General features: G+C 36.2%; 1 protein-coding gene and 1 pseudogene across 1 annotated transcript; both read left to right on the forward strand.

Annotated features, from left to right (window-relative positions):
• Nucleotides 1–1,946: 1,946 nt before the first annotated feature.
• On the forward strand, nt 1,947–25,288 carry CLCA4 (chloride channel accessory 4; the record flags this gene model as incomplete). Its single annotated transcript, XM_042948620.1, has 14 exons — nt 1,947–2,102; nt 6,089–6,229; nt 6,370–6,517; nt 9,295–9,403; nt 10,934–11,111; nt 11,440–11,658; nt 13,705–13,932; nt 16,014–16,191; nt 17,499–17,605; nt 20,053–20,268; nt 20,862–21,129; nt 22,959–23,129; nt 24,076–24,309; nt 24,897–25,288. Coding segments are annotated over exons 1-14 (2,745 nt in total), but the record flags the coding sequence as incomplete, so codon positions are not given.
• Nucleotides 25,289–69,477: 44,189 nt separating this feature from the next.
• LOC122227782 lies at nt 69,478–70,235 on the forward strand (annotated as a pseudogene).
• Nucleotides 70,236–72,089: the final 1,854 nt, after the last annotated feature.

The following is a 72,089-nucleotide window of genomic DNA, read 5'->3' on the forward strand; positions in this document are numbered from 1 at the left end:
TTTCCTAATTCCTGTGGCAAAGATGAAGCAGCTCTCTTCCAACCTAATAAACAGGAGTTTCCTGATTTTAGTGAGAGAGTAATAGCACCTCCTCAAATATCACACAAATGTTAAAGGGGACCTGAGTGCTTCTGGTTTCTCCAACATTTCAAAGGTTTTGAACAAGCTTCTATTTAAGTATTGTGATATGTCATTATTTGGGGTTAAAATGATAACCATTTACTAATTCAGTCAGTCCATCAGTCAAAAACAATTTTCTGAGCACCAACTCCATGGGATGGGTGCATGCTTGGTTTGTTTGAAGACCCCAAGCTGGAATTCAGGGAGAGGTAGGGGGCAATAGAAGAGAGGTCAGCAAGGGAACCAGGGAAAGACTGCCTCAGATATATCTCTTGATGCTCAACCCCTACCGCCTCCAAGTAATCACATTTCCCTAGAGTTGCCAGTGTAACAGCTCCATCCTGTATCTTGTACAACATATTAATTTCATAAATGTAAAATTACCCCATAATATTCATGAGGGAATGGAAGGATGGTATAGAATGCTGCCTAAGAGGTCAAAGTCTGGGCACGTGATAAAATGCCTCTCTTAAAGATGCTGTCTTTTGAGAATGCAACATGATTTCCTCCTACAGAAACTCTTCTTTTAAAGATATTTTCAGGGAGCCTGGGTGGCTCAGTCGGTTAAGTGTCTGACTTCAGCTCAGGTCATGATCTTGCAGTTTGTGAGTTTGAGCCCTGCATAGGGGCTGTGCTGACAGCTTGGAGCCTGGAGCCTGCTTCAGATTCGGTGTCTCCCTCTCTCTCTGCCCCTCCACCACTCATGCTCTGTCTCTCTCCCTCTCAAAATAAACATAAAAAAAATGTATTTTCTGGTCTTCTATTTCTTGTTCTTTTTTGGTTTCTGATGAGTTCTGTTTCCTTTTGCTTTAGAATTAGACATTTTTTATTCATCTTTACAGTTCCAAAACTAACCCCTTTCTCCTTTTTAAAAGAAAAAATCTTATTATATTGTTTGCCTTATAAAATCATATTGCCTTATTGTGAAGTAATTAAATCCATGGGCTTTGGGGTAAGAATACAGTGTTCAGATCCTGACTCTGTCATTTGCTATGTATGTAATCTTGGCAAGTTACTGAAATTGTGTGCCTCAGTTTCCCCATGCATAAAATGAAGATTATATTCATACTTACCTTAGAGAGTTACAGTGAAAATTAAGAGAGAGAATCTCTGCCCTAGTAAGCACTAAATAAATGTTAACTATCAAAATTATTCATTCTGCTTCAATAATAATTAGCACATACCAGACTTTTTTGATATACGTATATAAAAACATTCTATTCATTGTTTACTAAACAGGATTTTTAAATATAATAACTATCAAATCTTCTTTAATTTGTCAAAGTCTTTAAATTTTTAAATTAAGTTTCAAGGCCATCTTACCTAATTTGGTGTTATTTATATTTAATAATCTTACATTCTCTTCAATTATTTATACTTTGGAAATAATCTAAATAATTATTAAGTCTCTCTGTAAAACTGAATAACAATCTTACCATTATTTTTTCTACTCATTTCATTATAAATTTTTTTTAACTTTTACATTGTACTGTACAGAAAATACAAGTTATATGTCTATATGTAGGAAATAAACCAGAATTAGAAAATATAAAAAAAAGTTCCAAGAGGAATATGTGTAATTTTTTTATAAAAAGATCAATCTCTTCTATGTTTTAGATCACTTTTATAATAACATACAATAAAATGATTACATAAACTGACATCAAACATTTTACATATGTAACATTGACCTTTATACAAGCAACGTCCTATTATCAGCTGACATTGATAAGGTTTAGGGCTATATATATGGAGAGAGAAACAAAGTAAAAGAAAAACCCTTTGAACAAACCAACTTTGGGGCCAGGAATGCTTTGACAAGAACAATGGGGTTATTAGATTTTGTCTTCCTCTTAGTCCTATACCTGCTGCAGGGGTCCAATACTTCCCTTGTTCAGCTGAATAACAATGGCTATGAAGGCATTATCATCGCTATAGACCCTCATGTGCCAGAAGATGGAAAAATAATTGAAGAGATAAAGGTAAGAAAAAAATTGGATTTCTTCTGTTTGAATTGTGGAGAAGAAAAAAGTTAGTAGTTAATTATTATGGAAACTTCTGAATGCTACAGGAAGTTTAAAAGCAGCATGGTACAGTGAAGACAATACCGGAGTGGCAGAGGGAATGGAAAGTTTTAATAGAGTTCTACCCTGTCTCACCATAAGACCAAAGACAGGGCACAGGGCCTTCCTGATCCTCAGTTTCTTCATCTGTAAATGAACAGTTGGACTCATCTGTTCTTTAAACAATTATTTAATGAATACTTATGACATGTCAGGGAGTGACAACAGTGAACAATTCCTTACCCTCGTGCAGTACACATTCTTTTTAGATGATATAGATAATAAAAACACGTAAAAGTATAGCAGGTCAGATGGTAATAGGTTTCCATGAAGTAAAAAAAATCAACATATTGGGATAGGCAGTGTTGGAGCTGGGTGGGAGGAGAATGTTCATTACTATTTCATGTAGGGCAGTCAGGAAAGACCTCACTGTTGATGCAGACATCTGAGCGGAGACCTGAGATGAGTGAGGGAAGAACCCATTGAAAACCTCGGGGAGGGAACAGTAGGTAAAGCAAACATGCTTGAAGTGACCATCAGGAGGTGATGAACAGGAAGAAGGGTGGGAGAGCCCAACATGGAGACATAGAGGACCCAGACCACTGGAAAGACTTGAGCTTTTACTTCTGAGTGCCATGGGAATCCACGAAAGGATTCTGAGCAGAGGAGGAGTGTGCTCTCTCATGCATGTTCTGGGATCACTCTGACTGCAGTATTGAAGAAATTCTGTAGAGGGCTTACACTTGTCACTCATCCTACATAAGTTTCATTGCAGCACAGAGATGTGGTGCAGGTAGGAAGCAGTTGCAGGTGAGAAGTAATGATGATGAAGGACAGGGATATTGTGGTAGAGATCATTAAAGTGGTATGATGAACATATTCTGAGGGTATTATAGACAAATTTGCTGATGGTTTAGATGGGGGGTGGGGAGGTGGAGAGGAGGAGGGAAAATAGAAGTCAAAGAAGACTCCAAGGCTTTTGGCCTGAACACTTGGAAGGATGGAATTATCATCAGTTGAAAAGGTAGACTATAAGTGAAAATAATGTGGCAGATGGGAGATCAGGAGTTAGTTTGAGGCGTTTTGAATTTGAGATGCTTATTAGATACACACATAGATATAGATAAGAATCTGAATTCAAGGGGAAAAACTGGCTGGAGATAAAAACTGGGGACTCATCAGCATGTAGACAAGATTTAAAGCCATGGTAATAAATGAGTTCACTATAAAGTGCAGATGGAGAAGAGAAAGGCTCCAAGCCTAAAAGGAGAAATGTGATTTCTAAAGTTTCTACCAACTGTAACATTTCATGCAATAGAAATTGGTGTTAACAGCCGTGCAAATCAGCTCTCCTGACATCAACATTTACTAATTCCTTACATTCAGTTCCTCTAGTACTGTGTCCTTAGGCTCACTGATTTGGCCTTTTACATGTGTGTTGCTATCCATTAGAGACTGATGGGCTGGACCTGGGTGGTGAGATGGTGATTCTGTGGCTGCCATTTATCATTCACTCTGAATAAACTCTTGCAGAATAGCAGTGTTCATTTGTTGATACCTTTTGAATTCCAGGGGGATATAAAAATTCTTTTACTGAAGAACACAGGCTTCAATAGCAGTTCATTCTAGATAGGGTTGACCGTGTCTCAGCTAATTCTGCATGATGGCTTCTTAGTGTTCAGGAAGAATCAGTTTCAAACTTTTCTGACCATCAGAAGTCAGTATTTGGAAAAATTACTTTGCAGTGGCAAAAAAAAATATTAAAATGTCCTCTATCAAACACCACAAGTAAAAGTTCAACTATTAGTAGATATGCCTAGATTACACAATGTTTCCTGACATTCTCCCAGCCCTCTGAACAGTCCTTGCATTTATATTACCAGGCAACCTTGTAAAATTCTCTCATCCACATTATACAGAAGAAAAAACTGGTATTTGTAGAGTAAATATTTTTTTCTGAGATCACATTAAATAGCACAATTAGAGCTGAGATCCAACCCATGGGATTTGAAGGCTGACAGATGTGGGTTTGAGTTCTGGCTTGTACAAGATGACAAAAATTACTCTTTTTTTTGTAACTAGTGAATCAACTTGTAGATATAACCTTACTCTGGGGATACCATCTGACCATAATAACATTCATGCTGAATTAACTCACAATTCATAACCTGAGATGTTAACTGTCACCTTTCCTTATTCCTTTTATTCATGTGTCTTTTTGGTTTGAAAGTACTTATTTTTTGAAATATTGATAATATTAATCATCTTTGATCCAACTAGGATATTATAGGAATTCTGAGATGGAATTTAGAAGGAATGTTACAGAAATTTTCCTTGGAAAGCCTATGAGAATCATTATTAGCTACCCTAGTATGCCCTAGGGGATCATAGTCATCTGACATAGGATCTACGAAACCCCTCAATGACCTCAGAACATACCACTACCCAAGGCAGATGCATAGAGCTATGGAAACTACAAAGTAAATGGAATCCCTTGGAGTTGTAGAATGCACAACCTACACAAACGTAGCAACCCTACTTTTCAAATACTCACCACAATTCAAATCACCCTATATATTTTTATCTCATAGAAACATAGATAGTCGTCACTTGAAGCAAAATGTGACAACTGGTGAGATCTGAATATTAAAAAAAAAAAAAAAGGAGGAAAGCCATCCTTAGAGAAAAGTTGCTTTAGGCCAGTAATTTCCAATCTACTTTAAGAGATCTCTGAAGCCCTTTTACTAACTCCTAGCCAGTTCTTTGGGTCTTCAGTTCTGTGCACTCTGGCTTCTGACTGATCCATGGCTCTAAACCCAATTAGTTTGCTGATCTATTTAATGTATTGAGTAAGCACACTGGACTCTTCAAGAGAACAAGATACAGAGTCCTGGGATTCCTGAAGAAGAAAAATTCTATTGTGGGCTTATGTCAAGTCAGGAAGCATCATGGAGGAAAAGAGCCCACCATGAAGGAAACAACACTGCAGACTGGAATGCTGCCGACAAGATGAAGAGTTTGACATTTTCATCTAGCACCCAATATCCTTCAATTATTCAGTAGTTTTGATTATGCAGAATAGATCTCCATTAAGAAGCATTCATCCATTTCCCCCATTAGACAGTGAGTTCTAGAAAGGGACTATCTCCCTTATTAATCATTATACCTTTGGGTTCAGGATACTGAACAGTATAAAGTGATACTATTTTTATCTTGTTGGCAGAGCATCAAGCTCTGTCTATGATTTACAAAGCTCTGCATCTCCTATGAATTTTGCTATCACTCCACTCCCCAGTTCCCAATCCAACTGTCTCTCCTGGGGGTTGGGAGTATAATAAAAAACCTCTCCCTAAGATCCATTGCTACAGACTGTTCTCCTCAGCTTGCATCAGCTAAGGCTGCTCTGTAATGAGACTTATTAACAGTGATGATATCAGACAGTTTTATGACCGTCTACGTGTACAGCACTTTATAACTCATTTCATGTTTATGTTAATTCTAAAGAAAGGTTGTAATAGTCCATTTAAGAGATGAAGAAACTGAGCTTCGGAGTGTTAAACTGTCCAACCTCTATTACCCAGAAGGTACTAATACCAATATTGGAACCCAGTAGATGACTCTGAAGTCTGTGTCTTTGTCATTTTATGTAATTTCTTTTAACACTCAAGAGAAGCAATTGCCCTTTGATGAAGGGTTACAGAAAATTCAAAGCCTGTGATGTGTAAGATTAACATATAATTTTGGACTGACAGGTGGCAGAACTGGAACTCTGAGGCAGAGACCTGCTCCCTAGTCAGTTGCTTTGTGTGTCCACTCTTAAATTGGGAAATGCCGGTGATGAAACTCTGCCCATTTGGTCCATTGCTACTTGGCCATACTCACATTTTTTTTTCCTTTAACAATAGGGTATGGTGACTACAGCTTCTACTTACCTGTTTGAAGCCACAGAAAAAAGATTTTTTTTCAAAAATGTATCAATACTAATTCCTAACAGCTGGAAGGAAAACTCACAATACAAGAGGCCAAAACATGAAAGCTACAAACACGTAAGAGTCAAAAAGCTTCTTTTAAAAAGTTGTATTTTCTGGTGATCCCCAGTTTTTCAGCACATTGATTGTCTTAGAGTGTTTAAGACTGTTATCATTTCTATTTCTGATGTTTTAAAAATATTTTTAAACATTCTCAGGCCGATGTTTTAGTTGCACCACCTGCCCTCCCAGGTAGAGATGAACCATATACCAGACAGTTCACAGCCTGTGAAGAAAAAGGAGAATACATTCATTTCACCCCTGACTTTGTACTTGGAAAAAAACAAAATGAATATGGACCATCAGGTAGGAATTTTTGTTAGAATACATGTGTTGCAAATGACTCTAACAAGCATCTTTGTATCCAGGTTATGGATGTGTCCAAGCCTTGGAGCCAGAGTCTCTAAATTCAAATAGTGACTTACCAATTGTGTGTGACCTTGGACAAATGACCTAGTTTCTCTGTTCTTATTTCCTATAATACAGTAAATAAAAGTTTCCTGTCTTGTAGAATTGTTGTGAACACTGAGTTAGATACTCAGTACAACATCAACAGAAATTTGAACACAGGGCAATAATAAAATTTTTAGGGTGTACTTTTTAGATTTAATTTTTTTCAGTTCTCCACAGCTGGATATTAATCAATCATAAGCCGCCTCCATGGAAGACTGATGTATGGCAAGCTGAAAAGAGCCAGGATGTCAGTTTCTGGCCAAGAGAAAACATTCATAGGCTGTTAGTTGCTGATATTATTAAGCAACCTATTTGGCTAAACCAGGTGAACATGTCTATAAGTGATTATTTTTAACTAGATCAAGGACAATTTCATCTAGTTCTATCTAAAAGTTAAAAATCATTGTTTCAAATGAACTAAAGTATACTGTTTTGCATTTAAAAAATGCAAATCATTGTTAAAGGAAGATCAAACTCACATGCCACTACTAAGTGAAAACCTACCTAAATCCACATACCCCACAATCTCTCTCTCCCACTGCCCTTCCAATGAGCACACATTAAGTCTCTTGTTTCTGTCAAACATTCACCTAGCCCTGGTCCTCAGTCACCTAGACCTATTCTCCACCCCAACTTGAAAGTTCCATCATCCCATACCATCCCATCCCAACCTAATCTTATCTCTCCCTCAAACTTTAGCCTGACCATGACTGTTCTCTTTGACACCTCTAATCCTTTGCACCTTTCTAAGATATACTCTCTTTTCTAGCTGGCATATCCAGCAAAATTAGTTATTTCAACTATAAGTATAAATACCTCAAATCCCTCACCATTCATATACTATGTTTCATTCAACTTGCCAAATCCTGTGTACTGAGTTTCCAGCCAGTTTTCTTTGGCTTCTGTTAATGTACTTCCAAGACTATTAAAGAAAATTATAAAACTAATGATATCATTATATAAGCAGATTTCCCAAGCTCAGGGAAGCCCTCAAAGTTATGCAACAATATTTGTACTTGTCTCTTCTTGGCTTCCTTTCTCCTTCCCCATAGCAGCTGTTCTAAAACTTCTACCATTTTTCCCAAGATCTCTAACTACCCTTTTCAGTCACATCAACAGATGTCTTGATTGAGAAAATAGAGCCCTATAGTCAAGCTAATTAACATATCATCTCCTCACATAGTTCCCTACCCTCCCTTTCCCTTTTATTTCATGTTTGTGGTGATAGCACCTGAAATCTACTCTCTTAGCAAATTATAGTGGGCATGAGAGAGAGGCTTTTTCCTTCTAATGTTTCCATTTGCCTAGAAAACCTTAAGCCAGTGTTTTTATAGTTCAATGCATAGAGTAGTAACTTAAGGATCTTGTTAATATGCAGATTCTGATTCAGTAGATCTAAAGTTGGTCTACGATTCTACATTTCTTGTTAGCTGCCAGGTGATGCTGATGCTTCTGGTCCAATGAACATATTTTGAGTAGTAAGGACTTAAAGAAGAAATGTGACTTTTGCATAATTCTGACACTTCCCCTCTATGTTTAGATCTCCTGAGTTAATTTGAGTTAGAGAAATACACATGGTAGCAGAACAAACATATTTCTGAATTCCTCTTCTCCATTGCTATTTCCTCTGAAGTTTTTCCTAATATTGCTAAAACTGAAATCTACTTGTTTCTCCTTCCAGCATTTCAAGCTATGGATTTACCTTTATTCTTCCATTTACCCTAAAATCCTTAGCAGAAAAAAAATTTTTTTTTAATTCCAAATCCCTCTCTTTGAGCTTTTCCTAGTCAAAGACTACATCTTATTCATCTTTGTATGTCCTAGTACCTAGTACTTCGCATATCTAGTGCCTAGAGCCTAGTACTTTGTATTTTCTAGTAATAACATATGCTAAATATGTATAATTAATAATAATTATTTTCACATAATCAATGCTTTATGTGTTAAGTACTATAAATTAATCACTTTATTTGGACATCCCCCCAAATTATCTATGGTCTATAGCAGTGTTTTTCAACGCTTTTTTTTTCATTATCCACTCCCTCAAGAGAATTTATAGACTTTTTTTTTAACTTTATTTATTTATTTTGAAAGGGAGGGAGGGGCAGAGAGAAAGGGAAAGAGAAAATCCTAAGCAGGTTCCACGCAGTCAGCACAGACTCGGACCCAGGGCTTGAACTCACAAACTGTGAGATTAGACCAGAGCTGAAATCAAGAGTTGGACACTCAACTGACTGAGCCATTCACATCTTTTAACTAATCACATCCTAGTGAAATATTAATACCAAAGATATGTTATATATCCATTTATGGTTTGGTAAAAGCAAGCTTTGTAGCGCTAAAAACCATTGTAACAACTAAGACTTTTTGCCCCCCAAAAGCCAAAGCTCAGACTATTTTGCTCATAGCATACATATCATAAATGTTTTCTTGATGTAACATGTTGTGTAATAAAAACATAATATACTATATAATGTAATGCAACATGTTTTTTATAAATAAAAATACAAATGTTAGCAGTTATTTAAAACCTAAATATAACTTTTTGACTGAAACAGTTTGTTAAAATATTTGAGGGACAAATTTTGTCACTTGAATTATGATCATATATTTGAAATATTTTCCTACAGATAGACTGCTTGTCCATGAGTGGGCCCATCTCCGCTGGGGAGTATTTGATGAGTACAATGAAGATGAGCCTTTCTACAGTGCTAAGTCAAAGAAAATTGAAGCAACAAGGTATGAACATTGAACTTTTCTTAATTACTCCAGGCTATATCTTCTTATTTACCTTAGTTTTATTTCTTTTAAATGCCAATAATTTTTTTTTATCCCGATGCAGATAATAGATGCTATATCACAAAACAGTGTGTCTGTTTCTTTGTTTTTGTTTTTGTTTTGTTTTTAGAAGATGTACCTTAAAGTAGCTGATTTTCCATTCAAAATACACATAACTTCAAGAGCATTTGGTAGCGATTTGGCATATTTTTATACCTCTCTACCATAGCTGCCAGAACTCATTTGTGCTGGAGTTGTACTCTGTGTAAAGGGTTGTATAGTATATGGCAAATCAAAATAATTTATACTACACAAGAATGAAAAAAGTGATTAAAATAGTGGTAAATGTAAGCTCAATAAGAAATCAACTTTCAAAGGGCCAATCAAGGATTTCTTGGGTTTTGTAAAATTCATTTAAAAATACCAATCTAACAACACAGTTAATAATAGACAATCCTGTTAGTTCTAAGATCAATAGAGCAAAATGGTTGTTGGTAATTGGTTTAAAATTAGATGCCATCAGCTTACTCAATCTTAGATGCCCTGCAAGGTCTGTGGACTTATCAAAAATGCACAAATTGAAAGATACTTGATTTCATTGAAGTCCCTTCCTTTGCCCATTTGTTTCACCAGTTGCAGCACACATATTTAAGGAGTATTACATTGATTACATTTGTTTACACCATATTCCCCCTAAATGTCTAGTCTCTGCTAAAGAATATTCATCATGGTTGTTAATGTAGATAACATTATGTTCATGGAGTTCTGGGGAGTAAGAGGCATACACATATTTAGGAGACTCTAAATAACTGAATGAAATCTAGTAATTGCTTCTTAAATTTGAAATGGAAACACATTGAAAAGATGGGATAATATTCACATTCCAGCATATTTATTGTAATCACTGCTACCTGTGGCCAATTCCATGCAATAAAACATACGTCTAAAATAACCCCACCAGTAGTGACTACTGTCCTAGGCAGTACCTTAGTCTTTCCTTCAAGCCACATTTTGCTTTAGATAAAAATGCTCCTTGAAAAAACAAAATATTTGTAGCTATGCCACATCCCATTCTTTTGGAGATATTTTCTTTGAGAAGAATCTTACAAAGAACTTCAAGCTAAGGTGGCACCAAGAGTAAGTGTTTTCACAAGTTGCCGTGTCCAGATGCCTGCAGTGATCACAAGGCCACCAGAAGAGATATTTGGAAAAGGGGACTCCCCAGCCATTGGGATTAACAGGCAGCAACTTTAATCCCAACAGGGAACTCAGCCATTACATATACTAGACATCCCACTTAAAATTTCTTTCTGCAATTTCTTGAAAAACAGGTAACTGCTCTGATAGGAACACTTAAATGTTGCTGCCAAAAACAAGATGTGTGCGGTACATAAATAAGAACAAACAAAACCTTGATGGAAAGATTACTTAATATTTTCAAAAATTTTTATTGTTAAGTTGCCTCAAAGACTAACTATTATATATTTTCAGATGTTCGACAGGTATTACTGGTATAAATAGAGTTTATAAGTGTCAAGGGAACAGTTGTACAACTAGAGGATGCAGAATTGATTCTAAGACAAAACTGTATGAAAAAGATTGTCAATTCTTCCCTGATAAAGATCAAACTGAAAAGGCATCCATAATGTTTATGCAAGGTATTAATTCTGTAAGTATGCCAATTGTGAGTTCAGAGCATATATATTCAAAGGATATGTTATCAAGTTTACAAAATACCTGTGCAGGTTTCCTGAGAGATTAGATATATTAATATAGAGTTCTTTAAACATTAACTGGCACATAGTAAGCACTCAACTAGTGTTACCTGTTATTACAATTATTCAAAATGCATATTACTATTATATGATTCCTCAGTGAATCTTCTTTCATTAAGTAAACAACATGTTTGCCAAGAACATTTTTTATTTTTCAGATTTGTAGTTGAATTTTTAAATACATTGTATGTAAAGGTTTTTTTCATTTTATTAATCTTTTAGGTTGTTGAATTCTGTAATAAAAAAACCCATAACCAAGAAGCTCCAAGCCTACAAAACAAAATGTGCAATTCCAGAAGTACATGGGAGGTGATCAGCAATTCTGAGGACTTTAAGAACACAACATCTATGGTGGCACCACCCCCTCCACCTGTCTTCTCATTGCTGAAGATCAGAGAAAGAATTGTGTGCTTAGTTCTTGATAAGTCTGGAAGCATGAATGTAAGTCTGTGGGCCCATTTGTTCCTGGATATAGGGACATGAAAGTGATTGAATAGCTGAGAATACTCTAAACACTATCTGCTTGTTCTAAATTGCATGGTGGCATAAATACTGTTACCTCCTATGATCATGATCTCAAGAGTGGCAGTGAATATTGTAATGAAAAAGTGTGGCAATGGAGTTAAAAAGATCTAGCCCAATATCCAACCCCAGAAAATGGAGAGTTTATTGAGGAGTACTTTTAGATCCTTTAGTAAAGCCTTAGTTAGAAGATCAGTACTAAAGATTTTTAATATGGACATTCTTTCTAACCTTGTCTCTGTTATCTACTGGAAATCCTTAACAGACATAAGGAGAGAGTAGATTGGGGCCTCTGAACTCCATTCCAAGTCAAGGAACAAAATCAACCAGGAGAACTGTTAACATGCTTTTACCTTATTTGCATCATCTATATAAATGACCCCTTTATGCTCGAAGCCACAGACCAAAAGTACCACCATAATAAAGATACAGTCAGATTCAGCCATTTATTCCCTCTACTATCATTCAAGGAATGGAAGGCATTGTGCCAGGGTCTAGGAGTACAAACTCACATCCTTGAAGAATTCGCTGCTGAATAGAGAAAATGTTCTCTCCCTTTCCATTACCTGGCTAACTCATACATATTGTTCAAGTTTGGTAGAGGCACCCATTTCCTCCAGGAGAAGATGGGCTGGGCTTCTAGACTGGACTAATGGGTCTTCTGCTGGTTTCCCGTAATGACCTGTGCAAACCTCTATTACTATATATCATATTGTAATTACACGTTTCTCTCCCACTAGACTGGGAGCTCCTCTAGGACTTAAAACAGTGTCTTACTCATCTTTGCATCCCTGTTACCTAAAATAGTGTTTATCTCATATAAGCACTCAATAAATAATTGTTGAAATGGATTACAAATGAGCAAACATAATGTGATAAGGCACCCAGAAGGATGTCACATTAGAAGCAGAACAGAGCACGCTGAAGATCAAGGTGAATGTCTCCAACAAACCACTCAGTTGAATGGTTACTGAAAAGCACAGAAGATGGTGCAGCTGAATGAAATAATCCTCAATAGCAAGTTTCAGAAAGAACATCAGAATGCTAGACACCTATACATAGAAGTGTTCTAGGAAGTGTTGCTGAGGAGAGATAGAGTTCCTTATTAGGAAAAGATGAGCAGCCTCCTTTGGACAAGATGCGGGTAAAGCTAAGTTTAAAGGTAAAACAAAGTGGTAGAGAGAGAGCCCTCAAAGATGGAAATGTAAGAGAAGTTTTTCACTGTGGGTTGGTTCTAGAGAGTTCAGAGGGAAATTTGGATGTGTGTTGGGGGGAGGTTTCACAGATCAGTTGGTGTTGAGGAACTGGAAAAGACAAACGTACGAAGAGGCTTACATTGAGCATTCACCTAGGAAAGAGGGATGTGAGTTTTAATGAGTTGTCAAAGAACCAATTCCAATTAATCCATTGGTGGGGAAGTGGTGGGGAGAGGTTAGAAGCAGAAGAGGTAAGGCGGGGAGGGCGGTAGGGACTGGGCCTCTCAAAATATAGCTGCAGCTTGAGTAAGTTTCATCTTTTGGGATGTCCCCAAGTGGATAGGGAGACTTCCATTTCTAGATGGAGTCCATGATAAGTCTGGTTTGATACTGTGGGACCTGGGGAGTGGTTTCATCTTGATACAACTGGAACAGAGGATCTCAGGAGTTATTAGGCAGTCTCTAAGTGGTAAGTCATCACCTCACAATTGCAACCCAACCCCCACCCTACCCTCCACCTCTAATTTGGGTGCTTAGCAGCCAAGAATCAGCTCTAGCTAAAGCCTATGTTCCTTACTATACCATATGTGTTCCATAATACAACAATATTTTTCAATTTTATCAATTAAAAGAAAATTGTCTTCTTTAATAATACCAATTACCATTGATAAAAAATCAATGACAAATTTTATTCACTCATTTTGTGTGATCTGCAATTATTTTCCAATTGAAAACCCCTTGGTTGTTTTCTTGATTTTTTTTTATTCAGAGTTTTAATCGCCTAAATCGAATGAACCAAGCAGCAAAACACTTCCTGCTGCAGACCATTGAAAATGGATCCTGGGTGGGGATGGTGCACTTTGATAGTAGTGCCAATGTGAAAAGTAATCTAATCCAAATAATAAGCAGCAAAGAAAGAAACAAGCTCTTGGAGAGCTTACCTACAGCAGCTAATGGAGGAACTTCCATCTGTGCCGGAATTAAATCAGCATTTCAGGTGAAAATCATATTGCAAATATAGTTTGTTCTTTTTTAAAAAATTAAAGTATAACTGACATCCAATATCGTATTAGTTTCAGAGTGATTTGATATTTTTATACATTATGAAATGATCGCCATGACAAGTCTAGTTACTACCTAACATCATACAAAGTTATTACAATATTGGTAGCTATATTCCCTATGCTGTACATTATATCTCCATCACTTATTTACTTTATAACTGCAATTGGGTACCTTTTAATCCCCCTTACCTAGTTTCTTTCTTTTTTTATGATTAGGACATTTTTATGTCAAATGCTGCCACACATACTTGCTGCCTAATATTAACATGACTAATCCTAAGAAGTGCAGGATGAACTAAGCCCATAGAAAAAAATTCATTTAATGATTTTTAATGGATCAGTAAATCAATAAATAAATGGATGAATAACTGACTATTAAAATGCCACTAGAGTATAATCCCAATGAGGTCAGGGACTTTTTCTGTCTTGGTACACCATGCAGTAGTCAGTGCTCAATAAGTATTAAATAAATACGTGTGCTTGGTCAACAAAACTCAATTTTTTTAGACAATGAAGCAAGTTATATGGTATGATTCCATTTTGGGCCAATCTTCATTTCAGTTTCTGTGACATTAAGTTGGGGAAAACTGATGTTTATTAAAGTAGATGTAGCAGGGGCCGTTAGTCATAGGGTCAGGAAGTAACATCAGAGTACTGGCTCTACTACTTACTAAGTGATCTTGGGTAAAGTTTTCAGTCTCTTTGGATTCCCAGTGCCTTATCTATGGAATATAGGAAAACAAGAATGCCTACCTCATAGGACTATTATGAAGGTTAAATGAAATACTACATTTATGTATGTAGAACAATATCTTTTATAGAGAGTAAATATATATATTTCACAAATGCCATAATAATGAACAAGGTCATATACATTTGGATAAAAATAAGATTCACAAATATATTATATATTTCACCCAAACATGCAGGGGGAATGTGATGGGGATGCTGTATAAATGCAATGAATGTATTAAAGAATTTCCTATTTTTAGTGTGATTTTAATGTATGTCAAAGCATATTTCACATATATTACAACATATATTAGCCATCATTTGTCTAAAAACATGCAAAAAATTGAAATGAAGCTGGTCCCTTTGTTCCCTGACGCCAGCTTTATTACAAGTATCTAAATTCCAAACCCTCTTCTACAAATCTACACACACCTCCACTCCGAATTCACGAAAGCCACTGATAATCTGTCTTTTGTTTCCCTTTGGTATGGACTCAGTTTCTCAAAATGGTGTACCAAGAATCCACTACGAATTAAAGCTGTCAGAGATGAAATATAGTTGCTATCCTGGGATAAATTCTTTTTATCCTCTCTTATAGGCACCTAGATTCAGAACTGTGAGTTTCAAACTGTTTGGCTTCATAATAAATGGGTTCAAACCACAAATAGAACTCAATTTAAATAAATATAATCCATGTATTCTCTAAGCACCACCAATACTCTTAGTCTTGTGCTCTTTACTATTAGAAGTAAAACAAAAGTTATATAACAAGATCCCTAACCTTAACCTGCTTAGAACTTTCTATATCTTTTCTTTATATTAAAGGTTCCCTAATTTGGAATCATTAACTTTTTTAAAATGTTGAGGTGGAGTTTTAATGCATCTAGCTGTATATGCAACAGACTTTATACACTAATGGTTTGTTAGAGAGCAGTCCAGTCAGAGAAAACAGAGACATATTTAATGCCACATTCTGCAATTATATTTTTGATGTCTGGTTGACCTGAGTCCTCAGACTGAGATGGCATTATTATTTAATCCAAATAGAATTTTCCACAGCCCTGCACCCACATAACTTCATTTGAGCAAGCATTCCCGAGGCAGATAGACAGAAAATAAAATCATGTTTATGTTCGCCTAAAAATTGTTGATTACAGAATCTGATTTTAAAAGAGAAGCTATCTCTTCTGCACACTTTTAATTTCTTTGCACATTTTTTCTAATATCCCATAAGTCTTTTGATCTTGGAACACTTATAATTATGCTGTCATTATATTTGCAGGTAGTTAGAGAAATTCACCCCCAAATAGATGGATCTGAAATTGTCCTGCTGACTGATGGGGAGGATAACTCTGCAAAGAATTGTATTGATGAAGTGAAACAAAGTGGAGCTATCATTCATCTGATTGCTTTGGGACCATCTGCTGATAAAGCAGTCATAGAGATGAGCGCTTTAACAGGTGAAATATGATCTATATATTATTGTCCTTTGACAGCAATGTGTAAGCGTAAAGGCTAACAACTGAACAATTTCTCTCAAGCTCTTGCCCTGTGGGTGCTATGCCAAGACCTTGGAACCAGAGTCAAACTAGACCTGCTCTCTGTTCTCAAGGTGCTCACAGTCCAGCTGGCTGAAGAGACAAATAAAACTTCTAATCAGATAGCATAATCAGATAGCATCCCTCCATGACAGGAGAAATATATAGAAATAAAGCACAATGTGAGCAGGGGAAGCCATTAATTCTCCCAGGGTTGTACAGAGTCAGAGAAAGAAGGCATGAGAGATGAGGTGACTTCTGAGCTGGGCCATGAACAAGGTGTTTACTTCTTCTGAAGAAAGGAGTGAGAAAAGATGATCAGGTCATGAGCAAAAAAAATCACGTTGGAATGACAGTGTAAGGCACATGGAGAGATACTGGGAAATCCATGAAACCAGAGCAGAGGCTTTAGGGTAGGGTTGGGGAGCAGATGGGATTAACAGAAGCTCAGGCTGAATAAATCTAAATAACAACAAAATTTCTAGATGAACTACAGGGAAGATGCTATCTTAGATATAGAGACATATAATGAAAATAGACCAGATGTTTCAGTGCCTTCTTAAATGTAGTAGAATAAACAAAACCTGTAATATTATGAATATCAATTATTATATTGGGTTGAATTCTAATGCTACCAAATACATACTTGCTTTTTAATGCTTAGTTGTACAAATTCCCATTATTTCAAAGTACTTTCGTGACCATTGTAAAATTTATTTCTGTCCCAAGTGTCCCTCTAAAGTAATGCTTTTTTTGAACTTTTCTCTATTGCTTACCATTTTTCTATCTCTCCATTGCCAGTTATTGTTAGGATACCTCAATATGACAGCTCTTTAAGCTTTCTAAACCGATTCTGACACACTTTGGTTGAAAAATCTGAAAGCCAGAATTGTTATAACTATCTTAAATAAAAGTGAATAATTACGCTAAAGGGCTGTGAGATCTATGAACTTTAATACATGGAACTGTAACATCTTCTTTCATATTCTATGAATATTTCATGCATTCCAGCCAGGAATATTTCTATCAGTGACGTATAAAGGCAGCTTACATTTTCTAGTTATGACAGCTTTAAATTAATATTTCATTGTTAATCTTTACGCATGACTGATTTTGTTCTATTTTAATAATACATACTGAAAGTATGATTTTGTTTATCCTATTACGTTATTAATGTGGTAAGTATGTAATTTCTAGAAAGAAACCTATTTAATGTATTTACATTTTAGGAGGAAACCATTTTTTTGCTTCAGATGAAGCCCAGAACAATGGCCTCATTGATGCTTTTGGGGCCCTTGCATCAGGAAACACTGATCTTTCCCAACAGCCTCTTCAGGTCAGAGAATCCACCCCTCAGATTTTGGTGTTTACACTTAGCCATAACAAAGAGAAATAATTCAGTTGTTAAAAGTTTTGAGTCCTATATTTTTCTCAAAGTAAATTTTTAATTAAAATTAAAATCTCAGTATGAAATAGAAGTTATTCTTTAGATATGGCCAAATTAAGTAATGAAGTAGCAGATATACTTTTTCTTTTTCTTTTCCTATAGAGCTTGGTTAAGGGATAACATCAAAACTGAATACTGTTAACTTTTCTGCCAAAAATAGATTTTGTCCAATAATGTAGCATCCATTTTGCTATAAATGCATTAAAAAATTCCATTCTTCCAAGATTTCCCCCACCCTTCACTGCTGTAAAATAGATTTGAATTAGATGAATTCACTCAAGAATCTGGTTTGGAGATGGAAGCAATGTATCTTGGAAATAATTTATCAGAAAAAAGAAAGTGAATAACTATTGCATATCTACAAATTTAGGGCTTATCTTACTTCTTCAACCACTTTTTTCACTGGCTTTTTATTTTATTCATCTGTCTTCTGAATGCCACTTCTTTTCTCATTTGCGTATCAATAACACTACCATTTTCTGTATTTAGATTGAAAAGTTTTTACACCTTTCTTCATTCTTAATTCATGTACCATGTAAAATGTCAGCATAGCCTGTTTCTTTCAAAATATTTTTTACAAAATTCTGTTTCTATCAATATCCATTCCCACCAAGTGCGTATCACTTGTATTCCATCTTACAGCTCATCAAGTCACTGCCCACCATCAACTTGCCATGATCACCTAGACAAACCTAGTTTCCTCTACTCTTCAACAATGAAGAGCAAGAAGGTATAGGATTCAGAGTTAAGATAATATGTGCTGATTGGTTTGGAGGTTAGGTTTGCAGCTTTGCCCTGAAAACAGTTTAAAAATTCATCTGAGATCTAGCTTGGTGGTGTATGGAGAATAAAATGATGGAGAATAATGTACATTTCTGAAAGTTTCCATCTGTATGACTGAGAAAATGATGACAAAATTGACACGTAAAAAGGGAGAACTGATTTTGAGGATATTATTTTCTGCTCTGTTTTAACCTTAGACTTTGAGGGGCTGGTGGGACATTAAATGGAATGTTCCAAAGGAATTTTAAAATATAAAAGTAGAATGTGGGAAATCATCCAGAAAAGAGACATTTGCATGCAGGATATGCTTAAAGTTTCGAGAATGGTTTTATAAATGATGTGGAAGGGGCAGAAAGATCTGCATCCCTCACTCAAAAAGTGTATAGTTTAAGTAGAGAAATAACAAAAAGAAAACACATTTTTGAAAGATTAACCTCAATTTGTCTTGGGAGAGAAGCGTGAGAACAGTTAGAGGTATGTTGTGATAATCTGAGTAGATGAGAACTTGGATTTGGATGGTGGCAGTTAGAATACAGAGAAAAGGCTGCATCTCACTCTTTACTCAGTTATTTTCCCCTAGTACTACTCTGTAGCCAAAGCTTTCTAATTTTCTTAGACTTTCCTGAAAGTCTCTCTCATTCAGATTTAACTTAATAATAATACATGGTCTACTCAAAGCCATGTCCACTTAACACAGAACTGAGATTTTTGTGATTGCAATGATGTTGCAGTGGTAGAATTCATTCCCCTCTATAAGCACTGGTGTGAGAGGATTTTTGGTTTAAAAGACTGGTTTAGAATAGAAATGAGATTTCCCATCATTCCTGAAATGACACATTTTAGAAAGTACTTTCTTGATCAGTGGATAAACTTGGCTTTCCTTGACTGAGAACTATCCACAAAGACTTGAAAAACTTTCTTTGAAGCTCTTCTCAGAGAAAGGTCCTATCTTTCACATCTCTTCTCAGGATTCCAATCTTTGTAAACAGTTTGCCCTCTTTCTACTCCTCTTGGAATGTTTACTGTCCAGTGCTACTCACTCTATCATGTGTGAAAATTATTTCAAGATTTCACATCAGGAAAATAGCCCTGTTTGCTTCTCTCATAGTTTGCTAATCTTGATTTTCTCCGTTGAGTCCCCCTTTTACTGTATCTCTATTCAAATACTCTAGCCACAACCAATAAGTATTTTTTAGGTCATCATGAAGATGGATAAACTTAGGGTGATACACGCACACCCTATAGCTAATTCTTCTCTTCTGTGTCCTCAAAGACAATTGGGAAAAAAATAACAGGGCCATATCTCCAACTATAAAACCCATTCTCCTGCTTTAATGACTTTATTATACCCTGTCCTTCCCTCAGACTCTATATTTCTACACTTTCTGATGACAACTGTCACATCCCAATCAGCTTTCAGAGATCACAAGCCTAAGGTAGTATGCCCTACATAAGCTTGTTCTCAGGCCAGAAATTAAAAACTACATTAAAAATGAAAACAGAAAAAATTACTCTCTTCTCCAGTAATTAATTCTTAAAATATATTTAAACAGCTTGAAAGTAAAGGATTAACACTCAACAATAATCCCTGGATGAACGGCACTGTAATAATTGATAGCACTGTGGGAAAGGACACATTCGTTCTCATCACATGGGCCAGACAGTCTCCCATTATTTCTCTCTGGGACCCCAGTGGAACACCAATGAGAAATTTCACAGTGGACACAGTTTCCAAAATGGCCTATCTCAGTATTCCAGGAACTGCAAAGGTAAGCAATCAGCTTTTAGACTTCCTTGCAAATTTGTTTTGGTAGCTGAAAATACATTGTTTACTATCACAACAATAGGTGTCAATACTTGTATCATCTTCAAATTTACAATAAAATAAAATGTACTTTCTATGCCTGTGTGGTCCTGAAAATTATGGAGTCAGGAAAAAGAAAGAACATATGCATTAAGAGAAAGAGAAGAGAAAAAATGAGGTAGGCTAAGAATAACTTTGAAGAAGCAATGTAGAGAGAATGTGTGCAATTTGGTGTGTAGATAGCTATTCAGTCATTCCTGATTAGCACGACCAGATCTTAGAATCTGTGGACTCTGAGGTCAAAGAATAAGGCCAAGACCAAAGCAAACTTTCCCAAACTTATTTTTCCTAGCTGACATTTCCCAAAGTTTAGACACCATGCATGACAACGGCCAGGATACCCTATCTAAACTGCCTCAATTCTCATCCTTTTACCTTCAAAATTGTCAAAACTTGTTTATTCTGTAACATATTTATAAAATGTATTTAAGAGTTGGACAATGAAAACACAGAAAAGCTTGATCTTGGATATTTAATATATTTCCATTGAATTTTTAGGTGGGTGTTTGGACATACAGTCTTCAAGCCAAAGCAAACCCAGAAACATTGACTATGACAGTAAATTCTCAGGCAGCAAATTCTTCTGTGCCTCCAATCACAGTGAATGCTAAAATGAATAAAGACACAAACAGTTTTCCCAGCCCAATGATTGTTTATGCAGAAGTTCTACAAGGGCATGTACCAATTCTTGGAGCCAATGTGACTGCTTTCATTGAATCAAGTAACGGAAAAATAGAAGTTTTGGAACTTTTGGATAACGGTGCAGGTAACTCACAGGTTTTTGTGAATAAGCCTGTAATTTTATAACTCAGGATATGTTATGGGTCCCTATAATATTGTGGGGCAGTGGGACAGACTCCAGAAGAACTGATGCAGATTATGGATGAACAGCAGAACCAGCAGGAAATTCTATCCACATAAAACCTACAAAGTACTTAGCAAGTGTCCTGCACATAGTATGCACTCAATAAATGTTATTTACTGTCATTATTATTTTTCATCTGGACAACCAATATCTGTTACTCATCAAGAACATCTCATTCAGGAGACTGAGGACAGCATCAAGAATTCTGAGCAAGTTTCTTAGTTGCACATCATCAGAAAGTCTAGCCAGAGTGAGTGAAGCACAAGCAGCCAGATGGGATTAAATGGTAGAACTTGAGCCCCTGGCAGAGACGGAAGAACAGGCAAGAATAATTCCCAACAGCTGGAAAAAATGCAACATACAGTCTTGGGAACTAAGGTCCAAGGGCAAGTAGAACAGCCAAACAGACAAGAGATATCACCAGAGATCAGATGCCAGGTCTGAATGGCAGGAAACAAGATACAGAGTTGGCCATGCCGTGGTCTATATGGGTGAATAGTACCTTTTTCCTAGACTCTGGATTGTCCTGGAAACTGATCCTTCTTTTGAAAGGACCATAAGCAAGGAAATTACCATATCGATAACTTCCTGAGTTGTCAGAATTTTCTAACAGTGTCTTGCAATGTCAGTCAATATATAATCAACCAGGGTTTGCCCTGTAAAAATTTATAAGGTAAAATTGTTCTTCGGTGCACCTCAGTGCCTTCATCTGATATAATAATATTTTCCTCAACTATTTCCTGACTTTTCCTTTTCCTAAACCCTCCCAAGCTACATTAAAAGTTAAAGCATCTTGTTTCATTTCTAAAGGTTTTACCAGATGGCTACTTAGCTAATTTGGAATGCCTTTACCTAAGAAGGTATTGGTGATAAATAATGACTTGGAGCAGGGGTTCTCAAACTTTAGCTTGCAAAGGAATCACCTGAGGGGCTTGTTATAACACAGAATGCTAGGCCCTTCCATAGAAGGTCTAAGTAATTGGCATTCCTAATATGATCAAGAGACATGCACATGGTGCTCATCCAAGGACCTCAATTGAAGAACCTTTATCTTAGAGTGTTAAACCCCCTGAGAAATTTGTCTGTAATTTAATGAATAACTCTAGTACTGGTGATATCAGACATAAACTTATGATACAATATTCCTGAGCTCCCCAAATGTTTATTATAATAATAGATGGGGTTTTCCACTATCAGACCAGAGAGTTAATGGATCATAGAACAAGAGGAGAGGATACAACACACACACACACACACATACACACACACAAAGAGTGGTTGAAGAGAAGTCAAAATAAGTAATTTTTAGGTAAACATACTGAGAATTAAATTGTTATGCCAAGATACATTTTTTTAGTGTGAATCCTTTTGCTTTTAACAGGAGATGACATAATTATGTGTTTAGGTAAAGTAAGAACTGCAAGAAAACCATTTGGCTAAAACATGGTAAGAAGAGTACTAAAATAATCGGCATAGAAGTTGATAAAGTAAAGGTACTTATTTTATATATATATATATATTTATAAATATATATATATATAAAAGATATATCAATTAAAGAAGATACTGGTTTGTAAAGCATAATAGAACTATTCCCCAGTGGGTCAATCACAAAATAGAGAGCCTAATCAAGAGGATATGCTTATAAAGTCTATATGCTTGGCTTAGAAAATGCATACATTTTTCTTTTTCTTCACAGTAATATTTTATTCCTTCATTTTTATAATAAGGTGCTGATTCTTTCAAGAATGATGGGGTGTACTCCAGATATTTTATAGCTTATTCAGAAAATGGCAGATATAGCTTAAAAGTACGGGCTTATAGAGGAGCAAATGTGACCACACAAAACTTAAGGCGTCCACTGAATAGAGCCGCATATATACCAGGATGGGTAGTGGATGGTGAGTAATGATATCTTATATCTGGCTTGAATAATTGTAGTTAACATGATTAAGGCTTCAAACACTTTACAACTCAAGTACAGCTTTTCCCATTTCTGAAATGAAGTTCTCAGTCATACTGTGTTTGCCTCCAAATTATGCTAAGCTTTTTACAGTGTCTGGCATCTAGTAAGCACTCAACAAATGTCAGCCATTATTATATTAGTTTGGAGCACCTTACCTATATTAACAACAATATGTCAAATTTCTAACTCAGATAAAGAAAACATGCTAATGTGTTATGTACCTAAGCACAAGCTAGTGGCAGAATTTATTCTTCAGTTCACATAGATACTGGATTCAGTTCACAAAAACACCTAAATGAGTAAACACTTATTTTGATGTTTTGTTAAGTCAAAAGGGAAACTGTGTAGAGTAAGGTGATGATAAGGATTAAGTATGCATTCTTTGTCAGCTTTCCTTCAGTCCATTCCTTACCTTGTGACTTTTAGGGGTTCTCTGTTGGCAACTGGAATATAACTTGAACTATTATTCCTTAGCACTTGTAGCAGAGAGCAAGGGAAAAACCTGCCTCAAGCATTTGAAAGGGAAACAGTAAAAATTTACCCAGGTTCATTCCTAGCTTGGAGATAATTTGAGAAATAAAGCAGTTCTTTTTTTTAAGGGCACATATTGAATTATATAACATTATTCCCATTCAGTGCAGCCTTAATTCCAAGCGATATGTTATATAATTCTATCCTACAATATCGTAGTCAGGAATGCTAAAGAAAAAAAAAATCTGCCACCAATTGGATGCCTATGACTTTGTCACCAAACTTAGTAAAATGTGATTGTGTATATGTATGAAAAGGGAGCAGGGGGATGTAGGATGAGGAATTCAATTCATTGAGTTCTAAAAATACTAGTAGAGATTTGCCATTAAATATAGCAAATTTTAATGCAGGGAAAATTGAAGGGAATCCACCAAGAGTTGAAATTGATGAAGATACTCACACAACCTTGGAGAGTTTCACCAGAACAGCATCTGGAGGTGCATTTGTAGTTTCAAATATTTCAAAACTTCCCTTGCCTGATCTGTACCCACCAAGTCAAATCACAGATCTTGAGGCCACACTTAATGGAGATGAGATCAATTTAACATGGACAGCACCAGGAGATAATTTTGATGTTGGAAAAGGTAAGGATGAAGTGACATGTAGTGTTAAGTGAAAGGTGCTCTTTGCAAAAGCAAGGGTATAAAGGTGGGTGGGAGGAGAACAATTTTTAATTGACTACCCAGTGAAGTATTAATTTTATAATCTGATATTTTCAAATCAATCAAACATGACACATTTTTTTTAATTTTTTTTTCAACTTTTTTTATTTATTTTTGGGACAGAGAGAGACAGAGCATGAACGGGGGAGGGGCAGAGAGAGAGGGAGACACAGAATCGGAAACAGGCTCCAGGCTCCGAGCCATCAGCCCAGAGCCTGACGCGGGGCTCGAAATCACGGACCGCGAGATCGTGACCTGGCTGAAGTCGGACGCTCAACCGACTGCGCCATCCAGGCGCCCCAAACATGACACATTTTAACCCGGTCCCACTTTTCAAACAATGAAGATAGTATTTAGCATATCAGAATTAAGCTCTCATAGAAAAATTAGTAAGGTTTTGGCTATACGTATAAGCTTTGCATAACTAAACATTTTGAGGAGAATAGATAAAAAGGAATTTAACATTATATGCTCTAGTTTCTGAACTACATGTAATTTTTTTTTCTTAGTTCAACGGTATATTATAAGAATAAGTGGAAGTATTCTGGATCTAAGAGACAATTTTGACAATGCTCTCCAAGTAAACACTACTGATCTGTTACCAAATGAAGCCAACTCCAAAGAAACCTTTGCATTTAAACAGGGAAATATCTCAGAAGAAAATGCAACTCACATCTTTATTGCCATTCAAAGTGTGGATAAAAGCAATTTGACATCAAAACTATCCAACATTGCACAAGTAGCTTTGTTTATTCCTCAAGCAGAACCAGGTCCTGATGAAAGTCCTCCAAATCCTAGTCCTGATGAAAATCAGTCTAATTCCAGGGTTAACATTGTTATTTTGGTGGTGTTAGTGGTTGGATCTGTGGCAATTGTTAGTACTATTATAGGTGCCACCATTTATATATTAAAAAAGAAAAAAAATTCAAGAAGACCTAGAATAGGATTTTAAAAAACATCAACAGCAAAACTTAAGGATATTTCTGAATTTTTAAATTCATTTTGTGTGACTATGAATTCATAAAAATAATTTTAAGAGTTCTAGAAGGGATACCTGGATTAACTATAAACATGCAGGGGTACTTGGAAAATTATAGGTCAATATTAAAGGTTAAACTTTTTATTTACAAATTATTTTTCATAAAAAATGAATAAAGATCCTTTTTCATATTGATACCTGATATTCATATTGATTATTTGATACAAAAGTTTTCTAGAATGATAATTCAAATTCCATCAAGAAGTTAAGATTATCTATTTCAGTAGTCAAAATACAAATATAAGAGCAAATAAACAATATTTGAGAAAAAATGAATTTGGTCTTGGTACTTTTAAGTATAAATTGATGTTATTACTTTCATCTAAAGTCTCCACTTATATATTACTATATACAACATGAACAAGATCGTTGACATGGAAGATAATAGCAAAAAACTCAGTTACCATCTGTCAATCATAGTTTTTCCTAATTTCAGCTCAATATAATAACATGTATATATACTATATGTCATCTCCCTTTTCACTTAAAAAGTCATGCCTACCTACTGTGTAATTTTCTTTTATTATAGGAAAGAATTACTGAATTGCCCTTGTTTTCAGATACAGAAAGAAAATTAAAAATTTTAAACCATAATGTTTTAATTATTACTCAAAGTTACAGCCTAAAATTCACAACCATAGTAATAAATGGGATCAATTAAATTAAATCAATTAAAGAGAGTATGTAGATTGAGAAGAGCAGGTTCACATGGTAGGCCATGGCCAGGCCAGCCTGAGACCCTAATGATGCAAACAAAATGGGACATAAAGTACCTATTCTCTTGAATAGAAATTCTTTCAGCACAGTGGTAAGCCATAGTTAACATGCTTTATGGAGAAAATGTAGGAAAGGAGTAAGTATAAGACACCTGGTCTTTTGCCAAGAGGGGAATAAAAGCCTGAAATTCTATGTTGGCAACAGAAATAATACATAACAGCCAGACATTCCCTATGTCCTTTCTACCTACCTCACCACTCCTTACAAGGCAAAGCCTACCAACCTGGCTATTACCCTCCCTGATGCACCAGTACAATAGCTATGCTCAGATAGGTCTTGTGGGCTCTCACCTTCAAGGTCAGACCCTAGTTTAGTTTTATTTCCAGATCTACCTCAGTAGCTAATTGTGAATTAGTAAGAATCAGAAAAATAACTGGATACAATTGTTATGGTCAGTACAGGCTATATAGTTTACAGGGCCTAGTGCAAAAGAGAAAATGAGGGACCCCTGTTCAAAAATTAACAAGAATATCAAGATAGCAATGCCAAAGCATTGAACCAGACCTGTTCTTTGTGCAAATGCACAGATCTCATGCCAGTGAAGCCAACTCTAGCTGTAGTCTAGAATAAACTAGTGATAGCATATACAATATGGGATCTCTGACATGGGCTTTCTATTATGGTCACATGGCATCATTCATAATCTAACAGTTGATCTAGTTAATCACAAAAAAAGTATCAGGGTTAGAAAAGGAACCTCAGGACCAACACCTCTGACAGGGAATCCAGGTACAAAAAATAAACCTAAATTGTCCCAGTAAAGGAAAAGTGGCAACCCTAGGTGGAGGAGGACAACTCCTGTACCAGCCTTAGAGAATCGAATGACTTCAGGATTTGTCAATAGAAAAAAGCTCACACCAGCAGCCATCCAACTGGCTGCTGCCCCTAGAGGCAGGCAGTGGTCAGTGTCACAAGCTAAATGCCTGCAGGCTAGGGTCTATCCAAGTTGTTATACTGAGTGATGGTATACATTCACAATCATAGCTGCTCAACCAGGATGAAGGGAAGTACCCTCTGATGCTCCTATTCATGCTACTTGTAGTGGCTGGTGTTTCAGGCTAGAGTATTCTAACAGAGCATGTATAAATGTGGGACCCAAACATAGTGCCTGATGAACACGCACTATGACACCAGCATAGCATAAAATGGGTCTAGGAAGAGCACAGCTCAAAGTAACATGGAAATGAACCAAGCCTACTGTAGGCCAAATGGAAAATTATGTAGCTCGTCTCCAAAATGATTTCTAAAGATCCACAACTATTATCATTATCATTATCATTATTATTACACCACAACATGGCCTTGTGTAGTCACTTCCTACATTAGATCTTGGCTATCTCAATGACTTGCTTTAACTAATAGAATATAGCAGAAATGATTAAAGCTTCTATTTGTTGTTCTTGGGAACCCTGAGCTTCCATATACAAAATTCAGCTATGGTGATGGGGAGACTACTGAAGAGGTTCTGAGAGTGTATGGAGAAAGAAAGAGGCCAAAATCTCTACTTCCCAGTCAAACCATAAGGTGATTCCATTGCAGTTACCAGACTCTAAGCATGACCAGGAAATGAAACTCCCATTTAAACCCTGTCAACCAAAAGATATGGAGAAAATAAAATGGCTATTGTTTCAAGCCACTAAGTTTTCAAACGGTTCAGTCCATAGCACTAGATGAGCAAACCTCTAGATGATTCCATCCATAGTCAGTCACCAAACTTCAAGTAAGGCCAGCAGAAGAGCCACCTAGCTTAGCCCAGTCAGCCCAGAGAATCATGAAAATAATAAAATGGTTGTTTCAAGCCACTAAGCTTTGGGATAGTTTGGTCCACAGTAATAGATAACTGAAACAACAATGGTATTAGAGTTCCATCAGGGAAACAGGATCACTATGAATATTCCAGAGCAGGGAATTTATTGAAGGATTTAAGCTGTGTAAGTAAAGAGCTGAAGGAGTTGGAGGATCAGAAAAAAATATACTACCAAGCCTCCCTGAAGCACTGAAGTTGGTTTTTGGTGTTAGATGTTGGAAGCTTAGCAAGACCAAGAAACAGAATAATACTGTGAAGGGGGCTGACACAGAAGACTTTCAGATTTCAAGCAAATGTCTCTTTTGACCAACTCTAACCCAAAATCCTTCAGTTTCTGGGAAATGTAGCCTAGTTTCTCCAACTTGCCTCAGAAAGGCCACATTAGACATGGAAGAATGCAACAATGACAGCTGTGGAATAGCAAGGAATTCCTTACATGGAGGTGTGTGAACCTCCCCCAGACTAATAATAAAATAAATAATAAAGTAATAAATAAATCATTTATAAATAATATATAAATAACTACAAAGTAATTATAAATATATGAATAAATAAAATGACTTACATTTTAAAATAAATAGTTTTAAAAGACAACAGGCAGGAGGTTATGAGCTTCTGTGTCCTGGTTGATTACTCACTCCACATTGGTGGCATTGAATACAGAACATGGAAGCTCAGGGGTAGCCATTAAGCATAACACAAAGTTACAAATGACCTTAATGAGACCAATTATGGTAAAGGAAAAATGGGCTGTAAATAAACAGAGAAAGTATGTAAACACAATCCTTTCAAGAATCTTGACTGTGAAATAGAGCATATAGAAGGAGCAGAAATTGGGAGAAGTAATGTGTGGTTAAGAGAGGTTTGATCTGTAGAACAAGGAACTGCTATGTTTTATGATAAGTACTATAGAAATATTTGATATTTTAAGCTCCATATATACAAACTGATTTAATTTTTTTTTAATTTTTAAGTATTTGGAGACAGACTTTGGTATAGAACTGAACTATGGTTCAGCCTTAGTTTTGTCTTTTTTAAAAATCAGATACTAGTACCCACCTCCAAGTGTTGTGTGAATCCCATTAGAAAATGAGAGGTAATTAGCCCCATTCCTGAACATAGCTAGTGCTCAATTTATGGCACCTTTTTTTTTTTAGTTTTTTAACATGTATTTATTTTTTAGAGACAGAGCACAAGCAGGGGAGGGGCAGAGAGAGGGAAACACACAGAATCCAAAGTAGGCTCCAGGCTCTGAGCTGTCAACACAGTCCAACGTGGGGCTCAAACTCACAAACCATGAGATCATGACCTGAACCAAAGTTGGTCACTTAACTGGCTGAGCAACCCAGGTGTATGGCAGCTTTTATGTTAAGAAGCTTTGTACTACTGTGTCCCAAACTCAGAGGTCTTAACACTGAGAACCACCTGTCCAACAGTCAGTCAGTTTATGAAGCTCCTACTAATTGCCATCATTCTGCAGCAAGGTGCTGTGGAAAAGTGGTGAATGAAACATACTCTCTCAGTCCTCATGGAGATTACAGCCTAGCAGGAAAGCCAAACATTAAGCAAATCACAAGATATAAATAACTACATGTTTTCAAAGTGGTCTGAAGCATCATTAAGTTACAGAGATTTATCAAGCCCATCACAAATAAAATCCTCACCATTCACACATCTGACCCTCCATTCATAGTCAGATTTCCCAGGAACACACTGGTTTTGTACTCATTATGGGACCTTTGCTATTGAAACAGGATAAAATTTCATACTTACCCAGATTCCACTTTTCTGAAATCAATTATGAAGCCCCAAATCTGAGAACGAGAAGTGTTCCAGATTCCAAGAATGGAGTGATCTATGTATCCCAGATTTCTTTTTTTTCTTTTAATTTTTTTAATGTTTATTTATTTCTGAGAGAGAGACAGAGCATGAACAGGGGAGGGTCATAGAGGGAGACACAGAATCTGAAGCAGGCTCCAGGCTCTGAGCTGTCAGCACAGAGCCCAACGTGAACTCACAGACTGTGAGATCATGACCTGAGCCGGAGTCGGAAGCTCAACCAACTGAGCCACCCAGGCACCCCATGTATCCCAGATTTCAAGCTCAGGATATTGCCAGCCATATCTCCTTACAGTAAGGGAGAGGTACTGGGTCAGCCAAGCTATGCTATCACCAACCCCAGTACCCTAAACATTCCCCAGTATAAGAAGAGAACTAGGAGAAAGAAAAGGGGGTTGGTCTGTTGGTAGTAAATCTCAGGAAGCCACATAAATTAAGAGATGGTAATTTATACCAACATTGTTGTTGAGCCACTAGATGGGCAGAGTTCTAGATGTTGCAAGACTGAAGAAACAGGCAAGAGAGAGAAGGTGAAAAAGAGAGGTCTGCCAGTGGAATCACCTGCATGCACTAAGGATTTCATGCATGTCTGATGCATTAAAAAATACGGTTTCTTACTAACTGAGGGGAATTCCAGAAGACAACAGTATAACTTAGTTGGATCTCCTATGCCAAGAAATTGTGTAGAGAGAAGAGCCTTACAGGACCCACCTAAGAACCTGCTAGAGACCAGCTTTGAACACACGCCACTCTGAGTGACATCTGAAACCACACAACAGCAGGAGAGGCTCAAGACACTGGCATCTCCTATTCCTCCTACCCAAGATTTAAATAGAATATCCCTAGGAAAAGGGAGAGGCAGCTAATTGGGACTGAGCCCATATACCCTCTGCTACCACTATTTCAAGTCACCAAAGATAAATCTGCGTTAGAGGAAGAGAAAGAGGAAAACTTCAACTCAAATAAGATACAAGTTTAAAAATGAACAGGATTTGAGTTTTAACTGTAAAACCAAAGCTGTTTGAATAGCCAAAATTGACAATACTCATGGAGTTGGGCTATGAAGACAGTAAGAGATTTTGCTACCCAAAGAGATAGGGGACCTCAATAGAACACAGCTCATTATAGCTACTGGAAAACATCATTTTTTTTATGCTTATATCCCAGTGAGTTAATACTGCTCAATAAATAGATTTTATAATGATTGATCACATTCAACAATATCACTGTACAAATTTATGGTGACAATCCAACTAATAATATACAGACCCATTCCCTAGCCACTAAACTCCTAGTGTCTTTCCACTTTTTTCCCTTTCATAGAAAACACTTGTGTTTACCTCCTCACCATCAATTCTCCATTCTGCAGGCAAAGGCCCAGTCATTTTCCATGCAGGCCTTCTTGGCAAGTCCTTGTCTTCATCTCCAGTCAGCCCTCCCTCCTACTATCAGCCTTTACTTCTGGTGCCCAGCATGGTTTATGTTTAGTATTGGTCCCATTTCCACTAATTTCTATCCTTTCTCCCCATAGAATCCTAAAAATTATCTAGGACCGCCACATACACAACTCTAAAGAGATCCATTCAAATCATACCTTACATGAATGGCATGTTCACAAAGTACAGTCTCTATATCCTCATGTAGATCTACCTTTCAAGTCAACATATGAAAAAATAAGTATTCTTTGCAAATAACTTTATATTGCTCCATGAACCAGGAAGTTGTCTTAAAACCTTAGCACCTATAATAACATTTTAATAAAATACCTATTCAAATAATATTTGTTACAAATAAGTTACATGATATACGATCCCACTACCATGCTTTAATAATTTATGTGATGATCAGTACATTAGTTCCTGAAGGGTTGGCCCCACAGGGAATGTAAGCAGAGTACCTCACATTCTGTGCCCTGCCATTTGTTGTCACAAGGTTGCCAAGAAATAAGGGAGTGGCTCTTACATAAAACTGTTTTAGAGGCATGTGAGAAACTGGAAACTAGGAATTCGGTGGTATAAACATAGAGCCATCACTTATTTCATAACTTGAAGGTCTGGCCAAGCTGGGAACTAACAACTGTGAAAATCTTCTGCTTTTCTCCAAGTAGATACAATGTCTCAAATGTATTTAGTACCTTGATCAGCTAGTTTCCTTTACAGAGTAAATCATTGCTTTCCAGATTTGAGAGAGTCTAATATCAGAGGATAGTACTATTAAGAAAAGTCCCATTGAGTTTCCTGTTCCACCTCCACCCTCTGTGCCATCAACATGAATATCACACACACACACACACACACACACACACACAATTTTGAGCCAACCTGGAAGATGGGTAGTTTAGAAGTTTAGAGAACAATTTGGATATAAATTTATCAATTTTTGTCAGGAAACAAAATAATTCTATAAAACTGAATTCATTTTCTTCACCCACACCTCCTTCTAAATGCCTTATCTCAATGAGAGAAAAATATCTTGCCACTCAGTCATTTAAATCAGAGACCAAGAGGCCAACCCTGACCCTTCAACTTCCACACACTTTTTATCCAATTAGTCAACCAGTCCTATCAGTGACATCTCCTTAACCTTTCTCTCTCCCTGCTTCACCTTCAGTGAGGCTGCCTCAGTTCAGTGCCCATCACCATCTCCTGGATAAAGATGATTCCTACCTGATCTGTCTGTCTTCAGTCTACCTTCCCCAATACATCTACCACACGACCCCCAAAGGAACTAGAGAAAGACTATAATACTAGCCCCATACTGCTTTCACAAGAAAGTCTAAATGCCATGAAAGCAAAGACTATGCCTGTTTATATATCACTTTTACTAGGTGCCTAGCACAAAAGCACCAAAATATTTGTCAAATGAATATTAGGCCCCAGTCATTTGGCCCTTAACTCTACTTCCCTATCTCTTATTACACCGTATCCATTGGTCTCACAGCTTCAATCAGTCAGACTTTCAGTTTTCCCAAAAGTCCACACTGTTTTACATCTCTGGGTCTTTGTCAAGAGCACAACACTCCCCTCATCCTTCTCCACTTCTAACTTCAGCATCTTCAGTTTCCCTTGTGTGCCTTCTGACCATATGCCCCTCTTTTAAAATTCTACTCCTACTGACTCTCCTGGCTGCCTTCCCAACTCTCAGGAAGAATGGACCATCCCTTCTTTTGTGTCCTACTCTCTACTCTTCATATAGTATTCTAAATCCCAAATGCATTTACCTGTTTACATATCTGACATAAATCTTCCTTTAGCTCCCTGAGCTCTCTCTGGAGAACAGGACTGTGTCCTGGGGAGAGAGAATAAAAGAAGAGAGAGGGAAGAATACAGTGATGAATATTCAAATGCTCATAAAAATACACAAACTTTCCCATTCCCTTTTCTTACCCTTCACATCCAATCAGTCATCAAATCCTGTCAATTATGAACACCTCAAAAAGCCTGCCTCTATCCTTAGTTCATGCCCCCAGCATCTCTCACCTGGATTCCTACATAATCCTTTTCCATCATGCCCTGCCCAAAGACATCTAGTCATGTTGATGGTAAGGAGAACAAGGACAAAATACAGTCAAAACTCAGCTCTCAAGATCAAGGTTGAAGGAGCACATTCTTCTAATTCACACAAGTTGTTTTCTACGTCATACAAGATATACACGATAGCAATGTGGCCCTGTTTCCAACCTGTTTCAGCCTGTGGCCAGAGTCTTTCTAAAGTACAGATCTGATCTTGTCACTCTCCTTTGCACTTGGTGTGAAGTTCAAGCCCCATGATATGACTGAATGTATTTCATGTTCCACCTCCCGCTTACCACTCCCATCTCAAGTCTCATACCTTCTCACATTGTATATACTTGGTTCCATGAACCCTATCTCAATATATGCAGGATCTCTCATTCTTGGCCTGTGAAGTGCTTTTCATTCTCCTGGAAAGTCTCTCTCCACTTCCATATCCTGCAGTCACATGGATAACTCACGCTCATACTTTTAGTCTTGACTTGGTGTCACTCCCCTGGAGGCAGTCCCTAACTTCTCCAGTCCCCCTTCTGATTGGGTTTGGTTCCCTCACATTACCTCATTCTCATCCTCAAGGTAACACTTAACCACCTGTGGCTTTTTTTAAATGTTTGTTTGTTTATTTATTGTGTGTGTGTGTGTGTGTGTGTGAGAGAGAGAGAGAGACAGAGACAGAGACAGAGACAGAGACAGAGAGAGACAGAGAGAGCAAGACCAGGGAAGAGACAGAGAAAGAGGGAGAGACAAAATCCCAAGCAGGCTCCATGCTCAGGGAGGAGCCCAACACAGGGCTGATCCCACAACTGTGAGATCATGACCTAAGCCAAAATCAAGACTTGGAGACTTAACCAACTGAGCCACCCAGGTGCCCCAACCCTTTGTGTTTTCATTGACAATTTACTTGTCCCTATTTCACTCCAGAAGGTGGGATTCTTGAGGGAAGGAGACAATCTTATCACCATTATATCCCCAGTGATTATTGCCATGTTCAATACATGAAGGCATAGAATTTGTCTTCTCTAGAGTACCAGTTGCAATAAATCAATCCCAGAGCTAACAAAAGGACCACAAAAGGAGACCAGTAACAACCTTACAGAATAGCCTTAAGCCACAGAAAGACAATATTATACCTTTAGACAGGAATGTCGAATCACCCAACTAATGAGGAAAAAGTATCTTGAACTATATCTTCATTGCTACTGAAATAACAAATTTTGGTTTAACATTTCCTCTTAAGTAATCTCCCAACTAGCTTTCAGTCTCTATTTATTTAGGTTGATTCAAATTTTATATGAATTTGCTTCTGCCTAATTCTCTAATCCTAATCCCTTCTGTAACTGTGTTTAGCTTTTTCAGGACTTCAATCCTTCAAATCCATTTTAAAGATATCAAGGCCAGACTCATTCAAAAGCAGCTAAAGACTTATTTCACACTTGAGAAAAGCAGTCCTTCCTTACCCTGCTGTGTCAGCCTGTTGCTCTTCCTGTTACTTCTATATACACAGTAACACTGATCCACCCAGCTGCCTGAATTCAAACCCAAGTCATTTTTTTCTTTGAAAATCTCAGTTTTTCATTGCTGATTCCTTCTTTTCACTTCTCTGTTTAAATATCTCTTACAATTAGGCCTTCTCTTTCAACTTAGTCTTAAGCAGCAATATAATCACCATTATCTTTCATTATAAAATTCTCTGTATAGCTTTTAACACTGGCTGATATATTTTAATGTTCAATGGAATGTTAGAATGTTTATCATTAATATTCCCCACTGGGATAAAAGTTCCATTAGAGCAGTGACCTGTTGGTTTTGTTCACATCATGAACTACAACTGGACCCGGTGCATAATAAATTCTCAAAATTTAACTTCATTGAATGAATGAAGAGATAAGGGGAGAATAACCTGGTTATTGTAGGTATCTTCTCTTGTATGAGGACACAAAATCAGGCCAAGGAGGTTTATTGTAAATATTTATGTTATATAATAACTTGTCTATATCATTTCCCACTCCTTTCTAGAGCATAGTACAAGCAAACCTTGGCTTTTGTTATTTGAAGGATGAATTTTCATAAACATATCCATTAATCACAATCAGTATCAAGACCTTACCAGATGCCCCCTGTTCCCTACATTATCTCCCCAAGAGGTAAACATTATCTTAACTTCTAACCACATAAATTGTTTTTATCTGTTTACAGTTTTTTTAAAGTGTAGTTGACATATGCACTTTAAGTAAATAGAATATTTTTTTTATTTTTTATTTTTTTTCAATATATGAAATTTATTGTCAAATTGGTTTCCAAACAACACCCAGCGCTCATCCCAAAAGGTGCCCTCCTCAATACCCATCACCCACCCTCCCCTCCCTCCCATCCCCCATCAACCCTCAGTTTGTTCTCAGTTTTTAAGAGTCTCTTATGCTTTGACTCCCTCCCACTCTAACCTCTTTTTTTTTCCTTCCTCTCCCCCATGGTCTTTTGTTAAGTTTCTCAGGATCCACATAAGAGTGAAAACATATGGTATCTGTCTTTCTCTGTATGGCTTATTTCACTTAGCATCACACTCTCCAGTTCCATCCACGTTGCTACAAAGGGCCATATTTCATTCTTTATCATTGCCACCTAGTACTCCATTGTGTATATAAGCCACAATTTCTTTATCCATTCATCAGTTGATGGACATTTAGGCTCTTTCCATAATTTGGCTATTGTTGAGAGTGCTGCTGTAAACATTGGGGTACAAGTGCCCCTATGCATCAGTACTCCTGTATCCCTTGGGTAAATTCCTAGCAGTGCTATTGCTGGGTCATAGGGTAGATCTATTTTTAATTTTTTGAGGAACCTCCACACTGTTTTCTAGAGTGGCTGCACCAATTTGCATTCCCACCAACAGTGCAAGAGGGTTCCCGTTTCTCCACATCCTCTCCAGCATCTATAGTCTCCTGATTTGTTCATTTTGGCCACTCTTACTGGTGTGAGGTGATATCTGAGTGTGGTTTTGATTTGTATTTTTTATGACTGACTTCTTTTATTGAAACATTTGTGTGAGATTCACCCATATTGCTGTGTACAGTTGTGTTTTGCCGATCCCATTGCAATATAATACTAGCTTTTAAAATTCAAAACTGTATCATTAACATATTGAATCTTAAATTAATTTTAAATGATCGTATATACATATAATAAAATTTATACAAGGAAATCTAGAATCGTTCCTATTTTTCACTCTTTTATTTTTTTTAAGTTTATTTTTAAGAGAGAGAGACAGACAAGCATGAGCAGGGGCAGAGAGAGACAGTAAGACACAAAATCTGAACTAGGCTCCAGGCTCTGAATGTCAGCACAGAGCCTGATGCGGGGCTCAAACACAGAAACCGTGAGACCATGACCTGAGCCAAAGTCGGATGCTTAACCAACTAAGCCACCCAAGCGCCCTTATTTTTCACTTTTAAAACATTCTTTTTTTTTTAACATTTTTTTAAATTTATTTTTGAGAGACAGAGAGAGACAGAGCATGAGCGGGGAAGGGGCAGAGAGAGAGGGAGACACAGAATCCGAAGCAGGCTCCAGGCTCCGACCTGTCAGCACAGAGCCCCAAGCGGGGCTCAGACCCACAAACTGAGATCATGACCTAAGCTGAAGTCGGTTGCTCAGCTGACTGAGTCACCCAGGCACCCCTCGAACATTCTTATAACAAAATCTTAATTTATATCTTTAACTAATTTGTTAGGAAGAATTTCTAAAAGAGCATTTTCAGAGACAAGAACTTTTTTCAGGTTTTTAATTGGCACTGGCAATTTATTCACAAGAAAATATTAGCGACCCTTTTTTTTTTTTGTATCAACTATCTATGGAAGTTATTTGCCTTCTAAACACTCACCAAAAATAGATAGACTGTCTTTTTAAAATTTTTGTCAGTTACAAAAATATATGTCATTAACTTATTTTTACAAGTGTAGTATCTTTTCCTTGTTTATTAGTTGAACAAAAGTTAATCCTTGGTCTCTTCAAGTTTCCTATGACTGATTCTATTTATCTAGTAAAATTTTCCATTTTATTGAGAGGTTTTAATGGGTTAGTGGAATCTTGTGGTTTTAATTTGCACTCCCTTAATGACTAATTCATTAACATTTTAAAATGGAACAGCAATATTTTCAAATTCTTCTCTGAATCTGACATTAATTCCTGATATTTGTTAAGATCTTATCTATATAATTATAAATGCTTTGTTTGCACATATAAGAAATACATTCTATAACCAAATTTTATCTTTCAAATTTTCATGCAGAAAATAGAAAAACAAATATGTATTAGAGAGCATTCTGGTTTCAAAATGTGTCATATTCATTGCCCTAAATCAAGCTCATCCAAAGGGCCATGCTAACAAACATTTTGTGGCCATAGTTCCAAAACTGAATTCCATTGAAAAATAAGATCTAATAGAGGACTATGGTAGGAAAAGAAATGAGGTGTCAGTAATGTCAGTAAAGGAAGCTGTCTGGTAGGATAAACAAAAAATGAGGAAGGCTTTAGAGCATAGGTCTGGGAAATGGAAGGGTGTGTAATTTCAGAGATTTAAATTATTAGAATATTTTCTAGGGCCAAGAAAAGAGAAAGAATGTTACAAATAGTATTATTTCTTTTTAAATTAGTCTTTAAATCCAGATTTATAGAATAATGAACATAGAGGCAGGATTCTATTCAGCAAAGTAAAGGATAAGTTTTTAATGTCTATGATCATTACATTTTACATTTAAAAAAGGAGAGAAAGTGGGTTTCAGTGAGAATATATTTACCAAAAATGAGGCTTATTAAGTTCCGAAATGTATTACTTTAATATCTTATGAAGAATTTTCTTGGGCTGCAATTGAAAAATTATGTCAGAGGTGACTTAAATGTTATACAAGTTTACGTAGAAGCTGAAGTCACTTCCAAAGCAATCTACATATTCAATGCAATCCCTGTCCAAATAACACCAGCATTCTTCACAGAACTAGAACAAATAATCCTAAAATCTGTATGGAACCAGAAAAGACCCCTAATAGCCTAAGCAATCCTGAAAAAGAAAACTAAAGCTGGAGGCATCACAATTCCAGACTTCAAGCTGTATTACAAAGCTGTAATCATCAAGACAGTATGGTACTGGCACAAAGCCAGACACATAGATCAATGGAACGGAATACAGAACCCAGAAACGGACTCACAAACATATGGCCAACTAATCTTCGATGAAGCAGGAAAGAATATCCAATGGAATAAAGACAGTCTCTTCAGCAAATGGTTTGGGGAAAACTGGACAGTGACATGCAGAAGAATGAAACTGGACCACTTTCTTACACGATACAGAAAAATAAATTCAAAATGGATGAAAGACCTAAATGTAAAACAAGAAGCCATCAAAATCCTAGAGGAGAAAACAGACAAAACCTCTTTGACATTGGCCGCAGCAACTTCTTATTTAACATATCCCCTGAGGCAAGGGAAACAAAAGCAAAAATGAACTATTGGGACATCATCAAGAGTAAAAGCTTCTGCAGAGCAAAAGAAACAATCAGCAAAACTAAAAGGCAACTGATGGAATGGGAGAAGATATTTGCAAATGACATATCAAATAAAGGATTAGTATCCAAAATCTATAAAGAACTTATCAAACTCAATACCCAAAAAACAAATTATCCAGTGAAGAAATGGGCAAAGGACATGAATGGACACATTTCCAAAGAAGACATCCAGGTGGCTAACAGACATGAAAAACTGCTCAACATCACTCATCATCAGGGAAATACAAATCAAAACCACAATAAGATACCAAGTCATACCTGTCAGAATGGCTAAAATTAACAATTCAGGCACAACACATGCTAACAAGGATGTGGAGAAAGAGGATCTCCTTTGCCCTGCTGCTGGGAATGCAAACTGGTGAAGCCACTCAGGAAAACAGTATGGAGGTTCCTCAAAAAATTAAAAATGAACTACCCTACAACCCAGCAACTGCACTACTAGGTATTTATCCAAAGGATACAGGAGTGCTGTTTTGAAGGGGCACATGCACCCCAATGTTTATAGCAGCACTATCAACAATAGTCAAAATATGGAAAGAGCCCAAATGTCCATCCATGGATGATCGGATAAAGATGTAGTAAATATATACAATGAAATATTACTTGGCAATCAAAAAGAATGAAATCTTACCATTTGCAACAACATGGATGGAACTAGAGGGTATTATGCTAAGTGAAATTATAGAAACACAAATATCATATGACTTCACTCATGTGGAATTGAAGATACAAAACAGATGAACATAAGGGAAGGGAAGCAAAAATAATATAAAAACAGGGAGGGAGACAAACCATAAGAGATTCTTAAATACCGAGAAAAAACTGAGGGTTGCTAAGGGGTTTGGGGTGGGGGATGGGCTAATTGGACAAGGGGCATTAAGGAGGACACTTGTTGGGTGAGCATTGGGTGTTATATATAGGTAATGAATCACTGGATTCTACTCCTGAAATCATTATTGCACTACATGTTAACTAAATTGGATGTAAATTTTTAAAAATTCATAATTAAAAAATGAAAAAAATAAGAAGCTGAAGTCATTTTTAAAAGAGAATTTCACGTACAAATTTTTATTTTTCAAGTGAAAAACAATCTTCAAGTTATTTTTGTTTAGGATAAAACTGACAAAGTCACTTTTCATAAGAGTTTTATGTGCAAGTAAATGCAGTTTCATAAGCACCTTTTTACTTGAAAAAAAAACTACTGACAAACTGGTTTTTTCAGACTTAGATATTTTGCAGATTTTTTTTTCAAAAATTTCAATGAGGAGGAAGACAACCAACAGTATTTGTTGTCAATGATAAAATTTGAGTTTTCAAAAATTAGTATTTTGGAAAACTTGCATTATTGCATTCTTGACCACTTTCTAATACTTAAAGACTTATCTGATAAAGTTGGTGGTGGTATTAATTATTGTGAGTTTTTGATGTTGTATAGCAAAATATATCAACACTGGAAGTTCTACATATCTTAGTGAACCAGTATTTTCCAAATTACCAATGCATGATATTAACAAATTGTGCAAGGCTAAAAGATCTATTCAAAATATAAGATACACCAACTGATATTTATTTAGCAGAGAATCAATTTCATTTATTTGATTTGTGATCTGATTTGTAAATCAGTGGATGTTTAAAAATACTTATTTCTAAAATTTCAGCAAAACTGGTATCACTTAAAATTTAATTACCAATTAATAAATATTTTATTTGTACTATCTTTTCATTAAAATACTCAAAAAACTATTAATAAACAGTAAACAATTTCTAAGAAGCCATACTTGGCTTGAATTTTAACAATTCATACCTTAACAGCCAGGAAACAATTTTTTGTTGTTGTTGTTATATATATGAACATGTTTGTAGATGAAATGAGGAGCAGTTTAAAAATTTTGAAAGAAGAAAACTAAGGGAAGGATATACAGTATTGAACTATTGAATCACTTCTTCATAGTTATTTATCAAGAATCGATATTTGCTACCTCCCTGAAATGAACTCAGTTTGGAAGTTTGAAATGTATACACATATACATGTAAACACATACAGTTTATATATATCATAGGCATGATGGGTTAGAAAGACAATTTATGGCATAGGAAAATAAGCATCTTGAAAATTAAATATTTTATAAGACATTATGATTAAACTTCTTTTGGGGAAATTTAGTCAAGTGGCAACTTGGGAATATTTTAGAGGGTTTAATAGGCAGCCGGAAGAATAGTGTTTGAAGTCTATATATACTACTAGTTTACTTTGTACAAATTATTTCAACTTGTATAGCCTCTATTTCCTCATTTATAACATCAATTAACATCTGCCTCTTAAGAGTTTCCATGGAAATTTAATGAGATCACATAAGTACTATTTGTGTATACAAAATGCCATTGAAATAGGAAGTGTGGTTATTTAGGATAATGGGAGTCCCAAGAATTGTATATACCATACAATAGGTCTAAGAATCAGGGATAGCTCTTGGTCTGTAAAGAGACCTCACTGTTGAAAAGGTCATGTGGTCTGAGTACTTTTTGAAGTAGTAGTGATACATTTGTGCTGGAAGTAACACATTATTTTTTTTATATCTACTCAAATAATAATTTAATTATACCTGCTTAACAGGTATTTTACCTTAGTTTAGGGCCCATATTGTCCAGCCATAAAACAAAATGTTCTCTCGGTAAGTCAACTGTTCTATATACAATAAAACTCACAGAAGCAGTCTTTCTTGTGGTGGGCCTTAACCAGTTAAGCTAACTGGCTGGGCTCAAGACCATCAGCCAGTTCCCTTGCCATTTTTTCTCCTCTAGCAATTTGGAAGCTATATGCTCTATTTATATTTGTTCTAGAAATTGTAACATGCATGTTTGTCTTAACAAGCTCTAAAGTTAATAAAATTATCTTTTGTTCCAATTAAACAAAGACCCTAGAAAACTTGAATTTCAATCACGCTCCCAATTTATGTTACCATTCTCATATATCCTAAGTCCACATATTTAAAACCACAAGACTTTATTTTTGTTTACAAATAATCAGTGTTTGTTTTTATTTACTCACATTCTTGGATAACTTTGCTCTTCATTCCTTTTTATCTCTCAGATATTCTAACCATAGCTATTTCCTTGCCCCAAGTTGTATTCTTAATAATTATCTTTCTCTCAAGTCTTACCTCCCAAAATATCCTTTTTACTCATTCTTAAAAATATCTTAAAATCTCTTGGTACATTTAAAACAGTGTTCAGCTATATTCTGGTTTCCATTGTTGCTAGTGAGAAGTCATCTGTCACTCTAATTGTTATTTTTGAAAGCATTCTGTCTATTATACCTTCAGTGTTCTGCCACTTTCACTGTGATGTAATTAGGATTTGGCTTCTTTTTATTTATCTTGCCTGGGATTTTTGGAGTTGGATTAATATTTGGATTGATTATTTAATCAGTTCTAAAATTTAGCATCTATTATTTTTTTTCCCATTTGTTTCTGCTTCATCTCCCTCTACCTTCCTTTTGGAAGGGTTTAATTGTGTATTAGCACTTCTCCCTCTATCTTCCAGGATTTGTGAATATTGAACCATCTTTGCATTCTTAGAATAAATCCCACTTGATCATGGTGAATGATATTTTTAATGTATTTTTGAATTTGCTGCTAATATTTTGTTAAAGTTTTTACATCTATGTATATCAAGGATATTGACATAATTTTTTGGTAGTGTCTTCAACTGGTTTTGGTATCAGGGTTATGTTGGCCTCATGGAATGAATTTGGAAGCACCCACTCCTCTCCTATTTTTTGAAATAGTTTGAGAAGAATAGGTATTAACACTTCTTTAAATGTTTGGTCGAATTCACCTGTGAACACATCTGGTCCTGCATCTTTGTTGAAAGTGTTTTGATTACTGATTCAATTTCATTACTAGCAATTGGTCTGTTCAAATTTTCTATTTCTTACTGATTCAGTCTTAGAAGACTACACATTTTTAGGAATTTATTTCTTCTAGGTTGTCCAATTTTGGGGGATATAATTTTTTGGTATATACTTTTTAATAGTAGTTTCTTATAATCTTTTGGATGTCTGTGGTGTTTGCTTACTTCTCTTGCATTTCTGATTTTATTTATTTGGGTTCTCCATTTTTTTTTCTTGATGAATTTGGCTAAAAGTTATCTTTTTTAATATTTTCAAAAAATACTTTTTAGATTCATTGATTTTTTTCTATTTTTGTCTCTATTTCATTTATTTCCATTCTGATTTTTATTATTATCTTCCTTCCCATAACATTGAGCTTTGTGTGTTTTTCTTTTTCTAGTTCCTTTAGGTGTAAGGTAGATTGAGATTTTTCTTGTTTCTTGAGATGGGCATGTACAACTATAAACTTCATTCTTAAAACTGCTTTTTGGGAGTCCCAAAGATTTTGAAACTTTGCATTTCTATTTTCATTTCTCTAAAGGTATTTTCAAATTTCCTCTTTTATTTCTTCATTCACTCATTGGTTGTTTAATAGCATGTTGTTCAGCCTCCACCTGCTTGTGGGTTGTTTGCTTTTCAATTTTTTTTCTTGTGGCTGATTTCTAGTTTCATATCATTGTGGTGGAAAGGATGCTTGGTATTCAATCTTCTTAAATTTTGTGGCCAAAACAAATGATATATCCTAGAGAATGTTCCATGTGCACTTGAAAAGAAGGTGTATTATCTTGCTTTTGAGTTAAATGTTCTGTATATATCTGTTAAGTCCATCCAGTCTAATGTGTCATTCAAAGCCATTGTTTCCTGAAAGTTATATTTTCTGAGACAAGATGGTGGCGTAGGAAGATGCTGGGCTCACCAGTCTGGCTGATCACTTAGATTCCACCCACACCTGCCTAAACAACCCAGAAAACCACCAGAAGACTAGCAGGATGGACTCTCCAGAGCCAAGTGTAGACAAGAGGCCCACGGAAGAGGGTAGGAAGGGTGGAGAGGTGGTGCGTGCTACACTGACTGGTGGGAGGGAGACGGGACAGTGGAGGGGCAGCTCGCCCGGCAAGGTAGAGCCCCCAAGTCTGGCTTGCAAAAGCGGAGGGGCCAGACTGCATGAGTTCTGACAGCCAGTGGGACTTAACATCTGGAATGTGAAAAAGTGAACAGCTCTGCTCGGAGAGCAGGAGGGCAAGAGGACACCAGGAGGGAGAGGTGTTGAGCCCTGGAAGACAGAGCTCAGCTCCACAGGGAACAAAGGCGCTGACCAGCGCCATCTCCCTCACCCAACCCCCAGCCAAAACCACAAAGGGAACCAGTTTCTGTCACCGAACTTGCTTGCACCATGCAAACACCCAACGCTGTGCTTCTGTGGATCCATTCATAAGATGGGTCTGCCTGCCCCCCTCCCAGTGCTGCAGGGCCCCTTCCACAGGGGACCACCAACGGCAAAGGGAGCTAAGACTGCCCCTCCTGCCCCTGTGCACTTTGCAGATCCACCCTAGCTAATACATCAGATCCCATAGAAGCAGTACCACAAGCCTGGCAGTGTGCAAGTAGCCCAGACAGGGCCCACACCACTCCACAGTGAGTCCTCCCCCTGGGAAAGGGGAAGATAAGGTACACACCAGTCTGAATGTGGCCCCAGCAGTGGGCTGGGGACAGACATCGGGTCTGACTGTGGCCCCACCCACCAACACAAGTTACTCCAGAGAGCACAGCAGAAGTGCCCTGCAGTTCCGCGCCACTCCAAGGACTATCCAAAATGATGAAATGGAAGAATTCTCCTCAAAAGAAACTCCAGGAAGTAGCGACAGCTAACGAATTGATCAAAAACTATTTAAGCAATATAACAGAACATGAATTTAAAATAATAGTCATAAAACTAATCACTGGGCTTGAAAAAAAGTATAGAGGACAGCAGAGAATCTATTGCTACAGAGATCAAGGGACTAAGAAACAGTCAGGAGGAGCTAAAAAATGCTATAAATGAGATGCAAAATAAAATAGAGGTGACCACAGCTCGGATTGAAGAGGCAGAGAAGAGAATAGGTGAATTAGAAGATAAAATTATGGAAAAAGAGGAAGCTGAGAAAAAGAGAGAGAAAAAAATCCAGGAGTATGAGGGGAGAATTAGAGAACTAAGTGATGCAATCAAACAGAACAATATCCGTATAATAGGGATTCCAGAGGAGGAAGAGAGAGAGAAAGGTGCTGAAGATGTACTTGAACAAATCATAGCTGAGAACTTCCCTGATCTGGGGAAGGAAAAAGGCATTGAAATCTAAGAGGCACAGAGAACTCCTTTCAGATGTACCTTGAATTGATCTTCTGCATGATATATCATAGTGAAACTGGCAAAATACAAGGATAAAGAGAAAATTCTGAAAGTAGCAAGGGATAAACGTACTCTAACATGTAAAGGGAGACCAATAAGACTAGTGACGGATCTATCTACTGAAACTTGGCAGGCCAGAAAGGAATGGCAGGAAATCTTCAATGTGATGAACAGAAAAAATATGCAGCCAAGAATCCTTTATCCAGCAAGTCTGTCATTTAGAATAGAAGGAGTGATAAAGGTCTTCCCAAACAAACAAAAACTGAAGGAATTCATCACACTAAAACAGCCCTAAAAGAGATCCAAAGGGGGATTCTATGAGTGAAATGTTTCAAGGACCACAAAGTACCAGAGACATCACTACAAGCATGAAACCTACAGACATAACAATGACTCTAAACCCATATTTCTATAATAACACTGAATGCAAATGGACTAAATGCTCCAACCAAAAGACATAGGGCATCAGAATGGATAAAAAAAATACCCATCTATTTGCTGTCTACAAGAGACTCATTTTAGACCTGAGGACACCTTCAGATTGGAAGTGAGGGGATGGAGAACTATGTATCATGCCACTGGAACTCAAAAGAAAGTTGGAGTAGCCATACTTATATCAGATAAACTAGACTTTAAATTAAAAGCTGTAACAAGAGATGAAGAAGGGCATTATATAATAATTACAGGGTCTATCCATCAGGAAGAGCTAACAATTATAAATGTCTATACGCCAAACACGGGAGCCCCCAAATGTATAAAACAATTAATCACAAACATAAGCAACCTTATTGGTAAGAATGTGGTAATTGCAGGGGACTTTAATACTCCACTTACAACAATGGATAGATCATCTAGACACAGGATCAATAAAGAAACAAGGGCCCTGAATGATACATTGGATCAGATGGATTGACAGATCTATTTAGAACTCTGCATCCCAAAGCAACAGAATATACTTTCTTCTCGAGTGCACATGGAACATTCTCCAAGATAGATCACATACTGGGTCACAAAACAGCCCTTCATAAGTATACAAGAATTAAAATCATACCATGCATACTTTCAGACCACAATGCTATGAAGCTTGAAATCAACCACAGGAAAAAGTCTGGAAAACCTCCAAAAGCATGGAGGTTAAAGAACACCCTACCAAAGAATGAATGCGTCAACCAGGCAATTTGAGAAGAAATTAAAAAATATATGGAAACAAATGAAAATGAAAATACAACAATCCAAATGCTTAGGGATGCAGCAAAGGCAGTCCTGAGAGGAAAATACATTGCAATCCAGGCCTATCTCCAGAAACAAGAAAAATCCCAAATACAAAATCTAACAGCACACCTAAAGGAAACAGAAGCAGAACAGCAAAGACACCCCAAACCCAGCAGAAGAAGAGAAATCATAAAGATCAGAGCAGAAATAAACAATATAGAATCTAAAAAAACTGTAGAGCAGAACAATGAAACCAACAGTTGGTTTTTTGAAAAAATAAACAAAATTAATAAACCTCTAGCCAGACTTCTCAAAAAGAAAAGGGAGATGACCCAAATAGATAAAATCATGAATGAAAATGGAATTATTACAACCAATCCCTCAGAAATACAAGCAATTACCAGGGAATACTATGAAAAATTATATGCCAACAAACTGGACAACCTGGAAGAAATGGACAAATTCCTAAGCACCCACACACTTCTAAAACTCAAACAGGAAGACCTAGAAAACTTGAACAGACCCATAACCAGCGAAGAAATTGAATCAGTCATCAAAAATCTCCCAACAAATAGGAGTCCAGGACCAGATGGCTTCCCAGGGGAATTCTACCAGACAATTAAACCAGAAATAATACCTATCCTTCTCAAGCTATTCCAAAAAATAGAAAGGGAAGGAAAACTTCCAGACTCATTCTATGAAGCCAGTATTACTTTGATTCCTAAACCAGACAGAGACCCAGTAAAAAAAGAGAACTACAGGCCAATATCCCTGATGAATATGGAGGCAAAAATTCTCAATAAGATTCTAGCAAATTGAATTCAACAGCACATACAAATATTTATACACCATGATCAAGTGGGATTCATTCCTGGGCTGCAGGGCTGGTTCAACATTCACAAATCAATCCATGTGATACATCACATTAATAAAAGAAAAGATAAGAACCATATGATCCTGTCAATCAATGCAGAAAAAGCATTTGACAAAATTCAGCATCCTTTCTTAATAAAAACCCTCGAGAAAGTCGGGATAGAAGGAACATATTTAAACATCATAAAAGCCATTTATGAAAAGCCCACAGCTAATATCATCCTCAATGGGGAAAACTTTCAGTTTTCAGTTTTCAGTTTCAGATCAGGAACACGACAGGGATGTCCACTCTCACCGCTGTTGTTTAACATAGTGTTGGAAGTTGTAGCATCAGCAATCAGGCAACAAAAGGAAATCAAAGGCATCAAAATTGGCAATGATGCAGTCAAGCTTTCACTTTTTGCAGATGACATGATATTATACATGGAAAACCCGATAGACTCCACCAAAAGTCTGCTAGAACTGATACATGAATTCAGAAAAGTCGCAGGATACAAAATCAATGTACAGAAATCAGTTGCAGTCTTATACACTAATAATGAAGCAACAGAAAGACAAATAAAGAAACTGATCCCATTCACCATTGCACCAAGAAGCATAAAATACCTAGGAATAAATCTAACCAAAGATGTAAAAGATCTGTATGCTGAAAACTATAGAAAGCTTATGAAGGAAATTGAAGAAGATATAAAGAAATGAAAAAACATCCCATGCTCATGGATTGGAAGAATAAATATTGCTTAACTGTCAATACTACCCAAAGCTATCTACACATTCAATGCAATCCCAATCAAAATTGCACTAGCATTCTTCTCGAAGCTAGAACAAGCAATCCTAAAATTTGTATGGAACCACAAAAGACCCTGAATAGCCAAAGTAATTTTGAAGAAGAAGACCAAAGCAGGAGGCATCACAATCCCAGACTTTAGCCTCTACTACAAAGCTGTAATCATCAAAACAGCATGGTATTGGCACAAAAACAGATACATAGACCAATGGAATAGAATAGAAACCCCAGAATTAGACCCACAAAAGTATGTCCAACTAATCTTTGACAAAGCAGGAAAGAATACCCAATGGAAAAAAAGTCTCTTTAACAAATGGTGCTGGGAGAACTGGACAGCAACATGCAGAAGGTTGAAACTAGACCACTTTCTCACACCATTCACAAAAATAAACTCAAAATGGATAAAGGACCTGAATGTGAGACAGGAAACCATCAAAACCCTAGAGGAGAAAGCAGGAAAAAACCTCTCTGACATCAGCCGCAGCAATTTCTTACTTGATACATCTCTAAAGGCAAGGTAATTAAAAGCAAAACTGAACTATTGGGACCTCATGAAGATAAAAAGCTTCTGCACTGGGGCGCCTGGGTGGCGCAGTCGGTTAAGCATCCGACTTCAGCCAGGTCACGATCTCGCGGTCTGTGAGTTCGAGCCCCGCGTCAGGCTCTGGGCTGATGGCTCGGAGCCTGGAGCCTGTTTCCGATTCTGTGTCTCCCTCTCTCTCTGCCCCTCCCCCGTTCATGCTCTGTCTCTCTCTGTCCCAAAAAAAAATAAATAAAAAACGTTGAAAAAAAAAAAAAAAAAAAAAGCTTCTGCACTGCAAAGGAAACAATCAACGAAACTAAAAGGCAACTGACGGAATGGGGAAAGATATTTGCAAATGACATATCAGACAAAGGACTAGTATCCAAAATCTATAAAGAGTTTACCAAACTCCACATCCAAAAAACAAATAATCCAGTGAATTAATGGGCAGAAAACATGAGTAGACACTTCTCTAAAGAAGACATCCAGATGGCCAACAGGCACATGAGAAGATGCTCAACGTCGCTCCTCATCAGGGAAATCACGCCAGTCAGAGTGGCTAAAATGAACAAATCAGGAGACTATAGATGCTGGCGAGGATGTGGAGAAACAGGAACCCTCTTACACTGTTGGTGGGAATGCAAACTGGTGCAGCCACTCTGGAAAACAGTGTGGAGGTTCCTCAAAAGATTAAAAATAGATCTACCCTATGACCCAGCAATAGCACTGCTAGGAATTTACCCAAGGGATACAGGAGTGCTGATGCATAGGGGCACTTGTACCCAATGTTTATAGCAGCACTTTCAACAATAGCCAAATTATGGAAAGAGCCTAAATGTCCATCAACTGATGAATGGATAAAGAAACCGTGGTTTATATACACAATGGAATATACGTGGCAATGAGAAAGAATGAAATATGGCCTTTTGTAGCAACGTGGATGGAACTGGAGAGTGTTATGCTAAGTGAAATAAGCCATACAGAGAAAGACAGATACCACATGTTTTCACTCTTATGTGGATCCTGAGAAACTTAACAAAAGACCATGGTGGAGAGGAAGGAAAAAGAAAAAAAAAAAAGAAGTTAGAGAGGGAGGGAGCCAAAACACAAGAGACTCTTAAAAACTGAGAACAAACTGAGGGTTGATGGGGGATGGGAGGGAGAGGAGGGTGGGTGATGGGTACTGAGGAGGGCACCTGTTGTAATGAGCACCGGGTGTTGTATGGAAATCAATTTGACAATAAATTTCATATTTAAAAAATAATAAAAAATAAAAATAAAAAAATAAAGTTATATTTTCTTCTGCTTCTGCTCCAAAAAGAAAAACAAAAAACAAAAAACAAAGCCATTGTTTCCTTATTGATTTTCTATTTGGATGATCTGTCCATTGCTATTGTATTATTGTCACTTTCTCCCTTTATATCTATTAATATTTGCTTTATATAATTAGATAGTCCCATGTTGGGTGTGTAGATGTTTGCAATTAGTTATATCCTTTTGTTGGATTGATCTCTGAATCACTATATAATGCCCTTTGTCTCTTGTTATGGTCTGTTGTTTTTTTTTTTAATGTCCATTTTTTAGAGAAAGAGAGTGTGCACAAGCAGAGGAGTGGCAGACAGAGACAGAGACAGAGAATCCCAAGCAGACTCCCCACTGTCAGCACAGAGCCCAACACGGGGCTTGAATTCATGAATTGTGAGATTATGATCTGAGCTGAAATCAAGAGTTGGATGCTTAACCGCCTGAGTCACCCAGGTGCCCCTACAGTCTTTGTTTCAAAGACTATTCTGACATAAGTATTTCTACCCCAGCTGTTTTTTTTTTTTTCATTTCCATTTGCATGGAATATCTTTTTGATATTCCTTTATATTTGGTCTCTATGTGTTTTTAGGTCTCAAGTGAATCTTCTATAGGCAGCATATACACGGCTCTTGTTTTTTGTTGTTTTTTTTTTTAATCCACTCAATTATCCTATGTCTTTTGATCTGAGCACTTAGTCCATTTACATTTAAGGAAATTATTGATAGGTATGTACTTATTGCCATTTTGTTGGTTGTTTTCTGATTGTGTTTGTAGTTCTCTGTTCCTTTCTTCTCTTGATCTCTTGTCATTTGATGATTTGTGTTATGCTTGGATTCCTGTCTCTTTATTTTTTGTGTATCTATTACGTTTTTAGTTTGAGGTTACCATGAGGTTCATACATAACATCCTATGTATATAGCAATCTATATTAAGTTGAAGGTTCTTAAATTTTAACACATTCTAAAAGCACTATGTTTTTACTCCTCCCCTCCACATTTTGTGTATATGATATCATATTTTATATCCTTTTTATTTTGTTTGTCCTTGAGTAATTATTGTAAATGTAATTTTACTGCTTCTGTTCTTTAACCTTTGTACTGGCTTTAAAAGTGATTGATCTACTACCTTTACTACATCTTTCCTTTTAATGTTTAATTATATATATGACCTACAATAGTGAGCTTTTGTAAACAAGTTCTGATTGTGTGATTCCTAATTACCTTATGATAAAGGCCAAAATCCTTAGTGAGATTAGCAAGGCCTCCACCACATTAAAATCCATTTACTTCATTTTTAGCCTCATCTCTCACTCTGATCAGCTAGTCTTTCTATTTTTCAACTACCTGAGGCTCTCCTGCCAAACTTTTAGCACATGCTGTTTCCTTTGCTTGAGACACTATTTTCTATTCACCTCTTGAGTTTTAGCTAAAATTTTCTTTCTCAGAGAGACTTTCTTACAGTAGGTTAGTTCTCCCTGATAGAAGTACCCAAATCAGTTTATACACTAAAATGGTATATTCAGTGCTTTCTTTTGCATTAGACTTCATGAGTATGTCTGTCTTTTTCAGCTATATCTCCATTAATTAAGCACATGTCAGGTACTTCAATATATTTGCTAAATATTTCTGAACAAAATAAATGGGAGAATAAGTTTAAAACTTCATTTTGAGACAAGCTTTCTCACTCACCTCACTCTCCAAGTGCCTATATAATGCCAGACATAGAACAGGCATTCAGTGCTATCATTAAATTCTATTTTCATAAACATGTTTTATTTATGACTTTCTTGCAATTGAGTACTAAGAATTTAAAATAAAGTTGTTCCAATTCTATACTTTCACATACTTGAATATTTTCTCTAAATATCTTGTGGAATATTCAGGATTTTTTTCAGACCTACTGATCCAATCTTCTCAAACACCTTTGTTTTCTCCCTCTAGTCTGCCTGATCTCTGACATTTAGAGACTCCTCTCTACCCAGAGTTCTATCTAGCTACATTCTCTGCCTAGGGTGATCTCATCCGGTCTTGTAGGTATAAATACCATTTATGGGCTGATGACTCTTAGGCTTGATGTGTATGTCCTGGAGATTCCATATTGATATAACCTATTTCTTCCTGTCATCTTTATCACAGTGACTTTATTGGTATAAGTATCTCAAACCTAACATGTCCCAAGCAGAGTTTTTAAATTTTGTTTCTTAACAATAACAAATTCTTATTCCTTTAGGAAGAGATGGAATGATTTTTAGTTACAATAGAATGTAGCAACAGAACAGATATTACATTCATCCCAACTGGTCAATGAAACTTCCTACTAGAAGATATATACCTCTTGGGGCACCTGGGTGGCTCAGTCGGTTAAGCATCCAACTTCAGCTCGGGTCATCATCTCAAGGTTCGTGAGTTTGAGCCCTGCATCAGGCTCTGAGCCTGGAGCCTGCTTCAAAATCTGTGACTCCCTCTCTCTCTGCCCCTCTCCCACTCATGCTCTGTCTCTCTCGTCTCTCAATAAATAAATAAATATTTTTTTTTAATTAAAAAAGAAGATATACCTCTAAAAGTCAACCAAGCAGCAACAGCCTTACTCCAATAACCACACTTCTGTGGCTGTAGGTCAGTCAATCCTTAAACACACACACTTGTAATATTCCACTATATTCTGAACGCCATGCTCCCAGAAACCCAAAATGATATCAGTAGTTTGTTTCTTCAGGGGATACACTTGTAAACAACATTCTCCTTTGCTTAACACACAAAAAACTCAAATTTTGCTTTCACTTATTTATGGAGGCCTCTTCCTTTAACAACACCCAAACATGATACTCTCCCAATTTTTCTCATCCTATTATGGCATCATTTTCTTTGAACGTTCTCTTTAGGTTGTTTAGCACACATCAGTAACTTATATATCAGTAACTCTTAGCAGATGTACCTTCCTAATTTATTCTTCATCTATCTAGTAGAGCATAATGATTAAGTATGTGGATTGAAGCCAGACTACCAGGTTTTCTAGTTACTACACAAATCACTTAAGCTTTTTTAACTTTAGAGTAATAACAGTACCCACTTCATAGGCTTGGTAGGGTTAGATAAATCAATACACATAAAATATAGAGAACAATGCATGGCACATAATAAATGGCATATGCAAATTATCATTGTGATTATCACCCTAATCCAAGCCTTATTATCTATGCAATAACTTCTTAATTAGTGTACCTGCTTCCACCCTTGTCTGGCCAAGATCTAATTATCATGTTGTAGCCAGAATGATCTTTTAAAAAATGAACTCTATTGAAGTATAATTTACATTTAAAAATATTCCATTTTAAGCATGCATTTCTATAAATCTTGAAACACATACCCATGTAACTATAACCATAGCCAAGATATAGACAAGATATAGAAAATTTTCATTATGCTATATAAAGTTGGCCCTTGAACAACACAGGTTTGATTTGTGTTGGTTCATTTTTTAATAAATAAATTGTAAAATTTATTGGAGATTTGTGGCAATTTTTTTGGAGATTTGTGACAATTTAAAAAAACAAATAAACTGCATAACCTGAAAATGGTGAAAAAATTAATAAAAGTTATCCATGTAATGAATGCATAAAATATGCATGATATATGTACATAATAGTCCATTTTACCATTTACTACCATAAAATATACACAAATCTATTATAAAAAGTTAAAATTTATCAACTCTTACGCACATAAACACCAGACCACATATGGTACCCCTCACAGTTGAGAGAAATCTAAACAGATAAAGGTGCAATATGAAATAATAACTGCACAAAAATAACTGTAGAACATCCCATACTGCTGTAATAAGTTTATATTCATTTGTGAGCTCCAGTGTTATATCTATGTAAAATGTTGTGTGACGCTAATCATCTCTGCATGGGCCATTCATCTCTCCAGTAAATTGCACATCATAGTAAAAAGGGATCTCTCACAGTTCTCATGTATTTTTCATCATATTTGGTGCAATGCCATAAACCTTGAATAACACATGGCACCCATATGATGTGCTATATAATGTTGCTGGAAGTGTTCCCAAGAAGCAGAGAAAAGTCATAACCTTACAAAAAAAAGTTGAATTGCTTAATATGTACCATAGATTGAGATATATCAGTTAATCCATAACAAATGAGGCAAGAATATAGAATGGAGAAAAGACAGTCTGTTCAATAAATGGCATTGGGAAAATTGGACAGTTACATGCAAAAGAACGAAACTGGACCACTTTTTTTTAATGTTAACTTATTTTTGAGAGGGCAGGGGAGGGTCAGAGAGAGATGGAGACACAGAATCCAAAGCAGGCTCCAGAAAAGACCAAATTGAAACCTGAAACCATAAAACTCCTAAAAGAAAACATAGGTAGTAATCTCTTGGACATCCCTTAGCAACATATTCATGGATACGTCTCCTCACCTAAGGAAAACAAAAGCAAAAATAAACTACTGTGGCTACACCAAAATAAAAAGGTTTTGCACAGCAAAGGAAACGATCAACAAAACAAAAGTCAACCTGGTGCATAGAAGATATTTGCAAATGATAGATATATCTGAAACAGGCTTAATATCCAAAATATATAAAGAACATAAGTTCAACCCCCCAAAACAAATAATCCAATAAAAAATGGGCAGAGGACCTGTTGTCCAAAAAGGACATATAGATGACCAACAGACTCATGAAAAGTTGCTCAGCATCACTAATCATCAGGGAAATGCAAATCAAAACCACAGTATCATTTCACACTGGTTGAGTGACTAATATGAAAAAGAAAGAAAAAACAAGTGTTGGCGAGGATGTGGAGGAAGAAGAACTCTCACATACTGTTGGTGGGAATGTAAATTAGTGCAGCCACTCTGGAAAACAATATGGAGTTCCTCAAAAAATTAAAAATAGAAATACCATAGATCCAGTAATTCTACTACTAGGTTTTTACTTAAAGAAAATAAAAATACTAATTCAAAAAAGGTATATGCACCCCTATGTTTATTGCAGCATTATATACCAAAATATGGAAGCAACCCATTAATAGAAGAAGGGATAAAGAAGAAATGGTACTATGTATATACAATATATGTACATACACACATGCACGTATACATACAATGGAATATTACACAGCCATAAAAATAGAATGAGATATTGTCATTTGTGACAGCATGAATGGATCTAAAGGGTATTATGTTAAGTGAAATAAGTCAGATAGAGAAAGGCAAATACCACACAATTTCACTTATATGTAGAATCTAAAAAACAAAACAAATGAACAAACAAAAAGACTCTTAAATACAGAGAAAAAACTGTTAGTTGTCAGAAGGGAGATTGGTGGGGGGATAGGTGAAATAGATAAAGGGAATTAAGAGGTACAAACTTGCAGTTATAAAATACATAAGTCATGGAGATGAAAAGTACAGAATAGAGAAAATAATAATACAGCAATAATGTATGGTGACAAATGGTAACTGTCTTATTATGGTCAATACTGAATAATGTATAGAATTGTTGAATCAAATTAATACAACATTACATGTTAATTATACTTAAATAAAAAATGAAATGACCCAATGAGGAGAAAAAAGATATAACACTGTTTCTAATACTGTATTAGGAATATGACTGTAATAATACTGTGTGCCATAAACATTTTGTAACCGTTTGTTAGTGTATGGGCAAGGCTGCCATGACGCAATCAGATGACACTAGACTACCATAAAGCAATCATATTACTACTTTGTTATCAATGCATGGATCATTTTACCCATAAATAAATATGACTTTTTCACATTTTCATTTTTGATGTCTAGTGTTCATAATATGTATAACATCTACACTGTTTTGTATCATATAAGACAACATTGACATATGTACTGGCAGATAGATGATTAATCTTATAAACAGACAACGTAAACTTACACTATGGATAAATACAGTATAGTACTGTAAATGTGTTTTCTCTTACGTATGATTTTCTTAAAAACATTTTTTTCCAGCTTACTTTATTGAAAGAATACAGTATATAATACCTATAACATACCAAGTATGTGTTAGTCAACCGTTTATGTTATTAGTAAAGCTTCCAGTAAACAGTAGGCTCTTAGTAGTTAAGTTTTAGGGGAGTCAAAGGTTATATGTGGATTTTTGATTGCTTAGGAGGTCAGTATCCTTAACCCCCACATTGTTCAAGGGTCAGCTGTAGTTTTATTATTTCTTTTTAATCAGTCTTCTTCTCCAATCTTCATCCCCAGGCCACCACTAATTTAATTTCTGTCACTATAAATTAATTTATACTTACTAGAATTTCACATAAATAGAATAGCACATTATGTGTTCTTCAGTGACTGGCTCCTTTTATTTGGCATAATGTTTTGAGATTCATCCATAATGTTGCATGTATCAGTTATTCATTACTCTTTATTGATGAATAATATTCTACTATATAAACACACTTCAATTTGCTTATCCATTTACCAGTTGATGAACATTTATTTTTTCCCTTACTTTATTGGCTATTTTTGTTATTCCCTATTTATTTGGAGTTTGGGGTGGGAGGGGTTATTTATAAATAAATCTCTAATGGACATTTGTGTAGAACTCTTTGAGTGAACATATGTTTTCATTTTACTCAGGTCATTCCAGGAGTGGTATAATAGTAAGTGCATATATTACTTTATGAGAAACTACCAAACTGTTTCCAACATAGTTTTACTATTTTATATTTCTACCAGGAATGTCTGAGAGTTCCAGTTGCTTCATATTCTTGTATACTTTTGTTATTGCTGGTTTTTAAAATTGTAGCCATTGTAACGGTTATATAGTGGTATCACCTTGTGGTTTTAATTTGCATCTCTCTGATGATAAATTATTTTGAGCATCTTTTCATTTTCTTATTAGCTATTTGTATATCTTCTTTTATGAAGTGTCTTTTCAAATATTTCCCCATTTAATTGCTTGCCATCTTATCATTGAATTGAGTTACATATTGAGTTACTTATATGTTCTAGGAATAAGTCTTTAGTCACATATGTGTAATAATATATGTATGTGTCTTTATATATAATTATTAACTATTATATACAGTATTAATATATAATATATAATACATATAAAGTATTTTATACATAATATGTATAATTTTAACTTTTTAAAAAATGTATTTTAAGTATATTTATTTATTTTGAGAAAGAGAGAAGGGGGTAGCAGGGGAGGAGGGACAGAGAGAGAGGGAGAGAAGACCAAGCAAGCTCTGCATTAATAGTGCAGAGCCTAATATGAGGCTCTAACTCATGAACTGAGGGATCACGACCTGAGCCAAAATCAAGAGTTGGATGCTTAACAGAACAAGCCACCAGTGCCCCTATAATTTTCAATTTTTACTGATGAGCAGAAGGTTTTAATTTTGGTGAAGTCCAATCAATCTAATTTTTATGGTTTGTCATTTTTATGTCCATCTAAAACATTTATCTACCTGAAGGTCATGACCACTTTCTCCAGTTTTCTTCCAGAAGTTTTATAATTTTAGATTCTATATTTAGTTATGTGATCATTTGGGGATAATTTGTTTTTGTATGGCATGAGGTAAGGCGCAAGGTTCACTGTGCTTCCATATGGATATTCAGTTATTCAGTATCATTTGTTGAAAAGATAATATTTTTTTTCCTTCTATACATGTCTTTATTTTTTTAAGTTTAGTTTTAAATTTTTTACATTTCTTCTTTTTTTATTAAGTTTTTTTGTTTAAATTCCAGTTAGTTAACATACAGTGTAATATTAGTTTCAGATAGAAGAAAACACTATTTTCAATTGATTTATCTTGGCATTTTTGTCAAAAGTCAGTATATGTGTGGGTTTACATCTGAACTCTTAATTTGTTTCATCAATCTATATATTTTTCCTTATACCATGTACCAAGATATATGCATCCCTATATGGTTTTGATTACTTTGACTTTACAATAAATCCTGAAATCTGGTAGTCTAAGTGTTCTAACTTTGATTTCCTTCAAAATTGTTTCAGGTATCATAGATCATTTCTTTTCATGTAAATTTTAGAATCAACTTGTCATACCTACAAAAGACTGCTACAAATGTTAAAATTGCATTGACTCTATAGATCAGTTTGGGAGAATTGACTGAGTCTTCTAATCCACGAACATGGTATAATCTCTTCACTTATTTTGTACTCTTATTTCTCTTAGCAATGTTTTATAATTTTTAGTGTACAGATCTGGAATATACTTAATTTATCCCTAAGTATTTCATGTTTTTTGAAGATATTATAAGTTATATGACTATACCAGAATTTGTTTATCCATTCTACTGTGGATTATATTAAAATTGTTGAAAGCTTTTGTTTTTCATTAAGAACACAACCATGTACATTTTTGACAAGTCTTTTAGTGCATATGTACACACATTTTTTTGGGTTATATAATTAGGAATAAAATTTCTGATTTTATTCACTGATATGCACATGTTAAACTAGAATAGGTAATGCTCAGCATTTTTCCAAAGTTTGGTTCCCAAATTTGAGGAAAGACATGAATCTACATACTCTAGAAGCTCAATGAGCCTTGAATAGGATAAATTCAAAGACATCCACATTGAAACACATTACAATCAAACAGCTGAAATCCAGAGACAAAGAGAGAATCCTGAAAGCAGCAAGAGAAAAGCAACTCAACATATAAAAGGGATTGTCCTAACAAGGTCAACAGCTCATTTCTCATCAGAAACCATAGAAGCTAAGAAAGAAAGAAAGAAAGAAAGAAAGAAAGAAAGAAAGAAAGAAAGAAAGAAAAAAACATAAAAGCTAAAAGAACGTGACTGACATATTTAAAGTGCTGAAAGAGGAGCACCTGGGTGGCTCAGTTGGCTAAGCATCCAACTCGACTGGGTCATGATCTTGTGGTTGATGGGTTCGAGCCCCATATTGAGCTCTGTGCTAGCAGCTCAGAGCCTGTAGCCTATTTCGGATTCTGTGTCTCCCTCTCTCTCTTTCCCTCCCCCACTCATGCTCTCTCTCTCTCTCTCTCTCAAAAGTGAATAAACATTAAAAAATTTATTAAAGTGCTGAAAGAAAAAACTGTCAATCAAGAATTCCATATAGAGCAAAACTATCCAGAAGAATTGGAAACAAACCAAATGTTCATCAATTGATGAATGGATAAACAAAATGTGGTATATCCATACGATGGAATATTATTTAGCCATAAAAAATTATAAAGTACTGGTACATGCTACAATATGGATGAACCTTGAAAACATTAGGCCAAGTGAAAGACGCTGGACATCAAAGGCCACATATTGAAAGATGCCATTTATACGAAATGTCTAGAATAGGCAAATCTGTAGTGATAGAAAGCAGATTAGTCATTACCAGGGTGGGGGGAGGGGAGAGGAAATGGGAAATTACTGCTAAATAGATATAGAGTTTCCTTCTGGGATGATGAAAATGTTCTATAATTAAATAGTGATTATTGTTGCACAAGGTTGTGAATATACCAAAAAGGCATGGACTCAATTATTTACATTCTAGATAATTATAAAAAAAATGTAATAAAAATAATGTTTTAATGGTAGTTTTGAAGGACACTGTAGCACCTGTAATTAACTCTGGCTACAATGTTTTTCTAAATTTTTTTTAGTGTTTATTTATTTTTGACAGAGAGAGACAGAGCATGACCGGGAGGGGCAGAGAGAGAGGGCGACACAGAATCCAAAGCAGGCTCCAGGCTCTGAGCTGTCAGCACAGAGCCTGATGCGAGCCTCGAACTCACAGACCACAAGATCATGACCTGAGCCGAAGTCAGACACTCAACCGACTGAGCCACCCAGGCACCCCTACAATGTTTTTCTAGTTGCAAGTCTTAGCTCATGGATGCCTATCTAATGTATAGTTAAGGCTTTACACTTTAAAATGGTTACAATGGTAAATTTTAAGCTACGTGAATTTTACTTCATTAATAAATATGATAGTATTGTATTATAAATAAAAGAATAAAATAAATATTTCTGAGTTCATATGATATGGATAAAAATGAGGAGAAAGGACAAGTCTTACCTAAAGCATTGCTATTAAGAAATATAGAAGGAATGAGGAAATAAATCACCATTAGAATATCATGGTAATATTACTAAAGGAAAAGCCCATATTTTCATATGCTTATTTGCCACCTGTATGTTTTTTTTGGTGAAGACATGTTCAGAATATGTTGCTCACTTTTTAAATAGTTATTTATATATTTACTGTTGAGTTATAAGTTATTTTTTGGATATATGATTTGAAAATATTCTTTTCATTCTTTCTTAATGTCTTTTGCAGAGAAAAAATCTTTAACTTTTATAAAGTCAGTTATAAATTTTTCCTTTATAGGATAAGCTTTTGGTGTCATAGCTGAAAAATCGTCTCTAAACCCAGGGCATACAGATTTTATCATCTGTTTTCTTCTAGAAATTATATATTTAAATCTATGGTGGATTATTGAGTTAATTTTATATAAGGTTAACAACTTATCTAATGATATGCAGCAAGAATAATATTACCTTTTGCATATTGCTGTGCAATTTTCCCAATACTATTTGTACTTTCCCTTTCCAATTGTCCTTGCACATTTGTCAAAAATTAGTTGACTATATTTGGTGGGTTTATTTCTGGGCTCTCTGTTCTATTATTCTTTGTGTCTATTATTTTACTAACAATACATTCTCTTCATTATTGATGTTTTCTTCACTTATCTATTTTTAATTAATTAGGGATCAATTTATTTCCCCTCAACTTTGTTGAGATATAATTGAAAAATAAAACTGAGGATATTTAAAGTATGTTTCATGATGGTTTAATATACAGGTACATTGTGAAAGGATTTCCTCCATCTAGTTAATTAACACATTCATCTTATCACGTTTATTGTTTTTGTTTGTGAGAGCATTTAAGTTCTATTTACTGACCAAACTTCACTTATACAATACAGAGTTACCAACTATCATTGCCAATGTATACATCAGATCCTCAGACCTTATGCATTTTAAAGCTGAAAGTTTGTAACCTTTTATCAATCTATGTTTTCCCCATCCCTCAGGCCCTGGCAACAACTTTTCTGCCATCTCTTTATATGACTTTGACTTAAAAACAAATAAGATTCCACATTACAATTAATACCATGCAGTATTTGTCTGGCTTATTTCATTTAGTGTAATGTCTTCAAGGTCCATCTGTGTTGTTTCAAATAGCAGGATTTCTTCTTTCTCATGGCTGAATATTTTAATATATATATTATATACTATATACTATATATATTATATTATATATATATATTATAATACATAATATATATATGTATATATATATATATATATATGTATATATATATCCCACATCTTCTTTATCCATGATCTTTGATGGACACATAGATTATTTCCATATCTTGGCTCTTGGGAATGCTGCAATGCTGCAGTGAACATGATGGTGCAGATATCTCTTCAAGATCCTGTTTTTTTGTTTGTTTGTTTGTTTCCTTTGGATATATATCTAGAAGTAGATCATATAGTAGTTATATTATCAATTTTTCAGGGACCTCTATCATGCTTTCCATAGTTGCTGTACCAATTTATATTTCCACCAATAGTGCACAAGGGTTCCTTTTTCTTCACATCCTTGCCAACTTTTGTTATCTTTTGACTTTTTAATGATAACCATTCTAAAAGGTTTGAGATGATATCTCATTGTGGTTTTGATTTGAATTCCCCTGATGATTAGCAGTGTTGAGCACCTTGCTATGTACCACTTGGCCATTTGTATATCTTCTTTGGAAAAATGTCTGTTCAGTTCCTCTCCCAATTTTTTTTTGAGTAGGCTTCATGCCAAGCATGGAGCCCATTACAGGGCCAAACTCACAACCCTGTGATCAAGACCTGAGTTGAGACCAAGAGTCAGATGCTTAACTGCATAAGCCACCCTGGTGTGCCCTCTGCCAATTTTTTAATTGGCAATTTTTGCTACTGAGCTGTGTAAGTTTATAAATTTTTTATTTTAACCCTTTATCAGATATATGAATTGAAAATATTTCCCACATTCTGTAGGTTGCCTTTTTATTTTGTTGATGGCTTCTTTTGTTGTGTAGAGGCTTTTTAGTTTGATATAGTCCCACTTATTTATTTTTGCCTTTGTTGCCTTTGCTTTTGCATCAAATCCAAAATCATTGTGAAACTGAATGTCATAGAGCTTACTATGTTTTCTTCTAGTTTTATGGTTTCATGTCTTTAATCCATTTTAGTTGATTTTTGTGTATGGTGTAAAACAGGGGTCCAGTTATATTCTTTTGCATGTGGGTGCCCAGTTTTCCCACCACTGTATATTTTGGTTTCTTTGTCATACATTAATTGAGCATGTATGCATGAGTTCATTTATGGGTTCCCTCTTCTGTTTCTTTGATCTATGTGTCTGTTTTTGTCCAATATCATACCACTTTGATAATCATAACTCTATGCTATAGTTTTAAGTCAGGATGTGCACTATCTCCTGATTTGATCTTTTTCAAGATTGCTTTGGCTATTCAAGGTCTTTTGTGGTTCCACGCAAATTTTAAGATTGTTTTTCTATTTCTTTGGAAAATGACATTAGAATTTTGATAGGGATTGCATTCAATTGCTTTGGGTAGTATGGATATTTTAACTTCCAATTCATGTACATGAAATATCTTTTATTTGTGTCTTCTTCAATGTCTTTTATCAATGTCATAGTTCGCAGTATACTGTGGTTTTATAATAAGTCTTGAAATCAGATGATGTAAGTCCTCTAAGTTTGTTATTTTTCAGAAAAAATTTTCTTATTATTCTAGTACCTTGGAATTTCCATACAAGTACATATAAATTTTAGAACGGTCTTCTCACTTTCTACCAAAAAAATTGCTGGAGTTTTGATTGGGATTTTCTAAAATACTTAAAGATCAATTTGGGGGGAAATGGCCATCTTAACAATATCGTGTCTACTGGCTCATAAATGTGATATATCTCTTAATTTATTTAGATCTTAATTTCTCAAAGGAGAGGTTAAGATGGTGGAGGAATAGGGAGACACTAAGTTTGCCTTCTCCACCAACACAGCCGGATAAATATCAAATTATTCTGAACACCCAAGAAATCAAACAGAAGTTTAGAGATCAAAGCTACAGGTCTACAAACAGAAAAAATGAAGGTAGGAAGTGTAGGGAGTTGATTTGTGAGAGAAAAGAGCTGCAGGTGCTTCAGGAGAGAGGGATCATGATTGTGGAGAGGTGAGCTAAGAGTGAAGAAAATAAAAGAATGAAAACACGTGCAGGGGACTGCATAAGAAAACTGTTACCCAAAAGCATTGACGGGAAAAAGGAGAGGGTTTCAATACTGCCAAGTTTTTTGTTTTTGTTTCTTTTTGTTTTTGTTTTTGCTTTTTTGAGAAAAAGAGAGATCAAGAGCATGCATCAGTTTAGAAGAAGGAGACGCGGGGAGAGAAAGAGAATTTTTTTTTTTTTGAGCAAGGGAGAAAGAAAATCTTAAGCAGGGTCCATGCTCAGGGCAGATCCCAACATTGGGCTTGATCTCACAACCATAAGATCATGACCTGAGCCAAAATCAAGAGTCAGACACTTAACTGACTGAGCCACCCAGGCACCCCTAACACTTTTTTTTTTTAAATAAACAATGGAGTGCAGAGTCTGAAGTTGCAGAGTTAGCACCTATTGCAGCATGGTTGTGACTTCCTGGGATAAGCTGGCACCAGCAACAGTGCAGTGAGACCCCTCACCAGAGACTGGCATAATCTAAGCCATGGGGTTCTCTGAAGTGTGAGGTTTTGAAACACAGCTGCACCTGAGGTAAAACCCAGGAAGGAGGTGCCACCTGACAGGCAGACAGCTCAGACATAGGGTGAAGGCAGGGATCTGATGAAGCCGAGGACACAGGTGGGTGACTACATGTCTGTGAGGGCATGAACTTCCTACTCCAGAGACAGAGAGCAAGGTGAAGCCATTTTCACCCCTAGCCCACTAGCACTGATGGATCTCAGTGAGCTAAACAATGCCACCAACTGGAGAATGGAGCCTTTACACCAAGCCCTGCCCCCCTGCACCCTCCAGGCACATCTCCATTGGGGCAAGTCTAAGAATCAGAGCAGCCAACTTCTCCCTCAGAAGACCAGCACAAGGCCCTTCCACACACTAAGTCTACTGATTATAGAGTGATGCAAAGCTTCAGTCTAGGGGAAACAGGATCCAGCTTCCTTTGGGTGTCATTGATTTGCTTGTTTCTGTTTTTTCTTGGATACAAAAAGAGTACATTTATTTTATTTTATTTTATTTTATTTTATTTTATTTTATTGATTTTTATTCTTTTTTTTTTGTCTATCACACTTTTCTTAACAAGCAGACCACAACTTACCTAAGATCCAACTTCCTTTATTATTTTTAAGTTACTATTTTTTAATCTTTTATATTATTTTTGAGAGAGAAGGAGACACAGACTGTAAGTTGCGGAGGGGCAGAGAGAGGGAGACACAGAATCCAAAGCAGGCTCCAGGCTCTGAGCTGTCAGCACAGAACCCGAATTGGAGATTGAACTCACAACCTGTGAGATCATGACCTGATCCAAAATCAGACACTTAACCTACTGAGCCATCCAGGTGCCACTTTTTAAATTATTAAATTTTTATTTTATTAATGTTATTTTTTCCCTGCAAAGTGACAAGATGGAGGAATTCACTCCAAAAGAAAGAACAGGAAGAAATGACAGACAGGGATTTAATCAATACAGATATAAGTAAGATGTCTGAACTAAATTTAAAACAACAATTATAAGGATTCTAGCTGGGCTTGAAAAAAAGCATAGAAGACTGTAGAGAATTAGTTACTGCAGAGACAAGAGTTAAATCTACTCAGGTCAAAATTAATAATGCTATAGCCAAGATGCAAAATCAAATGAATGCCATAACAGTGAGGATGGATGAAGCAGAGAAACCAATTAGTGATATAGAAGAAAAATCTATGGAAAATAGTAAGCTGAAGAGGGAAACAATGGTAAGAGATCATGAAGGCAGACATAGATAACTCAGTAACTTATTAAAATGGACTAACATTCATATCATAGGAGTTCCAGAAGATGAAGAGACAGAAAAATGGGCAGAAGGTTTATTTGAGCAAACTATAGCTGAAAATTTCAATAATCTTGGGAAGGACACAGACATCAAAATCCAAGAAGCACAAAGAACTCCCACTAAATTAAAAAAAAAAAAAAAGCCTACCACTGCCAAGGCATATCATGGTCAAATTCACAAAATACACAGACAAGGAAAGAATTCTGAAGGCAAAAAGGGATAAAAAAGGTCCTTAAACTACAAGGGAAGACAGATCAGGTTCGCAACTGACCTGTCCACAGAATCGTGGCAGGCCAGAAGGGAATGGCAGGATATATTCAATGTGCTGAATAAGAATAATATGCAGCCAAGAATACTTCATCCAGCAAGGCTGGTATTCAGAATAGAAAGAGAAATAGTTTCCTGGAGAAACAAAAACTAAAGGAGTTTGTGACCACTAAACCAGCTCTGCAAGAAATATTAAGGAGGACTCTGAGTAGAGGGGGAACAAAAGGCCAAAAGCAACAAAGACTAGAAAGGACTAGAAAGTATCACCAGAAACACCAACTCCACAGTTTAGGTTATGAATACTAAATTCATATCTTTCAATAGTCACTCTGAATGTAAATGGACTAAATGTTCTAATCAAAAAAGAGAGGGTATCACAACGGATAAAAAAAAACAAAAACAAACCAATACATATACATACAATACAATACATACATACATACAATACAATAGATACATACATACAATACATATACATACATACTGCCTACACAGACTCATTGTAGACCTAAAGATATTGGCAGATTGAAAGTGAAGAGAAGGAGAACCATCTATCATGCTAACAGACACAAAAAGAAAGCCAGAGTATCCATACTTATACCAGATAAACTATATTTTAAACCGAAGACTGTAACAAGAGATAAAGAAGGGCATTTTATCATAATTAAGGGATCAAGCCATCAAGAAGATCTAATCATTGTAAATATTTATGCTGCCAACTTGGAGACCCAAATAGAAGTCGATTAATCACAAACATAAAGAAACTCACTGCTAATAATACAATAATAGTAGGGGAATTTAACAACCCACTTAACAGCACCTACTTGACAGATAATCTAAGCAGAAAATCAACAAGGAAACTATGGCTTTGAGTGACACACTAGACCGGATGGACTTAACATATATTTTCAACACATTCCACCCTAAAGTAACAGAATATACACTCTTTTCAAGTGCACATGAAACATTCTCCAGAATAGATCACATACTGGGTCACAAAGCAGGCCACAACAAGTACAAAAAGACTGAGATCATACGATGCATATTTTGAGACCACAATGCTATGAAACTTGAAGTCAACCATAAGAAAATTTGGAAAGACCACAAATACATGGAGGGTAAAGAACTTCCTACTGAAGAATTAATGGGTTAACCAGGAAATTAAAGAAGAATTTTTAAAAAAAAAATACATGGAAGCCAATGAAAATGAAAACACAACAGTTCAAAACCTTTGGGATTCAGCAAAGACAGTCCTAAGAGGGAAGTATATTGCAATACAGGCCTAACCTCAAGAAGCAAGAAAGGTCTTAAAAACACAACCTAACCTTACACCTAAAGGAGCTAGAAAAGGAACAGCAAACAAAGCCCAAAACCAGCAGAAGAAGGGAAAGCATAAAGGCAGAAGTGAAATAAATGATATGGAAAACAAAAACAAAAACAGAAGAGATCAATAAAACTAAGAGCTGGTTCCATGAAAGAATTAATAGAATTGATAACCCACTAGCCAGACTTATCCAAAAGAAAAGAGAAAGGACCCAAATAAATAAAAGTCACAAATGAAAGGGGAGAGATCACAAACAACACCTCGGAAATACAAACAATTATAAAGAATAATATGAAAAATTATATGCCAACAAAGTAGGCAATCTAGAAGAAAAGGATAAATTCCTCGAAACATGAAAACTACCAAAACTGAAACAAGAAGAAATAGAAAATTTTAACATACCAATAATGAGCAAGAAAATTGAAACAGAATCAAAAATCTCTCTACAAACAAAAGTCCAGGGCCAGATGGAAATTATACCAGACATTTAAAGGACATTTATTTTTTTTAATTTTTTTTAGCGTTAATTTATTTTTGAGACAGAGAGAGACAGCATGAACGGGGGAGGGTCAGAGAGAGAAGGAGACACAGAATCTGAAATAGGCTCCAGGCTCCGAGCTGTCAGCACAGAGCCCCACATGGGGCTCGAACTCACGGGCCACGATATCATGACCTGAGCCAAAGTGGGAAGCTCAGCTGACTGAGCCACCCAGGCACCCCACTGAGCCACCCAAGTACCCCTTAAAGAAGATTTAATACCTATTCTTCTCAGACTGCTTCAAAAAAAATAGCAATGGAAGGAAAACTTCCAAATTCATTCTACAAGGCCAGCATCACCTTGATTCCAACACCAAAGACCCCACTAAAAAAGAGAATTACAGGCCAATATCCCCGATGAACATGGATGTGAAACTTCCCAACAAGATACTAGCAAATCGAATTAAAAGAGTACATTAAAGGAATTATTCACCAAGATCAAGTGGGATTTATTCCTAGGCTACAAGGCTAGTTCAATACTTGCAAATAAATCAACATGATACACCACATTAATAAAAGAAAGGATAGAGGAGGAGTCAACATGGCAGAGAAGTAGGGGGACCCTAAGTCCCTGCATCCTTCAAAGACAGGTACTGAGGCCAGAAGACTTGGAATTCCAGGAATCTGGGCTACAGAGTGACAGAAACATCTGTCAACATCTGTTGCCCATGGGGACAACTTGGCAAGCCATAGACATTTTTAATCTATTCTACACCTCTTCTGTATCTCTCATTTTTTTTTCTCTCTCTCTCTGGATTAAGCCATGTTGTTTCTCTCATTCTCTACCTAGTCATTTTTGTTTCTTTTCTTTTTCCCCACCCCTGTCATTTCTCTCTTTGTATGGGATAAGACATGTTCCACCACCTCCCCCTTTTTAAAAAATTTTCCAGTGTTATTTCAATGAACAAATCAAAGCACACCAGGTGAAGGTCCAAACCACCACTACGAGTAGGAAGATAGAGGAACCAGAGTCACAATAACAGAGAGCACACAACACATTCCAAAAAAACACCTCCTAAAGGGCCAGGCCTGGACAGAGTATGACCCCTTATTAATTTAGTAGTGCTTGCAGATGCAGGATACATAACAAGCTATTAAAACACATAAATGACAGAAAACTAGCCAAAATGATGAAACGGAAGAATTCTCCTCAAAAGAAACTCCAGGAAGAAATGACAGCTAGAGAATTGCTCAAAACAGATATAAATAACATATCTGATCAAGAATTTAGAATAATAGTCATAAGATTAGTAGCTGGGCTTGAGAAAAGCATAGAAGACAGCAGAGAATCTACTGCTCAGAGATCAAGGAACTAAGAGTCATGATGAATTAAGAAACATAAATGAGGTGCAAAATAAACTAGATGCATTGACAGCAAGGATGTAGGAAGACAGGGGAGAATAAGTGAAATAGAAGATAAAATTATGGAAAATGATAAATCTGAGAAAAAGAAAAGAAAATACTTGACCATGAATGGGGAATTAGAGAATTAAGTGATTCAATGAAATGTAATAATATCCATATCATAGGAGTTCCAGAAGAAGAAGAAGAAGAAGAAGAAGAAGAAGAAGAAGAAGAAGAAGAAGAAGAGAAGGAGGAGGAGGAGGAGGAGGAGAGAGAGAAAGGGGCAGAAAGTTTACTTGAACAAATTATAGCTGAAAACTTCCCTAATCTGAGAAAGGAAGCATACATCCAAATCCAGGAGGCACAGAAAACTCCCTTCAGATTCAACAAGAATAGGTCCTCTCCACAGCATATCATGGTGAAACTGGCAAAACACGAAGACAAAGAGAGAATTCCAAAAGCAGCTAAGGACAAATGGTCCTTAACCTACAAGGGTAGACACATAAGAGTAGTAGCAGACCTGTCCACTGAAACTTGGCAGGCCAGAAGGGAGTGGCAGGAAATACTCAATATGCTGAATAGGAAAAATATGCAGCCAAGAATCCTTTATCCAGCAAGTCAGTCATTCAGAATAGAAAGAGAGATAAAGGCTTTCCCATACAAAAACTGAAGGAGTTCATGACCACTAAACCAGTCCTGCAAGAGATCTTAAGGGGAACTCTGTGAGTGGAATGCTACAAAGACTACAAAAGCCCAGAGACATCACCACAAGCATGAAACCTATAGATAACACAGTGATACCAAATCCATATCTTTCATTAATAACCCTGAATGTAAATGGACTAAATGCCCCAATCAAAAGATATAGGGTATCAGAATGGATAAAAAAACAAAAACAAAAACAAGATCCATCTATATGCTGTCTACAAGAGACTGATTTTAGACCTGAGGATACCTTCGGATTAAAAGTGAGGGGATGGAGGCTCTTTTCCTTCGGCGCGCCACTGAAGATCTTGGTGTCGCCATGGGCCACCGCCCCACCTGGTGTTACTGGTATTGTAAGAACAAGCCGTATCCAAAGTCTCGTTTCTGCAGAGGTGTCCCTGATGCCAAGTTCCACATTTTTGACCTGGGGCGTAAGAAGGCAAAAGTGGATGAGTTCCCACTGTGTGGCCACATGGTGTCAGATGAATACGAGCAGCTCTCCTCTGAAGCCCTGGAGGCTGCCCGAATTTGTGCCAACAAGTACATGGTGAAAAGCTGTGGCAAAGATGGTTTTCACATCCGGGTGCGGCTCCACCCTTTCCATGTCATCCGTATCAACAAGATGTTGTCCTGTGCTGGAGCTGACAAGCTCCAGATAGGTATGCAGGGTGCCTTTGGAAAGCCCCAGGGCACAGTGGCCAGGGTCCACATTGGCCAATCATCATGTCCATCCGTACCAAGTTGCAGAACAAGGAGCATGTGATTGAGGCCCTACGTAGGGCCAAGTTCAAGTTCCCTGGCCGCCAGAAGATCCACATTTCCAAGAAGTGGGGCTTTACTAAGTTTAACGTGGACGAATTTGAAGACATGGTGGCTGAAAAGCAGCTCATCAAATTAGGGTCAAATACATCCCTAATCGTGGCCCCTTGGACAAATGGTGGGCTCTGCACTCATGAGAACCTCAGCACTGCCCTTCCCCATTCATGCCCACCAATAAATCCTGCTTCCTGTCTAACAAAAAAAAAAAAAAAAAAAAAAAAAAAAGTGAGGGGATGGAGAACCATCATGCTACTGAAAGTCAAAAGAAAGCTGGAGTAGCCATACTTATATCAGACAAACTAGACTTTAAACTAAAGGCCATAACGAGATGAAGAAGGGCATTATATCATAATTGCATCAAGAATGCTAACAATTATAGGGGCGCCTGGGTGGCTTGGTCGGTTAAGCGTCCGACTTCGGCTCAGGTCACGATCTCGCGGTCCGGGAGTTCGAGCCCCACATCGGGCTCTGTCCCGACAGCTCAGAGCCTGGAGCCTGTTTCAGATTCTGTGTCTCCCTCTCTCTGTGACCCTCCCCCGTTCATGCTCTGTCTCTCTCTGTCTCAAAAATAAATAAACATTAAAAAAAAAAATTAAAAAAAAAAAAGAATGCTAACAATTATAAACATTTATGTCCCCAACTTGTAATGACCCAAATATTTAAATTAATTAATCACAAACATAAGCAATTGTATCAATAAGAATATGGTAATTGCAGGGGACTTTAATACTCCACTTACAACAATGGGCAGATCATCTAGGCAAAAATCAATAAACAATGGTGTTGAATGATCATTGGACCAGATGGACTTGACAGATGTATTTAAAACTTTTCATCCAAAAGCAGCAGAAAATACATTCTTCTCAAATGCACATGGAACATCTCCAAGATAGATCACATACTGGGTCACAAAACAGCCCTCAATAAATACAAAAGAATTGAGATCATACCACGCATATTTTCAGATCACAATGTTATGAAACTTGAAATCAACCACAAGAAAAATTTGGAAAGCCTCCAAATGCATGGAAGTTAAAGAATATCTTACTAAAGAATGAATGGGCCAACCTGGCAATTAAAGAAAAAATTTAAAAATACACAGGAGCAAATGAAAATGAAAATGCGACACTCCAAGCCCTTTGGGATGCGGCAAAGGCAATCCAGGCCTACTTCAAGAAATAAGAAAAATCCCAAAAACAAACCTAACTGCACACCTAAAGGAACTAGAAGCAGAAGAGCAAAGAAACCCCAAAGCCAGCAGAAGAAAAGGAACAATAAAGACTAGAGCAGAAATAAATAATATAGAATCCAAAAAAAGCCAAATCAATGAATCTAAGACCTGGGTTTTTGAAAAAATAGACAAAATTGATAAACCCCTAGCCAGACTTCTCAAAAAGAAAAGAGAGAGAGCCCAATAGATAAAATCACAAATGAAACAGGAGAGATCACAACCAACACCACAGAAATACAAAAAATTATTAGTGAACACTATGAAAAAGCATATGCCAATAAATTGGACAACCTGAAAGAAATGAACAAGTTCCTAGACACCCACACACTACCAAAACTCAAACGGGAAGAAATAGAAAATTTGAACAGACCCATAACTAGTGAAGAAATTGAATCAGTTATCAAAAATCTCCCAACAAATAAGAGTCCTGGACCAGATGGCTTCCCTGAGGAGTTCTACCAGACATTTAAAGCAGAGTTAATATCTACCATTCCTCAAGCTGTTCCAAAAAATAAAAAGGAAAGGAAAGCTTCCGGATTCTATGAAGCCAGCATTACCTTGATTCCCAAACCAGACAGAGACCTTGCTAAAAAGGAGAATTACAGGCTAATATCCGTGATGAACATGGATGCGAAAATTCTCAACAAGATACTAGCAAATCAAATTCAACAGTATATCAAAAGAATTATTCACCATGATCAAGTTGGATTCATTCCTGGCCTTCAGGACTGGTTCATTATTCGCAAATCAACCAATGTGATACATCACATTAATAGAAGAAAGGAAAAGAACCATATGATCCTGTCAATAGCTACAGAA

Source organism: Panthera leo, chromosome C1, assembly GCF_018350215.1.
Source record: "Panthera leo isolate Ple1 chromosome C1, P.leo_Ple1_pat1.1, whole genome shotgun sequence".
NCBI classification, from domain to species: domain Eukaryota; kingdom Metazoa; phylum Chordata; class Mammalia; order Carnivora; family Felidae; genus Panthera; species Panthera leo.